The sequence below is a fragment of the Equus caballus genome, chromosome 31 (assembly GCF_041296265.1).
Source record: "Equus caballus isolate H_3958 breed thoroughbred chromosome 31, TB-T2T, whole genome shotgun sequence".
NCBI lineage: Eukaryota > Metazoa > Chordata > Mammalia > Perissodactyla > Equidae > Equus > Equus caballus.
The window spans coordinates 25,696,759-25,768,847 of NC_091714.1; the positions used below are offsets into that span (position 1 = coordinate 25,696,759).

Below are 72,089 nucleotides of genomic sequence, written 5' to 3' on the forward strand. Positions count from 1 at the left end.
GCTGCTTAATTTTTAGTCTGAACTTTATCACCAATAAGTGTTACAATAACAAGTGATATGATGGTATCTCTGAAGAAATATCCATCAACTCCCAAACAATGACAGCTTTGCAAGAGGAGCTTGCAGAAAAACAAATTTTAAAAAAAGAAAATTACCCCCACACTGCCTCTTTAAAGGGGGGAGGGGCGAACTTTTAGTGGGAGAGGCTTTAAAATGCTGCTTTGTTCTGAAGGCCATTCTGAAACGAAGAAGGGGAATGGTTGAAAAGGTTAGCGAGCAGGGGAGGAGTTACCACGGAAGATGTGCCTGTGCTCAGAGAGGGTGATTTGCAAGGTGAGAGGCTTAAAAGGGAGAAGGCAGTTTCGCTACAACAATGCAATCCGTGCTCTCTCTTTCTCTTGCTCTCTGCCTCCCAAAACCTTATGCAAACCCAACTGCAGCTGGAGGGGTCCTTCCCCAATCGTTCACACAGCCTTCTTTGGCCAGCCTTGCACTGGGGCTGCCACTATTTCTTGTTGTTCCCCCTGTTTTCCTGGGTTATTTTCCTAGCACCATGTAAATGCAGAAAGTCTTCTCTGGGCAGAAAAAGACAGTGACCTGAACTGGTTGAAATTCCTGCCAAGTATGCAGGCGCTGTTTTTGCTGCATTTTGGAATTTGGCTTAGACCATATGTCAGGCATTTATTTGTGCTCAGAACTAGAATAGAGACCTAACAACATAAAAAATAAAAAAGATTTTAAAAAGCATTAGGAATGCACTGAAACTTTTCCATTATTAATTAATCTGAAGATGATTCATGATTTTAGTTGGAATATCTCATTACACTCTCCTGTTTACTGCAGGGGCGGGAGAGGGGGGCAATTCAACTTCACCCCGCTCAGTAATTACAAAAACAATTCCTTTGAAAGCAGGGAAAGAACACCCAGGTCAGCTATTTACAGCATTTTTTAAATTCTGTGGTTTTCAGAATTAAGGTTCAAAGTGAGTGTTACTAATGTTGAGTAATAAAGTAGTTTTTCTTGCACAAAGATATCCTAAATTTAAAAAGAAATGTTTACGCTGGAATAATTTTCTCAGGGCAGGAAGCATGGGGAGGGGTGGGGATTGAGACCCACCCTTGTTTTTTCGACTTGACACCTTTACACCTCATGGTCCCAGCCCAGGTCCTAGCAGTATTTTCTTTTTTGCAAACGGCTGGGAAATCACGCTGCAGGACTGACTCAGAATGCCATGGGGCAGCGCCCTGTCTCCGTGGGTTTTTGCTGATGACCCTCGACTGTGGCAGGGTGACTGCACTGGCGAGAGTTCTCCATGGGAGGATCCCAGGGGACGTGGCAGAGGGCTCCCTGGAGCCCATCAGAGCTGCTCTGCCCTGTGCCAAGTGGGTCACTGTTGCACAACCAAGGCTTTCTCTCCACCCAGGGCTCAGCAGGATGCTGCTGGCTAGGCTTTAAGACTGCTGGGAGCTCAGACGAAAGCATCTCAGGGCCTGGAGGTGTGGCAGGGTGTAACCTGAATGCGGGCCACTTTTTAAAAGGCGCTTAACCATAGGCGAGCAGGGACGGAGTCAATGGAAGGAAGAATTTCTGAACAGCAGCTGGCTTTTCTTAGTGATGGAATTGGCAGCTTCGTGTGGTTGCCCTTGAAGAGAGGTACAGGCTTCCCCTTGCAATTGGAGGCCAGACATCCTGTCAAAACTTCAGTTGCGAAATGGGGAATTAATTTGATGGAACGTGTCAGTCTATCTTACCTATCTGTTTTTTCAGAACTGAACCAAACAGGTCTGACTAGGACATTTGAAGTCTTGTGAACAAGCTCACACAATTCGTGTGAAAGGCAGGTATAAAGACCTGGGTGCTGGTGTGCGTGTGTGAATACGAGCACGTGTGGATGGCACATATATGAAGTCAGAAGCAGTAGGAGTGAAGATATTCTTCTTTACTCTCAGGCAAGCCCCACAATGACAGAAAGAACCCACCACCAGCCAGAAATGGCCTCACTGAGTTGAGCAGAAATTGGCTACTTTACTGAAAATCTCTAGAAATGAATCTTTTTCGATGTAGCCTTTTCCAGAACAGTGCCAAATTAGAGCAGACTCTCCAGATCCTGAATGAGGATCATCATTCAGGAATGTGGTCCTTTTTACCCTTGTGGGCTCCATAAGCAGCCAGGCCCTGGAGTCACAGGTTCCTTCACCATGTCTCTGAACTTCCCTCAACCTAACTTTGCTTTTTAGCTAGAAATTATGCCTTTCTGGCTTCTAACTGTCAGAGAAGTGGAAACAGTCAATGAGGTATGTTGTAATCCCCAACTCACAGCATTAACGCTTGTAGTCACAAGCTTGAAATATATCGTTTTTCACAGAGGCAAAGTGTGGAAACTTATATATATGTGTGTGTGTGTGTGTGTGTGTGTACTAAGGAGTTCAAATTTTTTTTGGATTTTTGCCTCCATATGAGATCATAGGCCAAATTATAAAGTGCCCAAAGTCAGATAGATAACTCTTCTTTCTTGGTATTATAAATGACAAATAGCTTATCTAAAATTAAAATCACCATTACTATTTATATTTTTATATAAGTATATTATAAAATATTTTCCTCATAAGATCGTAAATGACTTCACAGGTCATCAAAAGAGATGATGCACATGGAAGTTTTCTGCAAACTTTGGATGCTATTTCAACATAAGGAATATTAATATTATTACATCTGTCCTCAAATTTTAACCATAATCCATTTTATCTTTTATTGCAACAGAAGTGATGAAAGATATATTGATCAGGTGAAATATTCCAGGGAACAGGACTAAAAGACAAGAATTTTTTCACAGTTCTTCACACAACAAGAATTTTTGTGTGTTTATTGTGTATACAGGGGGCTACACTGATGTCATGTGACTTGAGAGACACTTTGAATAGTTTCTTCCTGCTCGAATATGTATCCTCACCAGTGTAAAATTTTTCCCCATTTAAACACCAAGATATTAGACAACAAAATAAGAATCTAGTGTCTCTGAAACCTCTCGGCTGGCATCCTGTCGGCTGCACTGGATCCACAGGAGGGGAGCCGTGGGGAAGATTTGGACGGACATGCCCAGAGGCAGTCAGCTGCCCCTCAGGCACATGTGACCCAGTGCCCAGAGCCCACTGCACTTTTAGGTGCCCACAAAAATGTTCTAATTTCTTTTAGAATCAGAAGGAAAAGGGAACTTTTAGGTCAAAGAATGTATTAATATCTAATACTAATACATTCATCTTTGCATCAACATAATCGTAAAATACAATTTTAATATTTTGTTAATGGAGGAAAGAGCCCCTGAAGGCAAAAAGTGCCTATATTAGTTTCCTATTGCTGCTGTGACGGATGAGGACAAGCTTGGTGACATCATATCTTACAGTTCTGGTAGTCCGAAGTCCAAAACAGTTCTCACAGGACTAGAATCAAGGTTGCTTATTCCCTATAGAGAGGAAAAACTGAGGGTCCCGCGTCCTACTAGGACTTGACTGGCAAGAGCCCTATTTATGTTATGTTATGTTATTATTGGCCATCTCTGCTACTGCACTGTCTGAGGGAGGCCATGAGGAATCTCTCCCACCTTCTGCACAAGAATTCACACTGACCCTCCCAGCTCATTCAGTTTAGAATAAACTTTGTAAAGCCAATGTTAAGGGCCATGGACAAATGGAACAGAATTGTCAAGATACCCCCACTCAGTTCATTGGAAGTTTGTACAGATAGACTCTCTTGTTCCAAACCTGGTTCTCTGAGGTCACAGCAGTACGATCTTGAGATGACCACTAAGAATCTGATAGACACGTTTTCAGGAATGGAATCATAATTACAAGAAGAATGTGGAAGGCAGCTATTCTTGGCACTGTAACAGATATGATAGTGATGTTTACGAAAACAAACTCAAGTTGAGCAATGATCCAGCGGATTTCAGCCTGCCAGGAAAGAACATTGAGCCAACAGGACCCACGGTTTCTATACTACAGGGATTTTTCTCTCCATAACATTGTGTGATTGATTCGCATCTTCTCATTTTTCCTTTACAAACACACAGCCCCAGAGATGCCAAGTTCCCAGATATTTCACTGTTTATCAGATACTTGACACACGGAGACACATTTGCAGTCTACAGTTTAAACTAAATAACAGTCTGGGAAACTTTTGTGATTGTAAGTTCTAATTTCAACTCCCCTGTAATCCATTCCTTTGTATTACCATCTATAAAATGGATATAGCAATAATAAACCAAGTCATGAAATTATTTATGAGAATAACCACTGATGGAATTGTATGGCACTTTATACATATAAAATCCTAAATAGTCCACGCAATAAAAAATAACAGTTCCCAGCGACATCCCCATGAAAGCCACTTTCTTCGGAACATGTATAAACTTTGCACAGAGATGCCTAACTTACAGTACTGCACAGATAGATATGAAATGCAAACTCAATAGAGAAACAGAGAAATGTAACTAAATCTGAATTTGAAAATTGGAATTTTATCACAATCATAATACAGTCACGCGCCACATGACAACGTTTCAGTCAATGACAGGCCACGTATACAACGGTGGTCCCATAAGATCAGTACCATAGAGCGTGGGTCGGCGGTAGGCTATACCATCTAGGTTTGTGTAAGTGTACTCCATGATCTTCACACAGCGACAAAAGCACCTAACGACCATTTCTCAGAACATATCCCCTCATGAAGGGATGCATGACTGTACATCTAACAGACTCCTTTTTTTTTTAGTTACTGCATGTTGTTTTTCTTACTATCATGAAGAAAAAATATCACAAAAAACTATTTTACAGACAGGTTTACCAAATACTTTCTGAGTCTTTCGGTGAAAGATTAGCTTTTCAAAAAACTTCTTCAAGGGAAAATTCTTTGCAGTGTTTTTACTGCCATTTAATCATTGGAAATTTTGATTATTTGCATTATTTTAAAATGTCTTCATTCTCTAAAGCCTAGTAATAGGAAGTACAATTGTGGGAGACACTTTGATAAATAAGAGAAAAGTAACAAATGACAATGTAAAGTGCATATGGAATTCTGACTACAGAGAAGGGAAATAGGAAGGAGGGGGTTAAAATGAAAGTTAACAACTGAAATTTGGGGCAGTTTTATTTTTAAGGGAAAAAGTAATTCTCCGTCATTGCTGTGTAATTAGTACAAAGACAAGGTTTAAAACAAGTGCGACAGCAAAGTCTGGAAGGCTGGGTGTTAAGCGGAATTTCTGCAGAGAAATTATATAATAGCATTTTGGAAAGAAGACTTAGGTGAAACTGGTAATGACATCCTGAATACTGTTTGACCACAAACAGTAAAATTTCTCCCTTTGTAATGCCTCCACCTCATCTCTGCAAGACAGGATAGGGAACAGAGAGAACGCTGGACAGTAGGGAACTGCACCCAACCTGCAACAGCAAAGAGAAAAGAAACCATGAATGTGGGATATTATATTATTCCAGAATCTTCTTGGACATTCCCTAGGTTTTTTGTTTTCCATTTGCTGCTGTACTTGCCCAACCATGCTAGGGTGTTATGCTATTTTAGACATGAGTTAACAGGTCTCTTACATACACACATTTCCACATTCCAATGAGACCTATTATATCCTTTTCCTCCCTACCCCACCCCCACCACACACACACACACACACACACACACACCACTCTCTCTCCTTCTCCACCCACACAGTACCCTCTCCCTCCACTCATTTTTCCCTGTTGTTTAACACTTCTCGATTACGGAATGTTTCCAAGGCCATGCAAACCCACAGGACTGACAAAGGTTTCCTACCACGTGACACGGTTGATTCTGCAAAATGATATGGCTGTAGCCAGAGAGCACGTAAAACAGAAGAAATGTCCAGGAAAGGAAAAGCTTTGACTCAACTGGTGATTAAGCGAGGAGTGGGTGTAGGCCTCCAGGGTCTTGCAGCCCTTGCTTCTCACCCTGCGGTGAGTGGACCAGCAGCATCAGCTGGGATCTTGTGGGAAAGGCAGAATCCCAGGGCCCCTCTGAATCAGACCTGCTGAATCCGAATCTGCATTTTAACAAGATCCTAGATGATTCAGATGCACATTAAGGGGAAAGAAACACTTCACTGTGTCAGTCTCCTACCACCAGGAAACTAAAGAAAGTTGTCGATAATTTAAACATTTGTATCCAGTAGGGGAAAAATTGTAACTTCCTTTGATAATGTGTTTCCAGAACTACTAGCCTTAGCAATCACAAGGCTATTCCACTCCTGCTCACGCTTTCCTTTACTACCCTTCTCATAATCTACTAGGATTTTCTTTGTTCTACATGCAGATTCTCTTTCTCCCAACAACTTCATGGCAATGTAAGAAAACTGCAGTCTAAAATGCGGGCTTTCCCAGAGACCTAAGACCCCCATTCCCTCTACCCAGTCAGATACTTAATACTGTGATGGGCACTCCACCCTCCACCGCTCCCAGTGAAACCCACTCAAGGAGATGAAGAAGGGAGAGGGTAGTGTTGACCCTTCTAGAGGCATTTTCGTTCAACTCAAAAGAAATTATTGAATATATAGTATTTGATAAAGCAGATGAAAATTTATTTTTGCTTTTCTTATACTAAGAAGTTGTGCTGGAGGACATTCAGGAACCCTCATATCACATCCTCATAGGGATCACCCTTCTTCACAAAGCCAGCCCTGCCCTCACTACAAAAGGGAAGGATGAGGGGGTTTTTGGCATCACTTGGGATTTTGTTGGAAAGTGCCTTTTAGGGCTTCGAAGTGATGGAAAACAAGTGAAGGATCAGCTCAGAGTTCCACAAAGTCACCTTGAAAAAGGGAGAATTGTTCTATGGAAAGATGAGTCAATCTGAAAAGGAGCTCCCTGCCATGGAAGCTTAGCAAAGAAAGAGTGCCAGAGGCAAACAGGGGCAAGGCCCACACAGGCACTCTGGGGAACATTCTCCAGCATCAGACTTTGAGTGTGGGCGTTTCCAGTCCCACTGAAAATCTATCTTTACAGTGGAGATGGATCAAAATGGGTGAATACCAACTGTTTCTGGTCCCATTCACAAAGTCATTCTGTTATGATTTGGATGTTTCAGGCTAACTTAACCTGAAGCTGCTACTCATCCAATTCATCTAAATCCTACTTTTTAGATTCTGCCCTACAAAAAAAATTGAATTAAGATTTGACTTTCCTTAAAGCTTGATTACAGCAAGGAAAGGGCTAATCATGTAGATTCTACTATTGTGGTCCTTAATGCCACCACTTCTCCCAGTGAATGAATGGGCTGACTTTCTAAGTTATATATCAGTCTTAAAACCTGGGTTAATGTGAGTCTCCCCCTGAGAAAGGGACAACTCGGTCAAGACGCTGACAAATCATCTTTCTAGGACCACAAGCCTAAAGACAGACCATGATAACTTAGTCAAGGTCAGACGGCAGCTCTAGAAAGTTTGTCCAGAGACAGTCCTGGCAGTCTCTGGTGACACATTATTATTAACATGAGTTATAATTAATCTCTAAGGTCTGTGGTGTATGAAACCTTTAGGGCTCTACAGAACTATTTGTTCCTCATACAGTGTTGGGAATGCCATGGGGATCTCCAAAGACAATCATAGAGTTGTCAAGGGGGGGTCTAATCTATCTATTTTTCAACAAATATTTTGTGTATTTCTCCCATGTGCCTGGCACTGCAGGTGATGCTGGGAACACTTTGAATCAGAAAACAGACAAACAAGAATCTACGATGTAATGTGCTAGTGCCATAGTAGAAGAATGTAAGAAATGCAGTATGCATAAGAGAAGAGGTGCCCAAAGCTTCATGGGGGATTCAGGGCAATTTTCTAAAAGAAAGTTTGATTTGAGCTGAGACTGGACAGTAAGAAGGATTTGGCCAAGTAGGTGATTTGAGGAGAGAATCTGACTCTGCAGAATACAATGGCTGAAGCTATAGAGCAGTTAACACTAAGTGAATGGCCAGGAGAAGGAACGACTACGGTTCCATGGGTAATTAAAGAATAAGGTGAGAATAGATCCTGCAGACTTGCTGCTGGTGTGGTCTGGGGACCAGCATCATCAGCTGGGATCTTATCAGAAATACTCAACCTCAAGCCCCATCTAAATCAGGTCTTCCGAATCAGTCTCTGCATTTTGGCATGTTTGGAGAACTACCTGTGTTTCCATACGGTTAGATGGCAAAGTCGTTAAGGAACAGGAGGAGATGAGCCTAACAAGCAGTGCAGGACTAGCTCACAAAAGGTCATATTTGCCATACAGAAGGGCAACTTAAGCACTTGACACTGAGGAGATATTAGATTTATATACCCAATGCGTCTATAATAGTAGGATGGAGAATGGATTGGATCTAAGAAAAATTCAATAGTTCTAGCAAGAAAAAAACTAAACTGTCCAAGGCAGGACAGTAGAAGGGAGATAGAAATTGAGAGGCTTTTAAGAGGCAGACAGGACAAGAACTGATGATTGATTTGTCTGAGGAGCATGATTCTGACTCTATCCGATAATATCCAAATGGTATCATTTATAAAGATGAAGAAAATGAGAGGGAAAGTAGGTTTGGGGTGGGGGGGCAGAACAATCTCTTCCAGACATGTGGAATATGAGGAGCTTTGCACACAAGTATGTGGAAATATCTACTAGGAGTTGTATATTTGAACCTGAGCCAAGAAGAGACACAGAAATATGGATCTGAAAGTCATCAAGGGGGAATAACTAACACCATGGGCAGAGATATTATTTTCCAAGGAGGTTGTGTAAAGTGAGAAGAGAAGCCTTCCTCTGCTTCTTTCCCCACAGTCTTCTCATGCACCCACTGCCCCACCACAAATGTTGCAGGACGCTGCTGCCATTACTGATGAGGAGCAAGTTCTAGGTTGTGGAATTTTTTGTGACATCCCTAATTATCTCTAAAATATTTCTGTCCAAAATCTCACTTCATTATAGTTTCCACCTTGGATTGGATGATTGTGCGTGAATCTGATTTTAAAATGCATACGAATGATTTCTGCAAATTGACGTATTTTTCATTCTAAGAGGCACGCGTGCATTTTATAAGGTGCCTTACCTAGTGCCTAAATTTAGAACAAGACACCAAAGGAAATGCAATTCCTGGTAATTTCCAACCCGCTGGCTCCCCAGTAACAGGCAATCTTGGGAAACAGATGAATTTTGTGTTGATCCTCCTACCACACTACTAAATAGAAGCTACCAGTTCCTCCCCAACAAAAGGTTCATTGAAACCAGGGATGAAGTGATATGATGTCTGAGATTTTCTTTAAAATAATCCAGTGGAGTTGAAGGAGAGAAGAAAGGAAATATATATGAAAACAAGACTGATCATGAGTTAATAATTGTCGAAGCTGGGTAAATAGTACTTGGAGTTACTCTTGTACATGTTTGAAATTTCCATTATAAAAAATTTTTTTAAAAATACCAAGAATAACAATGAAAGATTGGAGCCTCTTGCTCTGGGCCAGCCAGATTCCTAAGGACTGGACAAGACACAAATCAAATAACAGTTTTATCTTTGGATTTGCCAATAGTTTCAAACTATCACTTTTTGCTTAAGGCGTTTCTGTCATTCCAATTAATCCAACATCACTCAACACATTCATTAACATTATACTTACTACATCTTCCAAACCATAATTAATAGACATAAGACCAAGCATTTTATGGTGGTATAAATCACTGGAGAATCTTCTCAATTATATAGTTGATGAAAAGCAATAAATGATAATAATTCTGCAAATTCACCTCAAGATGATCCTCAAAAGATCCATGAGGAGCATTCATTTAATTTAAATTCCTACATAGCACATTGAAATGTCTCCAGTATTTCAAAAGCCAAAGTAAAAAAGAGAAAATATAATAGCAGTTATGCCTAATTTGGCCTTTAATTTATTGGGGGGAAAAGATTTTTCATGAAAAATGCTCATAAATACAGACTCAAAGTCTCTCTCTTAGTTTACCATTTAGAAACAAATCAGAAAAGAAAAATTTTTAAAGCATTGAATTTTTTGTCACAATTACAAAAATTCCTAACATCAAGGGAGCAAGAAATTTGTTATTTTTGATGCTATAATACATCATTAAAATAATATAGGAAGAAAGAATCAATAAAGTGATTGGCAGTATTATCTATTGCTATGAAAAGGATTTCTAAGTCTAAACAGGTAAGAAATAATTAATGCTCTTCTTCAATCCACACTGATATTCTCACCCAAATATATCTGAATAAATGTTGTATAAAATAGTGTTACTAAATCAATCTAAACATATTTTATATAAAACTTGACTATAGCATGAATAGAACATATTACTCCCTTTCTTATAACATTTGTTCAGGTCATTTACCTATTTGCTCTCAGAACCGTTCCTGATTCTTTCCCCATCTGCACTGTATTTCAGGGAACAAATCCTATTAACTACATTTCCTAAAATCCTTTTCAAACTGACTTCCTGTTAGGTTTGGCCAATGGGAGGCACCACTAGGAGATTTAAGGATGGGAAGCAGGGAGAAGCCAGAGTATTTCTTTGCCTCTTTCTACTTTGGGTAGTGACTATGTCTCCTACACAGACCACTTTCCATCAGAGAGCCTCTCCCTCTGGTTCTGGTCCCTACGGATGGCCCCTCCCTTTGCGTTTCTGGGCAGTCCCAGGTCCTACCCAGTTACCTCAGGACCCAGGTAACACTACCTTCTGCCTGGTTCCTCCAGCTCTAAAGGTGACAGAGGCTCCCTGCTGTTCCTCATCTCTGCATTGCTGTCCTTCCCGTCTGACTTTTAAGCTTTCTCAACACCTTTGTAATTATTTCTCCATAATAAATGTGTTTACTGAAATGTATCTGGTACAGGCTCTGTTTTCCTGACCGGGCTCTGACTAACGTACTCTTCATCTTTAATTTTGCAATTTTGTAGTGTTTTTTAAAAATCCATTGTGTGTGTTTGCATAATTTTTACTCTTATGAACTGATTCTATTTATTGTTTATGATCAAATGTTTCCCAAAAAGTTGCAGGTATTCTGCCCAGTAGTTCTACCAGTTTGCTGAGTGCGAATGAAAGACTGCTCCCAACACGTGGAAGAGATTTTCATCTTAGAAATTGGTAGCAATGTTGTTCTGTTTTGTCCAGAGGGTCGGTCAATAATTACATATTAATTTTTTACCATATATGGAATACTAAAAATAGATTTTTAAAATCTCAGCCCTCCCTGTAAAGGAACTTACCACCTTGCTATAGAACATTGGACATATTCATCGAAAAAGACTCTAGGACATTAATAAACATCTGCTTGCATAACAACATCTCTACATTTACCTACTTGTGCAATAGGTACATTCCTAAACAGTTAAATGCAAATCAAGCCAAACATCATTTTGTTAAGAAATTCAAAATATAAACAATGTAGAGGTTTATAAAATAAAAGTCCACCATTCTACCTCCTTCTTCCCCCTTCAATTTTTTTTCCAGCTTTGCTAATTGTATTCCCTAGAGATAGGTATTGTTCCAGACACGTCTCTATACGTACATTAATTCATTCATTTATTCAACAAACATTTATAAGCATCTACCATAGACCAAGCCCTTCCAGTCACAGGAGTTACAGCAGTGGACAAAAGAGACCAAGCTGCCCCGTGGAGCTTACATTCCAGCAGCGGCGAGGACAAACACACAAACACGTGAACACACAGAATGCAGCTAGGAGTCGAGGCTAAGAAGGAAGATAAGGCAGAGTAATGGACAGAGATGGTGCAGAAAAGGGAAGGAGCAGGCTTTCCAGTTCAGCGTCTTCTCGAGACTGTTACTCTGAAGATTTTAGGGGCTTTTCATTTGGATACAGATGTTTAAATGTTTGACAACCACCTCTTTTTGTCTCTTGGAGTAGAAAAATGATCTAGGTAATCACTGAGGTTCCTTTCTGCCCTGTCACTTTGCTATCAAAACTTCACAACTAACCACACAATTAACAACACTATTTTTAGAAATTTCTTCAAAATTTAATATTTATGAAATCCCAGCAGCTTCAAGGTCCTTCTCTCCTCATTCTCTTTCTCTTCTAACAAACAGATTCATTCTCTGTTCCCTGGCCTGCCAGCCACACAAATTACTGACTTGAGTCACATTCACGGCAGAAATAAATCAATAATATGTTTACACTGGAAAAGTTATGCAACTTGCCTGACAGTTTCACTACAGGCTTCTCAGATTCTCAGAGTGCCTGACATGCTCAGAACTTCCTGCAGAAAGCTCCCAAGACATCAAATGTTAAGTATCATCACAACCCGGCTATAAATTAGTGGACAGGGGTCAGCTCCTGAATCAAGGGCAACTGGCTCCAGACTGGCCATGAGGTCATGCGGGACCAACACCAAACCTCTGCCCTAAACCAGGTGCCGTGAGCCAGGTCCCACAGGATACTATCTCATGGGGAATGTAACTCTGAGGTTTGCAGCTATGTCAGCAACCACAGAGCACTATGGAAATACGTGTGCAGTGGATGTCCAGAAGCAATGGGTGGATGTCTGGAAATGATGGAAGCAGAGCGTAGTAAGAGGGCATGTGCTGTCAAGGTCAAAAACGGAGAAAGAATTGAACTATGGAGAAAAAGCAGGCAGGACACTGTGCCCGGACAGCCTCCTCTGAGAGATGCTGTTGGGTCATCAGGTGTCCAGCCACCTCCTTGGAGCATCGCTGTATCCCAATGCTGGAACTTTCTGGCCTGTGTGTGAGCTAAGATAGTCTGGGATCCTCCTCACTTCCCTCCGTTTTATCCTTATTTAAAACCCTGTTAACTGGAGTCACCTGATAGCTATAATGCAGAATTAAAATTGCATTTAAGGGAGTTTGCCAACATCATTTATGCAACAAGATGACCTTCTCTGCCTGGCTGGTGAGGTCATTTATCAATAAGACATCCCAAAGTCCATTGTATGCAGAGCACTCTGGAAAACATCAATGACAAGGCCCAGAGGGACATTTTGGCCCAATGAAAGCGAAATGTATAAATACTGATGCTCTGGATAAAGATTTACAGGAAACTTAGCATGAAGAATCATATCACTGAAATACAGTCGTGATGAAGAGCAAAGACGGGCCGACACTGCCAGTGTTCAGTTCCCTCTTCCCTTGGGCAAATGATGCTGTTCTTTCTACGTTTCAGCTTTTTTGTTGGTAAAGTCAGATATTAATAGTTCATCTCTGACAGAGTGGTGTGAGGATTAAATGAGTTAATATATGTAAAATGCTTATTGTTACACTAATATTTACAGTTTATGATAGTGGAAAGGATGGACTGTACAAATACAAATGTTGAGAATGGTAAAAATAAAAAAATTGTTTCAATTACGTACGTATCATTTACACCTGTGGTAACATTTTAACATGCATGAAGGCTCCCCCACAAGACCACAGGCTCTGAGAAATCAGGCACTGTGTTTAAACTGCATCTGCTGGCCTCCCAACAAACATCACAGTTTCCAGCACATAGCGGGTGCTCAATAATACTTGTTAAAATAATAAATGGAGAGTCTAAGCCCATGTTTATATCCTACTGTCAATACACTCAATTAATAGTATAGCACTGCCCCATTTTTTTCTTTTCATTTTTGCAGTTTCGGTTTTATCTATTTGCCGCTTCATTTATCTGACATAAAATTGTCCTCAGCGATAGTGAAAGGGGATTCAAACTTGCTGTGACCATATTCCTACCTGATACAGCACAATTTATCACATCTATTCTTCATTCCAGGTTCTGCCAAAAAAACATACGAAAACCTTGGATCACCGTGTACTCAGTGTGTCCCTGGGTCCCCAGTGGATGGCCTCCGGATCTGTTGTGATTGGTCACCCTGCCCTGCATGTGCGCCAGACAGCGCTGGAATTGCTCGTGGCATCCTTAGATCTTTTTTGCACATCCTTGGCCCTGACTTTAAGAGGAAGCCAATCATGTCTTCTCTGCCCTGTGCCACAGATGTCTTCCACACCAACACCATCTGCGATCCTGACAGAGATGAGAGTTAAAATTTGTTGCATCTGTTATTGGACCTATCTTTGGAGTAGGAGTAATAAAATTTGGCTTCCAAACTAATTCATCTTTATGTAGATAGCCCAAAATAAACTTTAATTAAAACACTGAAGGTAGACACAACTGGCAGATACAAAACGAACGTGGGAAAAAGTCAGTTATTTTTCAATGAAGAAGCACAACGATTTTGAAAAATATGAACTCCAAGAACTATTTATAATCTAAGCCAGCAGAAAATAAACTTACGGAAAGATAACTTTTTGTTTGTAGACTTGAAACTGTGGAAATGAGTAGAGTGTTTGATAATTTGAAATATGCTTTTTCTAAAACACTATTTTTATAGTGGAATTGGGGGGTGACTATTGTTTTGTTATTTTAATTATTTGTGAATATATGGGGTAGAGACAGGGAACATAGTGATTGCAGTGAAAGTATATCGAGAAGAATCAATTAAATTTATTTTCTAAAGGAGCATAAAAATGATAATTCTGTCACTCAAAATTGAAGATGTTTATATATTCAATTGGTCATCTTTAAGATTTTCAGGGGGCCGGACTGGTGGCACAGGGGTTAAGCGCGCACATTCCGTTTCGGCGGCCCAGGGTTCACTGTTTTGGATCCCGGGTGCAGACATGGCACGGCTTGGCACGCCATGCTGTGGTAGGCGTCCCACATATAAAGTGGAGGAAGATGGGCACAGATGTTAGCTCAGGGCCAAACTTCCTAAAAAAAAAAAAAAGATTTTCAAATAATGCATTTTATATTGATTAAACAAAGTGTTGAGAGTTTTCAAATGGCAAAATATGTTTAATAGTCTTGATGTTTTGATGTTTATCAAAAATATATTTTTGCAACTTCTGAACTATGTTCATCATAATCATATTGGTAACAAATTTCTAGCCCTAGAAGAAAACTTAATCATATCTTACTTAATTTTATATGCTCTATTCAAAGATAAGAACACCTCTGGTTTCCCAGTGGCCTCACAGGGACTGGTCACGAGCCAGAGTGGAGCCCGTTTCTGCACTCTGCATCCAGGCTCTGGCGAATCCACCACCTGCAGCCCAGAGCACAGGCAGCTGCTCCCGCAAACCCTGGACAGCAAGCTGAAGACGGACTATTCAGATTGCGTGTACGTCATCATCATTGCTTCGCTAATGGTGAATATTTATTTGCCACAAGGGATAAAATAATTTTTGCTCTCAACAAAAGTAAAAAATTTTATGAAACAGAGATTTAAGAGGTAACCAAAGCTATGCTGGTTAGGAAAAGCTATAAAGACTACTAAACAAAATATTCGTAGGACCATTTCACATAGCAGAATCAAAAGTTCTATTTTGAGAAGTAAAAACAAAACCCCAAATTAAATACTATTCCAGAGAAACACATTTTGAGTCTTACCCCACTCTATTGTTGCAGGAGCTCTCATAGTTACAAGGCAGGATTAAAATTTCATTTAAAGAAGCTTGCAATAACATGGCCGTGTGTGGAAGGGAATGCGGCTCTGCGATGAGGAGGCCTGCCCTTAAACCCAGGTCCTATCACTGCCTAGGGCTGCACCTGAGGCGACCTGCTTAATCTCTCTCAGCGCCTCAGGTTCCTTATGTGGAATAAAGGGCTTAATAATCATATCAATCTCAAAAGATTGCTGTGTGATTAAAAACGTAGCATTTAAAGTTCTCGAAGCAGCCTGGGTACTTGGTAAGTACTCAACAGATATTAGATCACTATGACTATTGTTATTATCATCAGTGCTAGGTTACTAGGTCACTAACAACAAATATCCATGGAACGCGAATACTTCAGACGACACTGTGAGATGTTGCAAGGCAATAGTGGAAGAAGAAGGAAAAACGGTAAATATAGATGATAAAAACAAAAATATAAATGGTATAATAAAGCCTATCTAGGCTAAGTGGAATAATGTAAACAAATGTTACAAATGTTAAGTACTATTTACCCTGCTACTACCCATTACCATTAACAATCAATCAGTTACTAAATTATGCCCATGTTAACACTTACTCTCAGGACAATAGTCTTTTAAACAGGTGGCTACACAATTCTTATGAAAGTCTCAATCAAAGAACATTTTTTTGAAACAACTGTTAATTACTTAGCTTAAAAAGGAACATGTATCTCAAAACAGCAGCTAACATAATATTTATCTATAAAACACTGGAGAAAACCTCTTTAAAATAGAAATATCGGCATTATTAATCTTGTTATTGACATTCTAGTCAATGTAAGAAGTATGAAATGGAAATAAGAGGTATGCCCATTATCCTTTGCTGTGGTGCTGTGGTCTACGCAAAATTTCCAAGGAATAAACTGAAAATTAATATAAAACAATTTACTAATATGGTTGAAGACAAAGTAAATACAAATGATCAGTAAATATCTTAAATAATGTCATTAATAACAGTAAATCTAAGGATAAAAAGATTTTTTTTCATAGTCACAATAAAAAAAAGGTTAAACACCTAGAAATAACTTAGAAAAGGGTAGGACTTCTACACTCCTCCCCTAAAGGAACCTATAACATTTTACCAAGAGACAAAAGAAAATTCGAATAAAGGTTATATACCATATTCTTATATGGGAGACTGAATCACAAAAATATCTACTTTTCATGGATTGATTTATAATTTTCAGTCAATTATAATAAAAATATCAGTGAAATTCCCTCCAATTTGGCAAGGTACTTGTGTCCTCTGGATGGATGGCTGAAGGGTAAGGTCAGATCTCATTTGGATTTAAGGAAATAGGAAATCACGTCGGTGCATCCTGGCTTAGAGTGAGGGCCATGCACATACACACGCACAGAGAAAGTCAGGAAGGAAATTACTTTCAAAATGTCTATTTCCGGGTGACGGGATTACGGATGGATTTAATTTTCCTATTGTCCTTCTATATTTGCCAAAATCTTTGCAATAACCACTTATTGATTTTAGGATTAGAGGAAATATATATTTCTAAGAGAAAAGAGAGAATGACAAAGCAAAGAAATAGCTTGAGCTTTGGAAGCGAGGATGAGCTCCAACAAAAATGATAATTTTGCCATGCTCAATAAAAACTGAATTGATTTACTGAAAAGCCACTTACAAGGTCTGTAAGCATATAGTTATTATTAAATCTTGTGCTAAAACCAGGCAACCACACAGGTAGAACCTACTAACTTGTTAATTATTGACCAAAAAACATTTAATGCCATATGCCTAGATTTGGCATTCAAGAAGAAGAAAAGGGACTACAGGTGAGAAAAGCCTAGAAATTTTCCAAAAACGAAGATGCCTTTTGAAGAGAAGAACGTATGTGGGTAGTTGGGACAGAAGAGTAATTGAACAGAGAAATGAGCTGTGAAGTGGCAGCCAATGAGGACAAGTAAACTCGGGAGATTCTGTCCTGGCTCTGGGTCAAGATTACCAAGGCTGCTGACTCAATTTGGTTTGCTTTACAGGGATTGACAGACGTCTCCCGTGAACTCAGCACACTATTAGATGCTGGGATAGTCACAAGTGCAGTGTAGAACATGGCCCTTGATCTCTAGGACCTTTCAATATGGCTGTGGAGGCAATATAACACATGAACAACTTGAAAATGAGACAAAAGAATAGACAGATTAAGCACCCATATGAGAGATCCAGAGAACTGGTGTGATAGAAGGCCACTGAAGGGTAAAATCTAGGGAGCAAAGCAGAAAGCAGAATGTTCATGCCCCAGGAAGCATGTCGTGACTTGTAAATTCATCCTAGCATCCTCTATTCCCCCTATGATGTTGCACAAGAATCTCAAGTCCTACAGGCCAGACAGTCTCCAGACTATAAGTCAGAAATTTAGCCCGTCTCTTAAAGAATAGCTTTGTTTCAAACCACATTTTTTTCACCATGTCAAGTCTTAAGCATCTCACTTTTCTCTGACCAAACCCTTACATTTCCTAAATTCATGAACCTGAAATGCCAAGATGTTTTCCACCAAAGTCAATTTATCCAAGCTGTGATCATGTAAGAGACTCGAGAGAAACCTGGTCTTAAAGAGCTTTGAATCAGCTGCAAAAAACCAGTGTGGGCAGCAGTCCAGGGGGAGGGTGTGCTTTCCATGTAGACAACTCTTGAGATCCATGTCAACATCAGATTGCATCAAAAATTTCAAAGAGAATTGAATTATTCAGTTTTCTTTGATTGGAATTCAGAGGCCAATGGAATTTAGGGTGAGATCTGAAGATATGAGGCCTTTGTTTTTAAAGAGATACCAAGGCCTTAAAGTGGTCAGAGATCACTCCAAAAGAGAGGGTTTCACATGACAGAAGGAATACCAGCTAACACACACGGTTGCGTTGGTTCCCAAGAGTAAACATGACACACAGCAATCATGGTAGGTTGACTTAATAAAATCCAATGCAATTCGTTACAGCAAGTATTTCATTATGTCATATGGGAACAAGATCTGTAGGAACTGGTGCGTTCTTTTACAGGGAATTAATTGAATCATCCAGGATATTTCTAGCACATGATGAAATTGAACGTGGACTGGAATTTAAGCATTCCTGGGATGAAGGTACTTGGCTTCACCTCCTATCCTTGTGTCAGGCAATAACACTGAGCATAAACACACTCAAAGTGCACTTCAGCTTCTTTGGTAGAATTTCTTTGACACCTGTTAAATTTTAAAGAGCTCTGTGAAAACCATTTTCTTAACTATTCAACTGGTTCTTGATTCATTTATGTGCATAGAAATGCTCTGAAAGCTTAAAATGGCAAGGACCCTACTTGCTGACATTTTTCTCTGGTGTTCATTCTCACTCTCCCTTGATACGGACTCCGCGTAAGTGGACAGCCCATGGGCCAGAATCACGCAGACCTGACACTGCTGTCCTGAGCTTCACTCCCAATTATTTTGATGAGTAAATATGACTTGCTCATGCTGTGGTTTTCCAATAAATTTCATCTGCAATCCATGGTCATTTAAGCCCCAATTCTGAATAGGTGAAAGCAAATCTTAAAGCTATGTCTATATGATTGAAATAACCAGATCTCCATCAGCTTGGTTATTTCAACCATCTTCACCACTGATGTGAATCAACGAACAGCCTTTTGTAGACATGCCATCTTGATAAAACCCAAAGTGCCAAACCAACATGCCTCAGAAAAGTTGACAGCACAGAGAGATGCTTACTTCCAGACACAACAACCTGCAATTCTCCTCAGTGGACCACATTCCTCACTCTTCTGTGTTGTTGTAAAAATTGTCCTCTTCTGAAATGCCCTTCTCTTCGTTGCCTGGCTAATCCCTTCAGGAGCCACCACCTGGTCATGAAAGCTGTATAGTTATTTACAGCCAGACCCAAGAAATTAGATTATAGAATTAATGCATTCTTTGGGGAAAAAACATCTGCTTTCTGTGTGCCAAGGCCCATATTCTGATTGCGAGGATGTCTTCTCTGATTGTGAGGTGCAGAGATCAGGCTCCCAGCAGCTTTCATACCATGGTGTGCCTTAAGCAAACACGCCCAAGGAATCAGGTAGCTTGTATTCAAATCCTGCTTGGTCATTTGCTAATTGTGTGACCATACGCAAGCTCTCTCAACTTCAGTTCCCTTCTATGTGAAAAAGGGGCAATGGCATTGCTTGCCTCATCAGGCTGATGGGAGAATTAAAGGAAGGATGTTTATACAGATAGTAGAGGAGCCTGGCACAGAGCAAAACTCAATCAAGATTAATTCAATCAGACCCACTGTTTTTCCTTTAATACTTTTTAGCTATTTATTTAAGCTAGGAATCTTTTTGTTTATATTTTGCATATATTTTATATATTAGTAATACAGTTTTCAGAAATTCATACAATCTAAATATATAATCCAAATGCTGAAAATGATTTTATAATGAATGAGGCCAAATCATTACTCTAGACAAGTCTATCTCCAATTTTATTAAGAAAGTGAATGAGAATATAGGCTTTGACACACAGAAAGCAGATGTTTTTTCCCCCAGGAATAGATCAATTATAATCTAAATTTCTTGAGTCTGGCTATGAATAACTATATAGCCTTCATGAGCAAACAGAATGATAGCATTTCTTATTTCTATATGTTCAGATCTATTCAATAGGAAAAAAAGAACAACTGGTCACGATAAAGTATGATCAAATAACTGTTGAGAAGATTTTTTTAAGTTATGGGCAAATTTTATTTTTTCTTCTCTGTCTACCATTTTGATTTTTTTCACACCCTATTTGTGTGTGTGTTTTTTAAGATTTCAAGCAAGAAACAAGAATAGCAGAAAATTCAGAATCTCCTTGTTATGAGAGCTTCAGGCTTGGAGAATCTGAAAGTCCTTTCTGCAAATGACTGACAAGTGCTGAGTCTGACGATTTTAAAAAGCAAAGAAACAAAAACACAAACAAATCCTAGTGAGATTATTGAATTTCAAGGACAAAGTGAAAATCCAGAACTTTACCAAATAGAAAAAAAAAATAGGTTACCTGAAAAAACAAAATCAGTTTTCATCCTATTTTCTATCCAGACTGAATTCCAGAGGGTAACAGAGACGTGCTCTCAGGAAGCTGAGGAAAAAGCATTTTGAGCCTCAAACTCCATGACCAGATAAAGTGTCAATGCATCATGAGGAAAAATAAAGATATTGTTATACACGCAATGGTGTAAAAACTTACCATTCAGGCATCTCCTCTGGGTGGAAAAACATAAAATATAAAAGAGGAGCTTAAAGCTAAAGAGGAATTTTAAAAAAAGATGACATGTTACAAGAGGATGACGAAAAAAATACTAACACTTATAGTCGTCTAAACTATTTTTATAATGTGGTTATGAAGCTCAATGTAATTAATAAGAAATGCCAGAAGAAACAGAGGAATAGGGTATTAAAAATTAGTAAGTCTAGAAAATTCCAAATGATTTAATCAAAATAAAGAAAGTAGGGGATGAGGACAAATTAAAGCATGCTACTCGTCTTGTTATGTCAGAGGGAGGAGGAAGTTTTAGATTCAGATTAATTCTCAATGTTAATTAAAATATATAGACAACTATATTTGCTAAAATTATAAGGAGGGATAGCTCAGATTTAACGTGAGAAGGTTCTCTGTAAGGGTGTGAATGTGGGAGGTGTAGGTCAGTGGGGGCCATGATTGGAGATCAGCGACCACAACAAGGACAGTCTATCAAAATGATAATGTGTGCCCCCGACCCTCACTCTATTTCTAGGAAGTCAGTTACAGAATTCTTGCACATGGGCATAAAGACATGTATATATTTAGCTTTGTAGAACCCAACCCAAGTGTTCTTCTAAGTGGAATTGATTTATAAGGTATGTGCTCCTTAATGTGGAATACTATGTAAGCATTAAAAAGATTAAAGTAGATTTATTAACAGTGACATGGAAAGATATATTGTTATGTGAAACGTGCTGAAAGTAGTATATATGATGTGATCTCAGTTGACGAAACTTGAAAACTCAATGTGTGTGTGTATTTATGCACATTTATGTATATAATACATAGAAAAACATGGCCCACGCAAAGTAAGTAGAGGAGTAGCATTGGAGATACACTCAGCAAAGAAGGATTTTTAAATTTTACTGCATATGTTTGCATTCTGGATATTTTTTACAATAAATATGTATTACTTTTATAGTTTTATAAACAAACAAAACAAGAAAAAGGAGAAGCATTGTATTTTATTGTTTGAAAACTACAAAACCAACTTGTTTTGGAGAGAGTGGAGAGATGCAGATTATATCGTTAGAAATGGGATGCATATTAGATTTTATGTGGCTGCCTAAGCACACCGTGAAACCCAGCTATTGGGAGGAAAGAGGAAAGGAAGGAAGGAAAGAAGGGAGGGAGGAAGGAAGGAAGTAGGACCTAGCAAGTATTTGAGTGGGCAGACATGGCCTCATTCAACAGAAAACAGCCTCTTTCAAACCTGCATGTGGCTTAAATTTGCATTTGGCCTCTCTTCGGTGAAATGTGGCATTTGTCTCTGAAGAGGTAAAGGGTCTCTTCAAGAAACCCTTCCATCTGCATACAGGAGCTAAAACTGCTACAGGGCCAGGCAAGCCCATACAGGCTGTCGGGGCAGCAATTATTTTACCTTTGGGAACTGAAACTATTTCTGCTCAAAAACAAAGTTTGCAGAGACAGCACTTTCACATTTGGCTCCATAATGCTACACTCAAAAAAACGATTTGCTATGGAAAACAGATAACAAAGTGGGTGCCTATCAGTTGTCCTAGAAAAAGAACCCAAAGACAACACCAGCCCGTATGTTTATCAATCTTCCTCTCCACGTTTATTGAACTTCCATTCTGTGACTAGGTACAGAGGGTAAAATATTAAAAGGCCATCATCTGGGTCCTGAAGGGGCTGAGAGAAGACTAGAAATTGTCGTAGGTAGCTGATTGTAGCGCAGTTTGGGGAGTTCTACAACAGAGGTGAATAGACACAGTGCATCCCGGCTGGGCTGCTTTGGGGGCTATGCAGCTCTGAGCAAGCGGTTTAATCTGTTTGTGCCTCACTTTCCTCATTCATCAAATAGATATAATAATTGCACTACTTCCTAACAGCGTTCTGGGGACTGAGATGACACCCACAAACCCATGCACAAAGTGAGCAGTCGGTGACAGTTAGCTGGTGTTACTTGGGGAGCAGCATAAGGTCTTGGACTCAGACTCCCAGTTTGAAACTTTCTTGTGGGAAGTGATAAGTTATTACATTGAGTCTTAGGTTTCTCATTCAAAATCGGTGGATGACAAAAGTCCCTGCATGAGAGGCTCTTGTGCAGATTGAACCAGATAATCCATGAGGACCCGGGGCAGAGACTGGCACATAAGAATTCACTTCCTGTTAGTCATTATCACTATCACAATGTTCAAAAGCAGAAAGGAAATAACACTAACTCTTCCTCAGGGTGACGGAGAATGTTCTGAAGAGGAGGAAGGTGGTCTTAAATAATTAGCAGCAGTGCTCCATGCAGAGGAGGTGAAGGAGGGACCTAGCCAGCCAAGAAAACAGCAGGGGCAAAGGCACAGAGAATTTAATAATGAGGATGACGGACTGGAGCTCAGATGAGAAATTATCAACCAGAGAACTTCATCAATGCATACGGGGTTATTGGAGAAAGTAGGGTAGAGCAATGGTGTGCGGTGTGAGCAAACCATACACGGATTCCCTAGAAAGACAACATCAAAAGGCAGGAGGAACCAGGAAAGGAAGTTCAAGAGGAAAGCTAAGAGAGGCCGGAGCCGATGAAATAAAAGAGGCTGAGAATGGAAAGAGTTTTAGTAAGAGCAGCTGGTCAGCCATGCCAAATGTTGCATAAATGTCAAGTAGCGTGACAGGGAAAATTGGAGCCATTGAACTGGCCGATTGGGAGGGATGCTGGTGAGAGAGCAGTTTTAATTGTCCATGTTGGTGGAAGCCAGACTGAAATGGGCTGAGGAATTAATGAGATGTGAAGACACTAAGTCTAAGTATAGACCTCTTTCATGAAGTTTAGTGATTAAGAAAGTGAGAGAACACAGTCTCAGAGAAACTAGAAGACATTAATTTTTAAATGTCCAAACAAGCAAAATTCACTTTTGGTAAAGAGGGTAAACTTCCTAAGGCATCCAGAAAACTAAAGGGGGAAAATGAAGATGAAAAAGGAACTCAATACTTTGTTTACATGGGATTAGACAATTACGGTGAAGGGGGGGTGGGGCAGAAAGTTGACAAAACTTTAAGTAACTAGAAAAGTAAGATTCAAAAAAAGGAAAGAGGAGAGAGCCAAGGACAGTCTTGTGGATTTGTTGAAAGAGCAAGAGACAAGCTTAAACTCCCCAAAAGGAAGTGATCAAAACAGAAAAGCTTTCCTCTCTGCCCCTCAGACTGAGTCAGGACACAGACACTTCAGAGAACATGTCCAAGTGAGAGTTCGGAACCCTCTGTGCTGAAGGGTCCTCAGCTCTCAGCCACGGGCAAACCACTGAGCGGGAAGACCTCCACGCACAGCTACAGAGGTTTGTCTCCAGCTGGAGTTAGGGTCCCCTTTAGCCAGAGCCAGACTCCAGTCCTTTCTTGGAATATTTATCCACCTGAGACAGTTTGCCAAAAAGTAAACTGGTCCTGAACAAGCCAGCCTGAGAAATTTGAGAGATATAGGAAATGACTGCCAGGCAACATCAATGATTGAATTTTGGAATGAAAGAGAATATTGGATGTTTTTTTCTGGAATATCTGGAAAAATCTGCCTTGGAATGTTTCAATCAGCTCTTGGGTCATAGGCCAAGTGTTTTTAGAAATTGATCAGTTGCTTTGTCCCGTGTGGTTCCCAGTTCCCATATCTGTAGAATAAGGAGGATCAGATTAGTTTTAAGCCCCTCCAGCTCTGAACATTATGAAATTTAATGGTTCTCTCCTTCGCGTCTCCTCCATTTTCACAGGAGGACCTGTCCCTGATACAGCGCTAGTGCTCTATCTTCCTAACCATATTGTGAGCCTCAACTTGTATTGGTTTCCTTCTTTTGTCTAAAAGAAGTTAGAAAATGTGTTAAAGATAAGACAGTTTTAGGACGGGCTGGGTGAGGCCACTTCTTTCTTATCCAACCAGGGGGCTTTTATGTGGAAAACACCCCTTTGCAAGGCCGAGCCTGCTGGCTGGAAGTAAACATTGTGATGAAACAGTCTGTAAAGAAGAACTGGTTCTTACACGAAGAAATTAAGGCCTACACCCGGTGCAATAGCGAATGCCTTCCCGAAATGTTTTCCTGTTATTATGTAAACACAAGCTAAGTGGGTCTGTTAGAGATAATTGCTAATATTCCCCTAACCTAGTGATTTGGGGAAGAATAAAAGGATGTGGGAATTATTAAGAGAAGACACAGGCAATGGGGGAAGGGCCAGTTTACATGTAACAACCAAATGCATGTTTCGTAGGTCAGAGATTTTGAGAAATTGTTTTTATACCTGGTTTCTATTTCTATTTCTATTCTGGTTACTAAGCCGACAGATGATTTCTCAGGATCTTTGAGTGCTTTCTCCTTCTTGTATGAGCTATGTGTGTTGAAATACCTTTTGCATCTTGAAAGTAAATGTAGACAAAAACTCATATCTAAGTCATGATAACATTTAAATTGTGAATACACAATTTTTAGAGATGAGAGTATTTTATTTTTAGTGCATTTTAATCTATTCTCATCATATTCTCTTTTGCTAACTTATTTCATAGAAAAAGAACTAAGAACTCAGCTTTCAATCAACCTCATGGCAAAGAAGTAGAAAGCCTTCTGTAAGAACTCGCAGTTTGGCAAACTCTACCTGATTTCGGTGTCCATGGGAAGGCAAATGCTTGTGCAGACCCCACATGAGATTTGGAGTTTCTAACCCGAGGAGGGGATGAGCCCTCCAGGTGACAAGGGGTCTGGCAGGGTTGCCATGCCTCTGCTGCCCTTTAGACCCCCTGAGACACAGGGATGGCCACAGTGCCTGAGCGAAATTCTCCTGGAGTCCCGTCAGGCAGCGCTGCAGGCAGGGCTGTGGGTGTGAGACAGAACCCTGCTCTGTACAGCGGGCCTCTTCCCAAGCAGCCGGGCCCCTCTGCCTTTCACTGCCCTTCCAGATACGTGTCCTTGCTCAACAAGCACTAAAAACCCCAACAACCTGGAAGAGACCAGGGCTCTAACAGACAGCAAACTCCAGAATTTTAAATTCTGGCCAAGATTCTAGTGTTTGTTTTGCCTCTGACTCGGTGGAGACCTTGAGCCACCAGCAAAATGTCTTGGTGACTGAATTTACCTCTCCATGAAACATCTGCCTGCTCCTCGGGGTTGTGAAATAAAACGTCCTCAGAGGTTGTGAACTCCCATGTTTGCACAGTCTTTTCTCTAGCGTTTAAAGTTTGCTGAGGTAATCCAGATGGAGGCATGCAGCAAAATCAGAATTCAAATGATCCAGGTGGAAGCGAGTTACTATTGTTGTGTGATGAATGCGGCCGCACCAAACTGAGTTATACTAGCAGGAAGAGCAAGCAGCCTGCACCACCTCCACGAGCTGCTCCATTCCTGGTGGGAGTCTGTCTTTTATCCTTGCTGAGTGACTCCTGGACAGAGTGTGCTCGGGAGACCAGGGTGACACAGCAGGGTTAGGGCTTAATTTTTCTTATATTCTGATTAGGGGAAACAGTGTGAATCCAGAAAGACGTCATTGAGTGCAAATGCAAGCCTGGAGCTGGGCCCACTGGGCGTGAACCTCAGGAGCTATTAATCTACAACCTCCAATTTATAAATATGCAGGAGACTGAGTCAGTAGAAAAAAAAATAATTTTAAACATCTGTGGTATTCTTTCTGTTCCAGATTAATTACACCGCTTGTTTGTTGACGCTGACCAGAATTTTCAATCTTCTGATGCTATGCTTGGAACATCGTATTTTTCTATGTGTTTATCATTTATGAGCCATGAAAATTTATTTCTGCCACAGCCTGTCTTTCATAATTTATTTTAGGTCCTAATTTTGTTCTTTTGCTCACCTGCCCTAAACTTCTTGATTTTCCTTTTATGCTGAGCAATATGTAACTCTTTTTCATAAAGTATTTATTATTACTATGAAGAGAGACACCTTGTTAATACACTGTCCCACACACATACACGTGATTCAATCAAAGTGATGATATAAATGAAAACCCACACATGCTGTTTAATCATTTGGAGAGGTTGATAATTATTTCCAATCAGCTAGGATCACTCTCCCAGTTCAAAGGATTGTTAATGAGAACCAAATTTGTTAATAGAGCAGCCCTTTTCTATAAGTGGGAGAAGGTGTCAGGAAAGTCTTTCCAGAAGTTGCTGTTCAGCCTTCATATTATACAATCATAAAGCTATACTCTCCCTCTGGGTCAGCCAAGTGTCCAACTGCTAAACTCTCCATCCTGTCATCCATGGAGGTATCTTTTCTGAGCTGAATCCCTGGCAGCTCTAAATAGAGGAGAATCACAGAGGGTTTTTTTTTCTAGAATAGATCAATTTGGAAATGAGAAATGGGCAGCCCTTCAAACCTGTAAAGCAGCCATCACACACACTTCCACCTCCAGTCTGCCTTAAGAGTCTTTCCCCCTTCTCTTGCCCCTCCCGCAACCAATGTGTGGTGCCTTCTCTGCCGCCAGGATGGCCGAAGAGCTCCTGTTTGGGGACTCAAGCTCCCTTCCCTCACTCTTGGCCCCAAGAGCTTCTCCTCAGACCTAGCCTACTCCCATGACCTTTGTTTGCTCTTTACCAAACACTGGAGGTGTTGGCCAGCCTTGGGTTTCTTTTTAACCTCACCACAATCTAGTTTATTCCCTAAGTTTTCTGTCTTCAGGCTGAGGCACAGTCTAGGCACCAGCCCACCTTCCTTCCTCCTCCCAATGATAAACCCACAAGCTCTTTTTGTTTTGTGTTTTTACTGAGAATCACCAAGGAGCAAAAGAAAAATAATAGAAGAACCCACATGGAAGAGGTGTGACTGTATAAGAACTTATATAATTGCTTATTTCAACAATAGCCACTTATTGATCACCTCGTACCTGTTCAGCACTGCCCCCTAGGATCTAATGGTTATTGTTTCTGAGCTATGCTTCTGGGATGATCTCAGAAGCCCCAGCAGCCACTCACTTGCCTTGACAAATAGCTTACTAACCTCTACTTCCATCAACAAGGAGGGCAAAATAGAAAGTGAGCAGTGCTCTATCCTTGGGTAATTTTTATTTCTCTACAGCTCTTCAGATAGGTAGTATATGTGTTCTTGGTCTCCTGCCCTATGGATGTTAAGATTATGATATAAATTAAATTAAACTAAAATACACACACACACAAGACGTAACTCTAATAATAGTGGAATTATTTGACATTGAGACTATTTTGGAAACTTCAGAATATCTGCTCATTTTCTCACACTTGCCCCACCTGATTCCCTCTACTATTGTGTTTTGACCAATGAGGGCATTCTTCTGGAACCCAGTAATTTAGCATCTATCTGGTGCTGTGCTCATAAACTGGCTCTCTGAAAAGGACCAATGAACAACTGTCCTGATTCATAATGTTTGCTGATTTCTGTAATGTAAACACTTCCACTGTGGTCAGTTTCGAGCTACGATGATTTAACAACCAGCTGGCAAGTGCTTTTGCAAGCCAGTCGGAACCAGTTCTAGCACAACACTTATCCTTCCAGTCTCTCCCTTATCAAAACGTGTTCTGTGCCTCATCTCCAAAAGACTGTTTCAGAATTGCCTTTCATTTGGAAAAGCTTGTAATAAGTAAGTCCCAGCAGAATATTAATGGCTGAATGAAAAAGGTTCACTGTGTTAACGCTGCCAAGGGCACCTGTCCTGTCATGGAGGGCTCCTGGAAGACGGCCTCAAGCCAACAGATGGAATCCACTGTCAGCACTGGCAAGGCCTCTAGGCTGAGAGTGCACCCCTCCGGCCGCCCAAGGAGGGACAGGGGAACAGCATGCTGAATGCCAGTAGGGGCACAAGGCAGCTAAAAGCACAGACTCTAAGCTAGAATGCCAAGGTTTGTGACACTGGGCAAGTTACCTGACCTCTCTGTGCCTTAGTTCCTCATGTGTAAAATGCGGTTAGTAATATTCTATTTTATGGATTCTAAGTTGTCCTCTATTGTAAAACATACCATTATTTTTATGTTCCATTAAGAAATTTTAAAATGCTGCCAATTAAACTATGACATGCCAGCAAAAGTAAGACACATTTTAATTTCACAGATGCTGAAATGTGAGAGAGAAATACATTTTGGAATCGAATTATGGGAGTACCTACCTCGTAGGTTGTTGAAAACATTAAATGAGTTGATATATGTAAGTGCTTTGCACAGGGCCTGGCTCTTTGTAGGAGCTATGATTTTGAAATTACAGATTTTGCTATTATAATATCATTATTATTACAAAGAGATTAACGAAAATAAAAAAATGCAAAATATCTAACTCAAACATTGAAACTTAAAATTTCCTCACAAGACTAAGTATGAACGAAAGTGGTTCTAAACTTGCATTTTTCAAGCTATTTTTCTGATATCCACATGGGCCCCAGGGGCTGCAGCAGAAAAGAAATAGGGTGAGGGTAAGTGGGAGGCGAAGGCCAAGGAGGAAAATTCTCAGTCACCAATTCAAACTCAGCCACAGCGGCTCCATTTTCATCAATGGAATACATTGGAGTTCAAGGTCAGGTTTCACTGTAACTGTGTTTCTGTGCTTAAATGTACAGAGGTTGTGCCCAGCCAGCTCACAAAACACTTGCTCCTTAGATAGGGACCTTGGAAGCTGCACAGAATTGTCTTTCCCAGGAGTAAGCTAATGCTCACTCAAATTCACAGATCCTGAGTCCAGAAAGAGCTCTTTCTGGCCAGGGACGTAAGCAGCTGCCTTCCCCTCTCCAGCAGCCTGCACCATCCGCCCTCTGCCAGCCACGGCCAGCACCCCCAAAACGGCTCTGTCTTGACTGGAGCTTTTTAAATTTTCAAGCCGGGTAAGCAAGGCCTGTAGCAGGAAATTTAAATACAATAGCAAAGTTTAGACCTCAGCCGCCTCTCGGCTCCAGGGCTCATGATGGCTGCACACCGTCTCACAAGCCTGTGTCAGGCCTGCGTCCAAAACAGCTCGTATCCCTCTCAGAAACAACGCGTCAAGCAGGAGCTGAAAGCAGAAAACACAACACATTTTTGGACAGAAGTTGAAAATCTCCTTAAAAGTACTCAGCACCTCCCTCAAGATCCAGGTCAATGAAAAAAATATATGAAAGATAAGTGAAGAAAAAGAAAGAAAATACAAAAAAGCTGTTGCACTGATTTCAACTATATAACAAATGTATGTAGATAGGGAGAACACTATCTGAAAACAGAACAAAATAGTTGTTTTGGGGCATGGTGAAAGTGGAAGATTAAAAAATTTTATGTTCTTGTTCGATATTGCTATATTTGTCTTTTATCAAAAACATCAAAACACCTCTCATACATTCGTTCAACATTTATTGTACACATAGCTTGATTTTACCTTAGTTTGCTCCACCTCAGCCTCATCTTTTCTTCACTTCTCTTCTGTCTTCAGGGGTTTAAGTCCTTGAATATCTGTGCCTTGGGTGTACGTGCTTGACTACACAATCACGCTCTGTGATGGCAAAGGAGTGTCTCTTTGTTCCCTGTGAACCTTAGCTACTCCCCTCCCATGGATAGTATGATACTTGAGTTGCTTAAAACAAGTTCAAGTTTACAAGTTCGGCTAACATACCAGATGAATTACAGCAAAGAATCCTCTTGCTTTCCCCTGGGAGAGTTGGTGCTTCCTAAGACAGCCTAAAGAGCATCTGAACTGCAGGGCCACTGTTTGGAAAGGGTGCGGGTGCTCACTTAGAATAAGAACAGAGGGCAGCCAAGGCTCAGCGAGAGAAGCAGAGCGACCATGAGTGAGGTAGAACAGGATTTACTGTAGGAGCTAAGCTTTACACAAGTCTGAGAGCTGGCGGAAAAGTTAAGTCTATGCAAGTCGCTTCTCTAACTAATATTGGCATGAAGTTGCAGACCTGGGCCGGTAGTCACGAAAGAGCAAGATAAACTGGAACCCCTGAGGACAAACTGGAGCTCACATCTGCCATCACCCTCTGTCTCAAGGACAGGTGATCTGCATGATAAAGCCAACAGGATTACCATGGAGTTGCAAATGCATCTGGCTGGGAACTCAGGGAAGCTGAAAGAGGATCTAGGGGCTGCTGGAGGAGCTGTGGACTTGGGTGGTCCACAAGACAGCTAACAGATCAGCATCAACATGCAGACCTGCCTTGCGCCACACCCACCTTCGATGGGCAAACAATGGCTGCTGCTTCACTTTCCCCTTATAAATCTTGTTTAAATGTATCTTGTGCTCAATAGTAACCTGGAACCATACAGGGAAAGGGACTATGGGAAACATTGCTTCAAGTTAGCAAATTACACAAAGTCACTTAGACCAATCCACTTCATTCCCTAGAATGAGTTTGTAGAAACAACTGCTATAATAATTCTAAATTCAATTTAATCCTAGGCTTGGCACCCAATCTTGAGGCACTGGAATTTCCAGAAGACCTGCCTAAAGGTCTTATTCGCGTGCCTAAATTTAGAGATGAAGATGTCAATACAATGGGAGATCCTTATAGAAAGGGTTAGAAATCAAGGATTCAGACTACGGACTGTCGGAAGCTGTACTAATGGTCGTGTCTTCTGTTGCATCAAAAGTAACTACCAGTAATGTACTAAGGAATTTTCCAAATGCCTTAATTGTCCCTGTCCCCTTCCAAAAAAAATAAACCACAGAGAATCAGGGGGAGAAGGGGCAGGTTGCTCTTTGCTTGAAGAAACCTTTCTTATATTCATTACAAAAAGCAGCAGCCAAACATTTACTGAGGACCTAGTCAGTTCTTCTCAGGGGTTAGACACTGCTCAGACAGCGTCCTACATGGGGATGTCTTAAGGAAGGATCGGGGCAAGGGTCGGAATCAGTTCTCAACATGTTTGAACAGAGAGCTGCTATGCAACCACCTCACACCTAAGCAAAATGCTGGCCACTGGCCCTAAGCCGAGGCAAGGCCAAGGGCAGGTGCAGGAACTGGCACAAGGGGCATTCTCTCAGAGACAAGACAGTCCTTGCAGACGCCCCATACCAAAGTGCACCTGAGACCTCTAGTATGAAATTATGTACAAATATCCATCCCAAAGTTACAGCACCCAACTAAAAGCATCATCACCATCATCGTCACTGTTATCATCATTGTCATGACTACTGCTACCTACACAATCTGCAAATTGCAGGACTTCTGCCCTTCTACACAGACATGGAGTCCAGGGAAATACCTATGTGGGTGAGAGCAACTGCAGGCAATAGACCCAGTCCATAGAGGGTGAGTGACTGGATAGGGGCCAGAAAAATCTCTACTTTTATTTCTCCCAGTTGGTAGGATAAGAACATTGTGCGTTGGTAAAGACCACTGCTGTGCCTCTTTCCTTTCCAAAAGGCAGGCCGGACATCATTATTTTGGAAACGACATTTTTTACATTCGTGAGTTGGGTTGGGTTTTGTTTTGCTGAGGTTGTTTTCTGTATAATGATTATTCACATACACCTGACTAACCACCTGTCAAATTAAAAGTCAAGGGCCTCCCTTCAGGAATTTTGAGGATTTATTTTCTCCACCACAGAGGCCTCATGAGGAGTTACCTGTTAGAACCAGCTGGATCACCACAGCTGATTGAATGCTCACAATTGCCCCACAGTCCTTTCCACCACTTCTAAGAGTCCAGGCAGGTTCCTGGGAGGTCTGATTCAACTGTAGAATGTTGAGTCGAAGTAAGTTGAGAAAATGGTGTCATCTCTCTCGCATTTGGATGCAGAGTGTCACAATAACATCCATCCTATTAGTCTCGGTAAGGTTTATTTGACTGTATCTGCATTTATTCTAAAGTAGCTAGTCAGAATCTTGACCTGCCATGGATCACATGTTGTCCTATCCAAGCTAATTGGTAATACCAAAAATGTGCCTAATAATGGATTTTCACTGGCATCAAAGAAATATAATCAAGTGAAAGCAGCTGAATTGAAACATTCGTATCAACTCTAGTCACTACATTGGGGTTTCTTAGTTATTCCTCCATGGTGAGCCAATAGGTATTAAATGTGTGTACATTAAGTGGAAACAATTCTTCAAGTCAAGTGAAAACTCTAGCCATTTCAATATTTCACTAATCTACAGGATTAAGGAAAAGCAGCTGACTTTTAAATTCATCTAATTTTTATTAATTATTATGGTGATATATAAAATTATGCTCATCAGTATAAAATAGATCTGTTTAGTCATTTAGTTCATCAGTATTTTATGCATTTATAAATTTTATAAAATATAAGTATATACAATAGTATTTTCTGCTATGTTTCACTAGAGAATAAAATTAATTTTGAAAATTAATTTTGAAAAATTATATATGTTTATTGGTCTTTTCTACTAGTCTCAGAATTCTCTGACAAAAAAAATTTTACCCTTGTGGCCGGCCCAGTAGCATAGTGGTTAAGTTGGTGCACCCCACTTTGGGGGCCCAGGGTTCACAGAGTTCAGATCCCAGGCACATGCCTGCATACTGCTCATCAAGCCATGCTGTGGTGGCATCCCACATACACAATAGAGGAAGACTGGCACAGATGTTAGCTCAGGGACAATCTTCCTCAAGTGAAAAAAAATATTGCCCTCAAAAATAAAACATAAATATCCAGAATTTGAAAGCATACGACAATGAAGAAATAATCACATTTATATTTATTAAATATAATAAAAAGGTAGTATATACCATCACTGAGAATGTGCTATATGCCAGGAGCCATACTAAGCATATTATGCCTGTTTTCTTTTTTAATCCTCATAACACTTCTATATGTAAGTACTATTGGATTTAGACCCATTTCACACATGAATAACTTAAGATATAGACATTAAGCAAATATTCAAGGTGACCTCGATGGTAAGTCGTAGAGCTGGAGTTTCAGTCACAGTTCTGATTCTAGAGTCTGAGCTCTTGGAAATCCAACCATTGTAGTGATGAACCAGTGGTCCTTAAACTGTAGGGATCACTCTGAGAATCTGAGAAAAGTTACGGAAGCTCTCCTGAGAAAAATGCACCCTACACACACACACTTACACTACCTACACTTTCAAAGGGTTTCTAGACCTCCTTGAAGACCATCCAGAGTTTCCTTGGGGTTCACAAGGCCCAAATCATGGAACTCCAATTTGAATGTTTCCTTAAGTATCAATGTGTGGGAATTTGGTTGCTGTTTAAGAAGCTGCGCTGTGCTAATGAAAACATCACATGAACGTGGAGAAAGAGTGACCTGAATCCTCAGACACTTGAAGCCCTACCAATGGCCAGGGCAGTGAGTCAGATGAAGGAGTCCTGCTCTAAGCGTGTCTGTGTTAGGCTCTTCTAGTTACCGAAAAGAAATGAGGAAGAGGTGGTTGGTGTAAAGACACACTGGAGAAACCTCACAGATATAAGGAACTGTGGTAGGGCCAGAACTTTCTGAGCATGAACTCAGACCAGACCAGGTCCAAGACAGGCATCCAGACGGCAGCAGGAACTGGTGGGTTTCACCCTGACGGTCATTCTCTCCTTGTCCACTCTGCTCTCTTTTTTCTGACTTCCTTATTCTTTACTCCGGATGGTATACAGCAGTCCCCCCTTTTCCATGGTTTTACTTTCTGTGGTTTCAGTTACCTGTGGTCAACCGTGGTCCAAAAATATTGGAAAATTCCAGAAATAAATAATTCCTAAGTTTTAAATGGTGCCCTGCTCTGAGTAGTGTGATAAAATACCCCGCCACCCCTTTCTGGTCTGCTGAGGATGGGAATCACCTTTTTGTCCCGCAGACCCGCACTGTGTCTGTTCCCTGCCCATCAGTCGATTAGCCGCCGGCGGTAATCAGACCAGCTGCACGGTATCGCGGATCCTGTGTTCAAGTCACCCTTGTGCTACGTTATAACGGCCCCAAGGTTCAAGAGGAGTGATGCCGGCCATTTGGATGTGCCAAAGAGAAGGCATAAAGTGCTTCCTTTAGGTGAAAAGGTGGAAGTTCTGGACTGAACAAAAGAAAAAAAATCACATGCAGAGGTTGCTAAGATCTATGGTAACTTTTATTACGGAATATTGTTATAATTGTTTTATTTTATTAGTAGTTATTGTTAATTTCTTACTGTGCTTAATTTATAAAATAAATTTTATCATAGGTATGTATGTATAGCAAAAAAGCATAGTCTACATGGGGTTTGGCACTGTCCGCAGTTTCAAACGTCCATGGGGGTCTTGAAACTACCCTCGCAGATGAGGGAGCCTCCTGTAGCTCCTCCCACAGGGACTCCTATGTGTAAGCATAACCTCTCAATTTTTGCAGACGCTGGTTTCTACTTCCTCATAACTTCAGGTTGCCATGACACCTCGTGGTTCTAACTTTACCTCAGGGCTTCTCTCTTGTGTCTTTTCAGTTACTATTTCCACCGAAGGAATGGGGTTAGTTGCCCCATTCTTGCAGTATTTCCCAGTTCAAGAGCCTGACTGTAGCTAATGTTTTTTGCATGAGGTCATGCCACAGGTTTTTAACCAGCCTATAGTTTGTCTGTGCTTGTGACAGATGTCACCCCAACCCACTCAGCTGTGGCTGATGGCAGAGGGCAGGGGACTCCTCTGCAGAACGGAGCATGCACCAGCCTGGGTATGCTTTCCTCAGTACCAGCGATGTAGCCAGGGAATTTCCTGTGGACAGGAGCATGATAAACCATCTGGTACAGATCCTTGGGATAGGCTGGCTGTGAGAGACACCAGCGCAACTTTCCACTCTTCAAACTAGGTCCACCTACTGTTGGGGCCCCCGCACCAGGAGGTGGGTGTATGTTTAGATAGGGATTAAATGGCGATAGTAGTCCTCACTACTAATGAAAAGCCAGGGATTGGGGAAAACATCTGGATCTGAGAGCTGCCAGGTGTGCCCCTCATTTGCATGCCATCCAAGATACTTATGCCAAGAGATTTTTCTGTCAAGCTTCAGGATTTCCTGGTACACTTCACTTCACACTACACTTCACTGAGGGCTCAGCGAGCTTTTTAAGGAGGAAGTAGCTTAAAGGGCACTGTGACACATGCAGTATAATGGAGTCACAGAGTTAGACAGGATTTTAAACATCATCCAATCTACCCACATAATCTGCGGGGAGGGAGGCTATGCCTGAGAGAAGCTAAGTGCTAAAAGAGGAGCACAGGGAGAGCTGGCGGTCTCCAGGTTACTTCCTCCTTTATTACACCTGTGCTGTCAGCCACATTGGCTCTTCATTCCATGCTGTCACTGAGTGCTACCATTCTGCAGCAAAATAGAAAGATAGGAAAGCCTGTAAAACAATATCTCATGCTATAAAGACTCAACTCCAAATGTGTATTTCTGTAGGATCTCTCTAACTATAGGTATATGATTGATTGGAAACAATCTTAGACTAGAAAACTCATGGTGTCACTCAGAGACGTGAGTTAACCTCTATTTCTTCCTCTGAGAAATAGTGCTTCCTTATGCACTCATCATTTATCTAACAAATGTTAACTGGCTATCTGCTGTGCTCCGGGCTCTGAAAGTAAAATAATGTAGAAAAGTTGTCTTGCTCCTTAGAGCTCTTGCACTCTAGTAGGGGGAGCACAAGAGAACACCTGCTCCCCGGGATTATGGACGTGGTGACAAACTCGTGGTTGGAAGCAGGTCAGGAAAAGCTTGCCAGATGGACCCTGGAAATTCAAAGTTGCAGGTATAGGGGGAGTTAGCCAAGCAAGGGATGGGGCTGGGCAAGCAGATGAGGGACAGCGTTGCACATCTGGGAAGACGTGTGTAGGACTGAAGCACAGGGTTCAGGGGAGGATAGGGTGGGAATTGCAAGAGACGAAGCTGGCAAGTAAACAGGACCTGATAACAAAGAGTTTCACATACTATCCTCTCCATTGACCTATTGGCCATGAGTCATATAGCCAGATTTTTCACTTTAGAACAATTATTGTAATAGCTGTATGGAGAATGTGTACCAAGCACTTAAGACGGGAAGCATGAAAACACGTTAGCAGCCTTTTGCGGTAATTCAGAAGAGTGACAGTGGTGTTCTGACTTACGGCAGTGGCAATAGGACCAGAAAGAAGTGGGCATATTCTAGGGTTTTTGTTTTTGTTTTTGTTTTTGCTGAAGAAGATTCACCCTGAGCTAACATCCGTACCAATCTTCCTCTGCTTCTTTTGTATGTGGGTCACTGCAGCAGCATGGCTGCTGACAAGAGGTGTAGGTCTGTGCCCAGGAAGCAAACCCAGGCTGCTGAAGCTGAGCACCCTGAACTTAACCACTAGGCCACAGGGCTGGCCCCCTAGGGATTTTTAAAGATATAATTGAAAGGCATTGCAGACTGATTGTGTGCCAGGGGGAGTGAGGGATGTGAGGGGAGAAGGCGGAGGACAGGGTATAGCCACGTTCCTGATTTGGGTGGGGAAGCAGGCACCGGTTTGGCACATTTGAATGAGGTTCTGGTGAAACAGCCAAGCATAAAGTTCCTGTAGAAAACTTGGCAATAGACTCAGAGTAACGAAGAGGCTGGCTGGGAATGTAGCCATCAGCACGTGTAGGTCAGTGATACTCAGAACAGAGAGTGAGTGCACTGTCAGAATTACCTGGGCTGCTTTTTCTAACTGCACATGCCATCCCCTTGAAATCCCCCAATGCCTCTCCTGCTCACCCCTGACTGTGCTCCACTCCAAGTGTTGAACATGTCGGCCACAAGTAGGGTAAATCCTCACCACCAGTGCATGATGTGAGGAGAGGAGAGCAGGAATCAGTGCCCTTAAGGACACCCACAGCTCAGGGATGGGTTAAAAGAAGAGTGGCGACAGATCCTGAGGAGCATCCAGGGGGATGGAAAGAAGTCTCACAGAAGCCAGGAGAGGACAGATGTTGAACGGAGGGCACGGCCAATCTCATCAAACACGGTAGAGAAGTGATAAGAGAGAGAGCCCAAAAGTGTTAACACTCTGCATCACCCCCAGAGCTGCGACAAGGACCAAGCAAGGTCCTGCAAGTCGAGATGCTTTCTAAAACATGTTATACAACATGAGCAGTTATTATCATAACTAAGACTCAGCTCAGTTCCCACCAACTCTAGGAGTCCCTCCTGGGACCTTCCAGGCCACCCTCCTGCGGCTCCCTCAACACCAAGTTTAGTTGGCCTGCACACAGCACGAGCACAGTGCCCGGCCTACAGGAGGCAGAGGACACGTGCTGGTGCAACGAAGAGATGGTTAGCATTGCATCACTGCGTGTCACGACGCTCTTCAACACGGAAAAGAGTCAGGTTCAGATTGCTTTTCTTCTCCTTCTTCTCCCCAAAGCCCCCCAGTCCATAGTTGTACATTCTTGTTGCAGGTCGTTCTAGTTCTGCTACATGGGACACTGCCTCAGTATGGCTTGATGGCTTGACGGCTTGATGAGCGGTGCCACGTCTGCATCCAGGGTCCGAACCGGTGAAACCCTGGGCCACTGAAGTGGAGCATGCAAACTTAACAGCAGGGCCACAGGCCAGCCCCAGCTTTTTTTTTTTTTTTTTAAATAAAATCTAATACGCTTATTTCTTTTTCTTGACACATCCCTGTTTCTATTTTATGTATGCCCTCACAGTTTAGGAAAAACTAATCAGCTCCTTATAGTTATTGAGAAAAATACATGAAAAAATTATTTCCTATAGAAAAATTATTCCCTATAGAAAAAAGAAAGATAAAAAATTATTTCTTCCTCCGCATATCTCCTTTTCTGCTGGATGCCTTGTATCTCTCCAGATCCCATGTTTGTTGTCTGATTTCCAGCATGTTCATATCCAAATCAATCTGAACTAATTTTGCAAGTAAAATGTTTTGAGAGCTCACCCAAAGTGCTTCCCTAAATTCTAAACATTGAACATCTGCTTGGCTGGACTCACTGCTTGCTCTTGCAAGTCTGCTTAAACCTACCAATTTGACTTGTCATAATTTATGCTTTCAAAATCTATATTATTTATTGCCTTGATTACATTATCACAGGTGTTCTGTACTACTGATCTTTCCCCCAATTTTTCTTATATTCTCCTCTGAAATTCTCATTTTAATTTACCAGGAGGTCTTTTCTGCTCTTTCCCAGCTCTTGAAAACCTGCTCCTGACTCTCCTCCTGGCTCTAGCGTGTGTTTTTAAGGATGATAAACTCAGGAAGTTTATCTTTTGGACTTGCAGATTTTCAGGGCATTTACATTTCAGAGACCTACTTTTCATGAACAGATATTTTTACAAGGTGTTTCTACTAATCATCTATTTTTTATTCTCAGGTGCTTGTCTAGTTTTTCCTTGGCTGCGATGAGCTTTGCTGCTCTAGGAGCACGCACCCTTCCCCCACCACATTCCCTCTCGGCACCTACTCTCTCCTGCCCTTCCTCTTTCTCCTTTCATACCCAACAGGCAGCAGTGGAGAGAACAGCCCCACCCTGCAACCTTTGGTCAGAGCTATCTATTGCTTTCAGCCTCACCACCCACCCACTTCAACCTCAGGCCTGGATAACAGCAGATAGAGCACAGGTTGCCGGTGGTTGCTGAGCAAGTATCATAGGAACATGAACAAGTGCAGGAGACTCTCATGGGCCTCTGGCCCAGCCTACAGTCCACAAAGATGGAATGGATTTCTGCTTCTTCCTGAAGACGTGGAGTTCAAGGCAGAAGAAAGATAAAAAGAGAAGAGTTGCACATGCCTTGTCCAGATGACAGACAGATGCCTGCTAGTGTCCTCCCAGCCCAGCTCAGGATTTGTTAAAGACCAGAAGCACAAGGCACCCACACCGGCAGAGAGACAGACAGCTGTCAAAGTTCAGGAGCATCTTCTTCCATGCCGTGAATTTATTCAGCCCCCAGGACTTCTGGTCTTGTATCTCTCTGGACGCCACACTCACATGAGAGAGAAGCTTATTTACCAGGCCTGGGTCAAGAATTTCTGGGCCAGGGGCCAGCCTGGTGGCGCAACAGTTAAGTGTACACGTTTCACTTCTCGGCTGCCTGGGGTTCGCCGGTTCAGATTCCAGGTGGACATGGCACTGCTTGGCAAAAGCCATGCTGTGGTAGGCGTTCCATGTATAAAGTGGAGGAAGATGGGCACGGATGTTAGCTCAGGGCCAGTCTTCCTCGGCAAAAGGAGGAGGATTGGCAGTAGTTAGCTCAGGGCTAATCTTCCTCAAAAAAAAACAAAAAGCAAAAAAGAATTGCTGGGCCAGTCAGCTAATGGTCAGGAGCAAAGAGTTAATATAGATATGGACATTGGGCAAATTACTGTGAACCATGGAGCCATCCTATTTGCACATATTGCATCTTAAAATATCAGTTCTTACTTAGAGAAAATATTTGTTGCTCACCCTCCCACATCTCTGCCAAAGGGTCGCAGCTGTCTCAGCTGGTGTATTTTTTCTAGCAAACCTCTTAAACACCCTTGTCCTTGGCCAACAGTGGAAATAAAAACTATCAAGTTGCTTCATTTCTTCCAGTCTCTGGGAAAACAAAGGAAGGATAACAACTTGGAAAAGCCATCAGTTAAAATTTTAGTGTGCAAGTAAGATAAGATGTGTAACACCCTTAAGTCTCGTTGTGGTTATTTATAAAGTGGAGATAATTGTATCTATTTCTTAGAGTTGTTGTGAAGACTGAAGATGTATCTACTGTAGGGAACTCAGCATCTTACCTAGAAAGAGCTGGATAAACACAAGCTATAATTATGTCCGTGGGTTTCTGGGTTATCTTTCTTCAAGATGCATTGCTTCAGTAGGAAGTGCACCTCCAAGATCACCCTCATGTCAGGAGATAAACAGCTGGGTTTTCATTGGACCCACATTCCTCCATATTATGAATTAGATCATTAGTGTGTGTAATGACCATAGGTCCCCGGGTGTTGCTTAAGGATCTTATTGGTTGAAAACCGGACTCCACCTCTCTCTCTGAGTTCTTCAGCTCTCTCAAGGTCTTCTGCTGCACCCTGGGCCGTCTCCCCTCTTCTGTGGCTGGTACCCAAAGGTGCGTAATGGGTAAACAGTTCATCTGTGCCTGAATCTTATCTGAAGGCACTCTACCAACCTGAGGGAAACTACGCATCTGGCACAGGCACTCTGACTGTGGAAAATTACTGAGCCACACTGAACTATGTAAAAATCCTAAGCAGGGCAAACACTTCCCCTGGCCAATTCTCCAGTGGGGTCCTTGGCTGGCAAAGTAGCCACCCTCACTAGGCACCACCCAAAAGGCCTGTCCTGAGCAGTGGCAAATCTGGAATCCTCTGGCAGATGCTGGTCCAAGGCCTTCAGCACAAAGGGGGCCCTTCTTCCTAACTCAGAACTGAAGCTGACACACTGGGAATTAGTTTTGGCTGTAAGGGAAAAGCCAATGTGGAAAATATAATATGATGGATAGGATTTGAAATGAAAGACACAATACTGCCCAAGATTCCAGGGCCTAAACTCCAGGCAGAAGCATAAAAACTTTGGAAGTTGAGACCAGGAGACAATATGATACTTCAGCAAAAACCCAAGAGTGAATAGGAGTTTGCACATTCAAAGACTAAATCCAGTTTTCACCCTGTGAATCACCGGAATCTAAAAGAGGGGAAAAGGTGCACTTATGTTGCCTTGCCTGTGCGGAAGAGCAGTCCTAGTGCCCACAGCACTCTCCCACGGAGATGGACAAAGACAAGTCCCGGCCCCTGAGGACTCTGTACCTGTGAGGGAGCCTGGCAGGTAATAAAATACAAGCCTAGTACGGAAAGTGCCAAAAGCAGAATGCAAGCAAAGCGCAGCAAGAGCAGATAGCTCTAATCTCCAGGGGTGCGTGAGGTTTCCCCCAGAAGAGAGGTTATCCCCTCTGGGTCTGGGAAAGACAGCAGGATTTTGAGAGGAGGAGGGCTCTCCAGGTAGAGGGAGCACGGTGGACAGAGGCAGCTCAGAGCAGGAAGGACAGGGTGTGGCACGGAACTGGCCTCAGCCTGGCTGTGGCCACAGCTGAGCTCTGGCGAGTGGGAGACTGGGGACGGCTTGGACATCCAGGAAGAATGGCCTTGACTCCCTGGGCCTTTCGAACATTTCAGATCCGCCTTTAAAAGGAAAAGCTCTGCCGGGGTCTAAAAGTGAATTCGAGTCAGGGAGAGAGTTAAACGTGCATCTTTGCATATGCATTTTTTCTTTTCTGCTACTTGAAAAAGTGATCGCTTATGCAAATCAACAATTGGCCAGCGGCATATCCAGCAAGCACTTACGCCTGAGCAGCAATTCCCTCTCGGCAGCAGCGACTCTCCACTGGAGGTGATCCCTGCACCCCTGCTGGACTCCTACAAGACGTAGAGGCCAAGGGCGGCACCCTGAGAACCCTGCAGAGTTCTCTCACCAAAGGCCCCAGGCGGCTACCCTGCTTTGCTATGTCCAGCTCACTGCGTGTGGAGCAGAGGGACATGCTTTGATGTGATGGAAAAAGGTTATATGATGAAGGTGATGAAAACGAACACCTTCTGCCGCTTTCTAAGGCGCTATCAGTCCAGATCAGTTTTTGTCTTAGAGATTTTCTCTCTCTCGTGTTCATGACACATAGAAGGTTAACCTTCCGTGCAAAAGGTCATTGTGATGGTTGCACATGCCCAAGTCCTCACATTTATTTATGATTTGGTTTCTGTTTGGTCTACTGGGTTTCCTTAGTGTATTCTGGATGCAAATAGAATTTAAGGAATAATTCTAAAGGGATGTTATTAAGTACTCAGCTTTTTTCAGGTATCATAGAAACACAATCCCATGCCTTATTGCTAAAATGGAAACTCTGTTGATGACTATTTGAACATGAAATATCCAGCAGAGACAAACCATGATTATTTATGAAAGACTCTATCAAGAAATTATTTACTTCTTTGGGCAATTTCCACTTCCCTTGTAATTTAAGTCCTAAGAGTATATTCATCTAGTCATTCACACAGAGTTAATGGGGCTGTTTCTTATTACGTTTTTGATGGTGCAGTGTGCTTGAATCTGACTCCCGTCTTACTTTTCCTAATTATTTGTAAGCTTTCCTCACTTCTGTTTTATTTCTTTTGCATATCTGTTCTTCATTTCTTAAGGGAGGCAACATGAGGAGTGTTAGATGTGGTTTTGGAAAGTTCTCTAATGTGGGAGCCTTGTTCTGGAGCAGGTGCTGGCTGCTCCGGTTACAAGAAGAAGAAGAGGGGCGGGCCCTGTGGCCGAGTGGTGAAGTTCACGCGCTCTGCTTCAGTGTCCCGGGGTTCATGGGTTTGGATCCCGGGCACAGGCCTACACACCCTCATCAGGCCATGCTGTGGCAGCGTCCCACATAGAAGAACTAGAATGACTTACAACTAGGATATACAACTATGTACTGGGGCTTTGGGGAGAAAAAATAAGAGGAAGATTGGAAACAGATGTTAGCTCAGGGCCAATATTCCTCACCAAAAAGAAACCCATAAAAACAAAAAAGAATAAGAAGAGTAATTTGTACTTGTTACCTTGAGAAGCTCTTTTCTAGAGACACCAAGGACTACCCTTTTCACCTGATTCAGAGCAAAAAGGTGGCATCTTGGTGGGACCACTATACTTTCTCAATGTGCTCCTACCTCCAAACTGTGGCTTTGTCTCTTCAGTGTGGAAGTCAGCCTGCTCCTCCCAGCCATCAAATCAAGAGAGAAGCGGTGGATGCTAAGCCAGGTCACTGGCTGGAAACTCCTCCTGTGATGGTGATGGTGATGAAAGTTCTGGCACAGCCTTTCAGACTCAAGGAGAGACTTCGAGAGACAAACCCAGAAGAGCATCAGTCGTTTTTCCAGCACGCCTTCATGTCAGATGAGCGTGGCTGATCTAGTTCTCAAACCCGTGGATTTTAAAAGGGAAATGGTCACACCACAATATTGAGAGAGAGCAGCCCCAGAGTCCTCTGCAGCCCCAGGTCTAGATGACAGTGTCTTGAATCAACTCAGCGGCAAAGAGGCTGCATTTCCCAGCACTCCACACACGGGAGCCCACTCTTCCACATGGCTCTGCAAACCCTTCACAGGGTATGAAGTCCTAATGGAGAAGTAAACCTGTCACATAAAGACTTCATTCCCTAGAAAGCTTGATTACCAAACTAAGTGGGAGAGGATGGAAAAGAGAGATGGAAACTAACCTTTTCTGAATATATTCTACTTAAATTCCAGGCGATTTCTCCAGTATCTCTCTTAATCCCTAGAAAAACTTGTAAGAGGCACTTTTTCTCCCATTTAACAGAAAAAGAAACTAAGTTTCAGAGAAATAAACTAAATAAGCCAAAGTCACACACTAAGAAAACGTCATGTCAGGTTCCAAATCTGAGGCTCCCTTATTTGAAAGCCCATCTTCCCTCTAAGGGACCACACTGCCTAACTTTAACTTGTAATTAATCTAATATTGGGGGTATATTCTAAAAAGAGAGTAAGGCAGTAAAGACATGGAACTAGAAATCCCCCAGCTTTTCACGGCACTAGTGAGAGAGTTTTCTGGATTATTGAGGATAGAGGACAAAATAAACCATTTACAGCTGGGGTTAGAACACGTCACATAATCACTTGTGCAACAGCAGCAGAGGCAAATTGACCTTCCTTAACGTGTCCTGGTTGTACTAATATTGAAATTAGACCACGGGCCCTGAGCATATTTCAACTGATGAGAAGGCACCCAAGAGCTTTCATTGAGATCCAACCTGGACAAAAGCTTTGCCACAGATTCCTGTGGCTGGAGAAAAATGCTCATGCAGGGTTGGGGACGGGGGTGAGAGGGGAACAAAACATGGGAATTCAGAGATAAAACATTCACCTTGATAGACTTTCAAATGACATAATCTGAATCTGCATATACACAGGCAAATTCCCCAGGGCCTCTAGGAAATCCCATATGCATGTGTGTGCATGAGTCCTGTTTGTCTCCTAGAGAAAACTTCCCTGGATTACATCCGAGGACATGACTCATTTCCAGAAGATGCAGTTGATGCTAATCCCAGAAGGTTAGCGAGAGGCCGGAGCAGAGTGTGCTACCATTCACCAGTATCTTAGAATCTAGAGAAGAACGTAAGAAATTTGCACTTCACCAATTTTATGCTGTGGGAAAAAACTCCCGCCACCATCCCAGGCAGGGCAGAGCACCAGCTCTCTAAGGAAATCTGTGGCCTTGAAAGTTAAGCCTCGCGTCAGGAACCACAGCGCTGCCCACGAAGCCCACATAGAAGGAAATCTCTCTTTAACCATTGTTTTCCTAGAATGGCAAACATCCCATCAGGTGTATATCTACCTAAAGGAGTCACTATGCTAGAAGTTCCCTAGGAATAACCAGGTTTGTTCCAAATATTTGTTTGAATTCAATTGTTTAAAATTTCTGACACTTTTTCCCACAGAGAAAACGGCAAAAATTTTTCATAAAAAACTTACTTATTCTTTGTAAGTCTACAAAAGAATACTGAGAAAAAGACAACATATCAAACTTTGTGAAGATGGTTTTAACCTCAGTCCCCTCGTCTGTAAAGCAGGAGTGGAAGAAACCTTCTCTGCCCGCCTCACAGAAGTATTGAGAGGGAAATTTAGAAAACGTGTCACCGAACAGTTAACATCAACTCATAAAGTTGTTATAATATAGTATGAAATTAGTCTCAAACAATATTCTAGTCATGCCAGTAATGAAAAAAACTAAAGAATAAGAAATTGTAATGAGGAAAAAGTATTGGAGGATATTCTGAATACTGGAGCTAGAGGAGAAGAAAGAAGGAAGATGAAATAAAGGGAAACTTTTCTTTTCTTTTTATTCCTTGGTTCCATCACCTTCTAACACGCTGTTTGACTTACTTGTGATCTTTATTGTATGTCGTATGTCGTCTGTCTCCCCTGCGGGACCGTGCGCTCCCTGAGGGCAGACACGTCAGGTGTTCACAGTGCCTGGCCCACAATGACAACTCAGCAAATATTCTGAACAAATGAATTTATGACGTGATAATGGTGCAAGGCGCCCAGTGCACCTTCAGGAAAGACTGATGGAACAAATGTCTTTGGGCCACTTCCTTAGCAAACGGTCCTAGGAAGCCCGGTGGCTGCTTTCTTTCAGTCTGGGCTTGGTGATCACAGAGGAATTTGGGGTTGCTCTGGACTTGGCAGATCTTCAGAAGCTAGGATTTCGCTTTCTGAATGGCTCCATGTGATGTTTCCTTGTGAATCTTTGGAGCGAAAGCACTTCAGTCACACTTGCTTACCCCACCCGCTCCTCCTCCCGCCTAGGGAGCACAGGCTGACATCACGCTGATAACACTCCTTCTTTGCTCCTTGATTAGAAGACGTCCAATTCCCCACAGGTCTTCCTCTTTCTTCCCCTGGGCGTGTTGATGGGTTTTCCTTAGCAGGTTCCCGCCCATTTTCCTAGAACTGCTGCCTTTATCATCAGGCACTGGCTGGGGGCGGGCAGCAGGTTATTGCGTGCAGCCTCCAAGGGAGCCCCTACCCACCTCTCCCTTGGTGGGTGGGGAGCAGAGCTCAGGGTTTGCCCATTCAGGGGGAGTCAGGGATCCCTCTGGGATCCAGCTCCCCAGTTTGTGTTCCAAAGTCTTGTTCCTAACCAACGGTTCTGATTTAACTCACACAACTTTAGAGCTATAAGAGAACTTGGAAGTCAAATTCAACTCTCTCTTTTTAGAAACAAAGAAATTGAAGCCCAGAGGGGAAACTGACTTGCCTAAGGTCACACATCAGCAAGTCGGAAAGGGGGAAGCCTTTCCCACCTCAACCAGGCCTTTCCCTGAAAATCAGACACAGGACTTCCTAAGAATAAACACTAGTGGTATCAAAAATTTGCACGCATAGGTAGGAATGAATCAAATTTTCATAATTTTTGAAATGCCCATATCCAGATAAATCCAGTAGTAGTTACTTGATCTATTTTTTTAAAGTACTCTCTTTTTCCAAAGACTTTAAATAACCTGTTCTCCCTAATATATGTGAAATATGGTTCTTATTCACATACTTTGCTGCTATCATCTCAGGGAACAGTGTCGCCCCGTCAAGGTGACTGAGCTGCAAACATCTCAATGTAGTCATTACAACAAGGAGTGTCTACTCCAAGATACGTGACTACGTTTGCCAAAACTCTCATTATGAACTAACAAAGTTAGGCTCTGGGGGAAAAAAGTGTAGATGAAACAAAGCAAGTAGCTAAACTCAACTACAAGCAAACATTTTTGCAAAAATAGGTTGGTGTCATTGAGGGCAGTAGGGGGTACTTCTAAAGTTTGAACTGACAGACTGAAGAAGCTGAGAAAAATAAGAACATTCAGACCCTAATATTCTAGAGCTGAAAGGCCATGAAGATGGATGATCTAGTCCAACTATTTCAAAGTGTAGATAGGAAAACAAAAGCCCAGCGCAGGGACCGGCTCGCCCAAGGTCAGTAAGGTCTGCGGCTGCCCGGTCAGGATCTCATTTTATCATAGTTCTCACACTGGGTGAAAAAAAGAGGTGTAATAGGATAAGACCAGAGAGGACCATGGAATTTTCAGGAAATGTCGTGAGTTCCTCGCCACCAATAGGGAAGGTCTCAAAGTGTTTTTGTCAATTCTAGCTTGTTCTGGCAAAAGAGAGTAAACGGATCTTTCAGAATCACTGGGCAAAACACATAAGGAAAGCCTGACTAGGTGAGCAGCCCTCATTGGGAGCAAATTTATTTCCAGGGATCAAGACCCATCTGCCCTGGATGGGGAGAGTCTGCCATGAGAAGGAGTGGGAGGCTTTCAAAGCCCCTGCCAGATCCTGACGCGCCGTCCTCAACCCCCAGCCTCTAAGGCAGTACTCTGCACCACAGACCTCGGGCAACATCTGAAGACATTCTTGGTTGTCACAACTGGGGATGGGGGAGGTTTGGGCATCGAGTGCATAGAGGCCAGGGGTACTGTGAAACATCCTACAACACACAGGACAGCCTTCCACCCTACAAAAAACATCCAGCCCCAAGTGTCAATAGTCCCAGGGCTGAGAAGCCTTCTTCTGACTGCCCAGTGTTGTGCTCAGAGTCGCTGTGACTTCACCAGTGCTCCCTCCTAAACCCAGGAAATCAAACAGCAGTTCTAAGACGCATCTCTCTCTCTCCTCAGATTTTTAACTCCCTCCTCCCAAAATATCCGGATGAAGAGGAGGTAAGCAGTAGAACAGGAAGCTGCGATTTCCATAAAAATACTTAGTGCTGAAAATCTATGCGTAGGAGAGACTGTTTTCCATACACTTACATTTTTCTTGCTCTTTGTTGTCGTTCCACCATCCTTGGTAAATTTGTTTTCATTTTAAGTGTTACAAGCAGCTATTATGTATTCCAGGCAGGGCTCCCAAGCTGTGACAATTTAAATGAAGGAGACTTTTTTTTTGTAGGAAAAAAAATGATAAAAGTATAAATAGTTTGTTGAAACACTGAAGAAAAACTTAACTCAGAGAGCACAATGCTTTTTTATGTAGTCTTAATATTAACCCAAAGTGAAAATGTCTCTCACTTCAAAAGGGTAAGATTTGGCAGGTATAAGATACAAGAGGGCAAAGACACATCCCCTGCACATTTAGAACTGCGTGTCTCCTGAAAAGACTTGGAAATAAATAGTACATAAGAAGTTGCAAGAAATTGTGAAGATGGCTGAAATCTTTTACATGTTCAACTTGAAAGGATTAGATCTCACAATGGCAGCATAGAAGAGACTTTGGATAAAGGATCTGGAAAACTGAGTTCTAGTCCAGGGTCATTATTGTGCCCCAAGACCTTGGGCAAATAATGTACCTCTGATGTGTCAGTTTATTCTACAATTAAGTTATAATAATAATCATAATAATACTTGCCCTACAGACCTCATAAGGTTGTGGGGAAGCTCAAAAGGTAAATGAACATAAATGCCAGTATGTGGCCTCTCCAGTGTTTCCTACACAGAGCCAGCGCCATCAACACCCTCATCAAGATGAGGGGCCCCCACTGCGGCCAACATCGTCAGAGTCAGACCCAGAGCTATGACAAAGGACAGCTTTCCATGGATTACTTATTACACACTTTCAAATTTTCTTTTCTTAATTTCAACGGAAACCTTTCATGTAAGGTTGGGAATTATTGGAGCAGAGTGAATATAGCCCAAATAAATGTCTTTACAGAAAAAGTCCTGACAAAGCATCATGCCCCTAAAACCAAAATATTATTAGAATGTTAACCACTCAAGAGAATACTCACTTTCTTGAAATTTCAGATGAGCTGGTGAATGACTGAAAGAGTGAGCAAGACATGATTCTTACAATTCTGAAGGGGCTGGCCAGTGGAATTTATTTACTTTGCAAAGTGGTTCAAACTCTTATTGGTTGTGTCACAGTATTAACATGAGGGGTGAATGCGTCTTTGGGTTGCAGAGGGGATGATACCAACAGAAAACGAAGATAAAAGAAAGAAAAAGCAGCACTAGATGATAAAGTGACATATCCAAAAAGGGGAAAAGAGGTTTCTAGAACATTTGGAAGTTGTTATTTTGTTTATGTGCCTTTGGTATGCTTAATGCAGAATTTTATGGAGGCAACAAAATGGTAGATAAAGGGAAACTAGAGGATATAATTTATTTAGACTCTCAAAGGGCTTTTGATGAAGTCTCACACAAGAGACTATTAAGGAAATGTGGCAGCCACTGAGGGGGAGGTAAAGGTCTGTCAATCATGGGTTAAGAGTAAGTTCAGAGAAGAGAAGGAATGAAAGAATAAATGGCCAGCTCTCAGCATGGAAAAGAGTTAATAGTGGGGTGTCAGCAATCGGCACAAGAGCAGTGTCCTCCAGGAAATTGATTAACACCCTTGAAAACAGACTAAATAATGAGGTGCTGAAATTTGCTGACTAAACATAACTATTTTGGTTACCAAATTCTATACAGATGGGTGTGAGAAACACAGAATCCAAACTCAGTAATTGGGCAAAACAGTGGCAGATGAAACTCAGAGCAGACAAGTACAAAGTAATGCATGTTGGAAGCAGCAATTTAAATTACTCATCCACTTGAGTGAGTTCTGAATCAGTTCTAAACTTACCGGGAAAAGATTTAGGCTCATAGAAGACATCTTAATGAAGATGTATGCATCATGCTCAGCAGAGTTTAAAAAAAAAAAGGAAAGAAAGCAAATATACTGTTAAATTGCAATAAGAATGAAATAGAATATATTCCAACGTCATTACAGAGATCAATGGCACACGCTTGTTCTACAATCCGTTAAAATCACCTTATTTCCAAAGGAAGAAAGTAAAAAGAGAAAGAAACATCTGATAACGCCCAGAAAACACATTAGAAGCAGTTGGAAAAGACAAACACAGTTTCATATGGGAAGTTTTTAAAGTTAGCAATTAGTTAATAATTTGAATGAAGGAAAGATGAACATAAGTAGCTTGTAGATTTTCCATAAAAGTAAAAACCTAGATTGTAGGTAGACAAGAAACTGTGAACTGCATCAAAGATAAACTGAATTTTCTTCTGATATGAAACGCTGTGAGCTGATAGGGGCCTCACTGCTGCCTCACGAGAGCCAGTCTGTTTTCCTACCTACTGGTCGCATTTTTCATTGGTTCTAAGATGGGAAATAAGAATATGTAAGTATTATAAAGTTTCATAAATATTATTTCTACCATTTAAAAATTGTTTGTCTCTTCTTTCAAGCCCAAAAAGATGCACAAAGATCTCACATTGATATTGTGTATCGACTCCAGTGAAACAAGGGCACGTGCTAGGTAGACGCAATAGTTGAGTCATTGCATTCACTTGACCTTTTAAGTTCCTAGATACACAAATCATTTCACGTTCTTCTTTTTCCCTCTTTCCCAGGGGGCAATTTATCAATGGACCTGACCACCAGGAGCAGTAAGACTGCCCACCCCTCTGCCCTCTCCTTCTCCCCAAACATTTAACCGAGATTGGCAACTGTGGTTACCGGAATGTAATCAATCCCCAGGCTTCTAGAGATCAAGCGTCGACTGACAGAGGTCAGAAAGAAATGCTCTCCCATGATGCCCAAGGACTTTATAATTGACCCAGTGCTTGTTGAGAAAATGACATCCTCACACTCAAGCTAAGGATTGCACAATTGGGCAGGTGCATGGAGGCAGGGGACAGTGACCAGGATGGACAATTATGGGCTGATCCCCTTCCAACAGCATTTAGACCTCCCCAGAAGACTCGGCTGAGCCACTGAAGTCTTAGTGTTTCTTAGCCTGTGTTTACGATGTTGAGGCAAGTGATGTGGTATGGAACTCCAGAAGTACTTTTCCTTGTTTGTTTTTCTTTCTGAAATCTGATCCCTGAGCACTGTGGTAAACAAAAATAGACTAAGAATGACCAGCAAGAAAACACGAGCAAGAACAAACCAAATATTAATGTAAAAATAGCATTAATAGAACCTAAAACTTGAATTTCACCACAGAAGAGTCAGAGCAGAGCAAGTTTTCTTAATCTTGCAAGTGGAGTGTGAGTATTCTGTAAGGAATCAGCTTACCCATAAGAAACGACATATTTTTTCAGCCAGGCATTTTGAATGCTTACTAAAACATTTCAAGTGACATAGATATTTTCCTCTTGAAATATGTAGGTTCTTTCTAAAAGAGGACATAAGGTAACATTTCATAGCAATTCTCAGTGTGAAAGGTAGAACATTTTGCTGGGTGTCGGCCTAACGCAAGAGCATTCTTTTGAGTGGAAAGTTACGGGCATGGGTCGGTGTTTACATAACTATCTGCACCTCTACTCTTTGCACCAAAATATCTTACAAGCTTCTTTTCAAAAGAAAACACACACACACAGCTGTTGAACAGTTTGCTATTTTCAGGCTACATCGACTCTTCATTTACCTTCGTTCTACAGTGATGACTCACGATATCAATATTGCCATCTCCACCTCTCACTTCACTCCACTCCAGTCTCTACAGAGGTCAGGGATAAAGTGTCTTTGGTGAACTGCAATATCACCACGACTGTCTTCCAAAAATATTAATGTAAACATACACACAAATGGAGAGAGAGAGAGAGAGACTCATTTAGTCCCCTCAGTACTGGTAAACTGAAAGGGCAATTAAAACTCTCATATGGCAAACAACTCCTTCAGACAGATGGACATTACTTCTCTAAGACAGCAAATTTCCAGAATGTAGCCAAAAAGAAAAATGTGTTCCTTAACAGCCAAAACAGATGCCAATAATCCACGCACTTCCCTTTTCCCTGAGCCCTTCAGCTTGTCTCTTGAAGCCAATTTGGGTTTTTCTAAGTTAATTAACATATTAATTGTATATGAAGATTTTCTTAGGTTTAGACTATGCTTGCAGTCTATGAATTAAACTTTATTTCATGATAATGTATTAAAATTTTTTAACAGCTTTATTGAGATATAATTCACATAGCATGCAATTAATCCATTTAAAGTATACAATTCAATGTCTTTTAGTACATTCACAGATGTGCATGACCATCAGCACAATCCATTTTAGAGCATTTTCATCACCTCACCAAAAAAAACCCATGACCTTTAGCAATCACTCTCCTGTCTCCCTGTCCTCAGCCCCACCCGAGCCCTAAGCAATCACAGTCTACTTTCTGTCTCTACAGATTTCTCTGTTCTGGGCTTTCATATGATTGGAATCATATAATATATGGTCTTTGTGACTGGCTTCCTTCACTTAGCATAATGTTTTCAAGATTTATGCATATTGTAGCATGTATCAGTACTTCGTTTTGTTTATGGCCAAATAATATTCCATTGTGTGGATATACCACACTTTACTTATCCATTTGTCAGTTGAGCGACTTTTAGGCTATTTCCACTTTTTGACTGTTATGAATAATGCAGCTGTAAACAGTCTTGTATAAGTTTCTGCATGGATACATATTTTCATTTCTCTTGGATATATACCTAGGAAGGGAATTGCTGGGTCATATGTTAGGGTCTATGGGTCCATGTTTAATCATTTGATGAACTGTCAGACCATTTTCTAAAGGAGCTGCACCATTTTACATTCCCACCAAGTGCATGAGGGTTCCAATTTCTCCACATCCTCGTCAACGCTTATTATTATTATTGGACTTTTTGATTGTAGCTATTCCAGTGGGTATGAAGTAGTATCTCATTGTGCTTTTGATTTGTATTTCCCTGATGTCTATTGATGTCAAGCATTTTTCATGTGCTTATTGGCCATTTGTACATCTTCCTCACAGAAATGTCAGTTCAGATCCTTTGCCCATTTTTTAATTGGGAGCAATTTACTTTTATTTGACACATTATATTAACAGCTGAATTTTCAGCTATGAAATAATGAGAAATAGCAAACAATAAGTATGGAGGAGCTATTAGAAACAGACATACTAGCTAACCTGATATAAGAAAAGGAAAATAATTATAAAAAGCCAAGGTAAAACCTCAAAAAGCGGAACATTCTTCAGTCCTAAAGGATGGAGATGACAGTTTCAATGGGCCCTGACAATCTCTCTGTGTTACAATATGGAAAACAACTGAGGTTTACTGTCATTACCTTAAATACTCTTTATAGGATCACTTTTAATTCTACATGGACTATTTACAAAGGCTGGGAGGTTTATAATATATTTTGGAGCTGTGGTGAAGGGGGTTAATCTTGCTATCAACTGTGTGCTCTTAAATGTTTAACAACCAACTCTCCAGGGAAAGGAAAAGGTCTGATTCCTCCTTCCATCATAGCCGATTTCAAGCTATGAAAGGGATATCACCCAGAGCTACAACTCCCTTAAATTTCAACAGTCAGCTCATAAGCCAGTAGAAGCTGGCTTGGACATACCACAGCTTGATGTGGGACTGATAAAGCCAGGCCCTGTGTGAGCCTCTCTACATGCATCACCACATTGACTGCTTTCCATAACCTTTGAGAAGAAATAAGTATATTCATCCCCAAAGTAAACTGAGGCTCAGAAAGATCTTATAAACTTGCCCAGGGAGACACAGCTAGGAAGTGTCATCCTGGTCTTTCCAAAGACTCTGTCCTTCCTGGCATACTAAATTAATCCTTCATTTTTAAAAGTTAGTCAAAAACAATTTTTAAATTAGATTAAAAGGCACTTCTGAAGGAGAGTCCTCCATTGGTCTGAAATTTTACCCATTTGGTATACCACAGGCCTTGACATCGATAGCAAGTGAGGTATAATACATAGGTGTTTAGAATCAGAAACCGCTAACTGCAGCTTCACCAGAGGAAAATGGATGGAGGCCTGCTCAGTGACAAGCCAAAAGCCAAGCAGAAATTTGCAAACCCAGTTTTCCAGCACCCCAAGCGGTGTAGACAGTGCTCTGAGTAATCTAGAGACAGTCCCTTCCAGTTCTGCGTTCAGGGAGCTCCTGCCAAGACCAGCGCCTGCATGGGACTCTCACCACACCAATTCCACTTGCCCCCAGTTCACGTGTGCACACAAGCAAAAATCAATGCATTAACACACCTTAACAAACAGACCACGGCAAATTGCAGGAAATCCCTTTCAGCATATGTTATGCGACAATATTCCCCTCTTGCACTGTGCATCTAACCACACTTTTTGGAAACTGAGTAAGTATAACTTGGGCCTGAGCATTACCAGGATTCTGTTCAAATAAGACACCAAATTCTCTACGTAGAAGCTAATGATCACTGTATTTAAAAATTTGCAATTAGACAAACTGTATGGAAGGAATCACTTACGTAATCAGCGGCAAGTTTCAACTTCTGCTTCCAGCCAGTCTCAAAGAGGTGGGTTGATCCACCACAGGAGAACACATTCCCTTTGCCCTCCCTGGCACCCACCGTGGAATATGTTACTCTGCTATGGAAGCTGCTATTGTGTGACTGTTAGGTAAGAAGGATTTGTAATTCAGCAACCAAGCTCTGGTAATTATCTCTAGACAAGCCAAGGCTCAAATCTCCCCACATACCAATGTCGCAAAGGCTTCAATACGACCAAAATCTACGAGGTGTGTAAGTCAAGGCTTCGGAAGGTCTACTCTTAACTCATGGGAAGCTTAGTATCTTCAAGAAGCCAAGACTATTATGTACAATTCTCTTCATTGTATTTTGCTCTGCTCTATATTAAAACCTGAATGAACTGCAGAAAAGAAAATACATGCACTTTTTTTTAACCTTTCACCCAACAAAGAATACAATAAACAGTAGCCTCATTCAGAGATCTTTGGTACAAAGCAGAATGCTTTGACACTTAATATCGCCATTAGTACGGACTTAGTAGTAGGCATGTAGGCAAAATAAAGGAAGAAAAGACAAGAAGAAAGCAGTGATGGGCAAAGTTTGGGTACCCCCTCCAGCCTCCTCTTTCCACAGCCCACATCATTGGCATACACGTCCACCCTCTGTGGATGGCCCATTAATCACCAGAACACATCACAGCTTTCTAACCCAACCTTTATCACGCCATGCTCTCTTCATCCTCCCTCCATGCCCCTCTCGCTCCATTTTGCAGGTTAGCCATCTGGAATCTCATGTCTTTAGGCCCAGGCTTTTTGCTGTTAGAAAATACAATAGACTAGTCCTAAGAGCTAATGGGAAAAGAGTAAAGTATGGGCCAGTCCAGTGGTGTAGCGGTTAAGTTCACCCACTCCACTTCAGCATCGCAGGGTTCATGGGTTTGAATCCCTGGCACAGAGCTACGCACCGCTCATCAAACCGTGCTGTGGTGGTGTCCCACATAGAAAATAGAGGGACATTGGACAGATGTTAGCTCAGCAACAATCTTCCTCAAGCAAAAAGAGGAACATTGGCAACAGATGTTAGCTCCCGGCAAATCCTCACAGGAAAAAAAAGTAAAGTAGATGGCACCACTCATCCCCCTGCCACCTAAAGGTACATCAAACTGCTCCCTGGGCCTCCTGGAGGTAATGGCTACTCTTTTATTGACTCACCCCAAGCGTGATCCCAGGGGTGAGGATGACACCATGTCAGGCTTCATCCTTGGCCACTTGGGTGGAGATGGCTGAAGTAAGGAGCAGGTGAGGTGAGATGACAGGGCCAAACCTGACCTCCTCGGTATGTATGTTCCTTAACAGTAAGCAAAAGGCTGAGCAGAAATCCAGCCAGTTTTCCCTGAGGGAATCATTTCCATTCCCACCTTTGTGCAGATTAACCACAATCAACATTTGAGTCACAACACCCAACAAGGTGGACAAGAAACTTTTGGAACTCAAGCACCAGAAATACCAGTCTCAAGCAACAGCACTTATCATGACCAAGATGCTATGCGTTGTGCAACCAATTTCATGTGGCTGGAAGGTTCTTTTGTTTGGCAGCCAGGTAAAACAAGGGCTCACTCCGTAAACAATCTCCCTCCCCAACATGCCCTTCATAGACCGAATTCCTTTGAAGCCACTGAAAATCCCTGTCACAGAACAGAGGGATGAGAAGGATCTGTTTGTTTTCACATGAACCTATCTCTCCTTCCAACTATCCTACCTAGCTCCCTTTTCCTTTTCAGACCTCTCGTCAATACTCTCACAGTCGAAGAAAGCTTTTCCCATGATAGGTCTCCTCCTGATCAAAATGGCTGCAGTCCAAAGGTTGTGCTGAAGACAAGTCAGCCAGCTGCCAGCAAGGTGTCAGCCACATCACTGACCTTTCGTTCCTCCATGTTTTTACTTCCTAACTCTCATGGCTATCCCACTTACGTGACAAATGGATGAGGTAGAAATTGCTTTTATCCTTGTGTTTTCACAGTACTTCAGATGATGACTCTACTCGATAAATCGAAAATCATTATTAGATACAAACACACAAGCTAATGCATGACCTGCAAGCTCCAATGGCAGAATGAGCAAATTGTCTCTGGCAAACACTGTGGTGTGGCATTGCAGTGACAGCATCACCGAATCACTGGCAATTATCTTTGCAAACTTAAGGCGAGGTGTCTATGGACTGAGAGAGAGAAACGCACACCTGTGTTTTAAAAAGAGAAATAGGAAGACTCAAAACATTAGACTCAACACCTTAACATTCAGATCCAGAAATATGTCACAATCTTGTAGACACACACACATGCATACACACACAAGGTAGCCTGCTGGATAAAACCAAGATGGTTTTGTTTAAATAAGAAATCCCCTCATATTACTCAATTTCTATTCCTCAGAAGCATGACAAATCTGGTAAAATCAAGCAGAAGGCAAAGACAGGAGGTAGTGTTGACTTTTGTACAGTTTTGGGTTTTGTCTCGCTTGACATTGGGCAATTAAAGAACTACATCCTGAAATCATCTTCTCATCAGGTGGATTCACAAGCAATTAGAAGCCCTTTCTCAGTAAGTAATTATTAACGTCAGCACAGAGATGCATACCTCATGGAATTACAAAGAGGTTGGTCTTAACCTCGTGCTATTTTTAGTAGTGACTTAGATGATAGTATAGAATATGGTTATTAAGTTTAGGGATGACATCAAACCAGGTGTGGTACCTTCCACTTTGGAAAACTGGATAGAAGTACAAATGATCTTCATGAGTTGGAGAAGTGGGTGGACATAAACAGATTGAAGTTCTAGAGTATAATTCACATGGGAAGGAAAACAAACCACTCATTGCAAGCTTCATTTTGTCATGTCATAAAGAAAACGATCTGGAGGTCATAGACAACACAACCTATTGATGTTGGTGCTTTAGCCTTAAGAGCATGATTGATTTAGTAAAAGAAAAACAGGAGGCCTTTCGTTGATGCTCAGCACAGATACAGAATACTCTGCTGTCTTTAGCTCCACATTTTGAAGTGGGATATGGAAAGTGTGGGGCATTTAAGAAGAAATCAATTTTTTTCTCATTGATTACAAGTTTGAGAAACAGCCCTTAGAGAAAACAACTAAAATGATAAAGCTGTTTGGCTTAGAAAAGGTTGAGGAAGAGACTTCGCCATCTTCACGCCTAGAAAGAGGAAAAAAGAGCGAAGAACATCACTGTGAACGGTGCCAGAAAAGCTTCCTGACAAAAACAGCTACGGGAACCCAGAGCGCAGGGCCACCGCAATCAGACAGCCCTCCCTGGAAACTTCAGACTGATGAGTTCTTCAGGAGGTTGGGAACAGCTTTATGCACAGACATTAGACTACACACGTGAGAGTAAAAACAAAAGCAAAAGCTCTATGTTTCCTGTTTATCTGCTTTTCCCCCCTTTTATTTAACAGGAAAGTGGTGAGAGGAAGGATAGGGACAAAACGTCCCCCATGTTTTGGGACCCTCACTTCTCCACATGAGACTACATAGCAACTCAGGCCCCATCCCCCGCCCATGCTTCCCCAGCGCTGGACGCCGCCTGCTCAGATCCTCTGCTGTGCTGTTTCAGGAGTGAGCTTGGCAAGGAATGGTGAGTTCAGAGTTAACTGCGAAGCCCAAGCCCTCTGCCACCTCTTGGGTGGGATGCACCCCGATTCCCTAAAATTACACTTTGCTCGTTCCCATCACTGGGCTCTGGCTCAAACCTGGGGCCCTGGTGTGGACTGCGTAATGTGTCCTTCCATCAACCTCCCAGGAACTTCCTACCTTTCAAAGTCAGATACAGTCCCACTTCCCATGGAGCTGGTCAGATCTCTCCTTGTCACAGTAATTTCTCCCTTCTAGGAACCCAGAACATTTCTGTGTATCAATGGCATTTGCTGGACACACAGTCACACCCCGCCCGCTGCCATCTCAGGTACCGCTGAATCACCACCTAACATTCACTACACGTCTGCACCACATTCCCACCTGGACAGTAAGCTCTTCCAAGGTAAGGATTGTGTGTTAAATTGTTTTGCTTCCTCCTACAGCCCCCAATCCAGCAAATACTATGCCCACAGTAGGGACCAAGTTTATACTTGCTTGATGAATGAAGGAATGCTTCAGCGGAATGTTTAAAGTAAATTCCATCTTCACCCAGAAAAGTTGCTTTCTAACTTGGAAAACAATTTCTAATGAGAGGCTATTTTATGAAAAAATAAAAACCAATTGGGGAAAAAAACTTAATGTCTTATAAATTCTTAGTGGGAAAAGAAGATGTTAACATGATAAAGTCCAATAAAACAATCACAATGCCTCTTTACATATAGAAAATATAAAATTCCAGAGCCTCCAAAAAGGTATAGATGATAAAAATTATGCAATTGTTGATACTGTCATTTGAGTAGAATGTTTCTTCTGAGCACGTGTCATTATAACAGCAAAAAGAAAACACCATGGCTATATGTGTGCATGTGTATGTTTTTTGTTTAAGATGATTTGGTCTAATAAAATTTGAATACTTCTCTTTCATTTTTTTAAGATTAATATTTTTTGTTCATTCTACCCTGTTCATTATGACTGGTCTTTCTTCTGTGATCACTAACAAGGTATCAGAGGTGGTGGCTGTAGTTAAAATGTATCTAACTATATCTTAGATTTTGAGTTAGAGCACTGGTTCATTTTACACAGGTGAGTATCCCACGACAGCCGCTAATCTGAGTTGCATTTAAACCTATGACCTGAAACCTAAAAGCACCATACCCATAGCACCTTTTAAAAATTTCATCATGAAGTATGGTCTGAGGATGAGCAGATATTGCTACGGTAGCACTCTTCACTTGTTTGTTATCTAAACACTGTAGGTGGTGAGATGCTCAGACCTTTGAGAAATACCAAGGAGGCAGTATGATGTGCACTGGTTGAGGAGGATGTTTGACATCAAAGCAAAATTTGTTCTTTGCTTGAGTTACACTTTGGAGTAATTTCCCAGGAACCTGCTGTGCATTGTAATAGAGAACATCCCCCAAATTCCCAAAATAATTCAGAGTGCCCAAAGTTCTTGTAAAAGCAAGTGCAGTAGGTTGGGGGTGGGAAAATGAATTTTGGCATAAACTGTAGGTTTGAGAGTCAGTCAAAAATAATAATTTCCTGCCAAAACCTACATTACCTTGTTTCTATCTGAGACTGTGTAATAGAAGTCTGTTTCTATACTAACTCTTATGGGATTTCTAACTCTTATGGGATTTCCATTGAAGGCTGGCTACCACCCCCCATAAATCAGTCATGTATGTTTGTCCAGTTGCCCTGAGGAGAGCTATGTTTTTGAATCTCTTTAGGACAGTGAGCAGGACAGTCAGTTGGGCATATAGAATGCCTGCATCAAGCCAACTGCAGCCAGAGGGCAGAAGGGAGTGCCTAGGGACCTGAGAATAAAGTGGGCCCATGAGTAACAGCAGTTCTCAAAGCCTTGGTTGTGGGTGCCATCACCTACTGGGAGTGTTCAGAAAAGGGATCTTCACTCTCCTCAGTCCTCATCTGAGATTTTCAATGAGGGATAAGTTATAAACTTGGGGACGAGGGATGGAGAGGGTTTTAATACCTTCTGCCAGAGGCAGGCAGGAGAAGATGCTCATTGAATAGGGCAATGGCTGAGAAATCGGCTTCAGAGACCTACCTCTCTCAGCTCTGCCACCAGCACTCTTACCAGCTGGATGACTTTATACAAGTCATTTAGCCTCTCTCAACTTTAGTTTCCACATCTAAAAATAATCTTTACCACACTCGATAGGAGGATTAAATGAAAGAATACTTGTACTGTGTTTAGCACAGCACCCAAGACATACTAATCTCTCAACTAACTGGGCCTTGTGGGATTAGCACTATTCTTTGGGACAAGGAAGCTCATAAAACCTCCAGGGCAGCCAGGATAACCTGTACTGGAAGCGCTTACACTGAGGCACGCTGTAATGGAGGCTGTCACTAACCGGCGTCTGGATAAACAGAACAGAGGCTTTCCAGCAGGAGGTGGCCTGTCTCTCATCTGGTTTTCCAGTGCCTCTAGCAATGCCCTAGGCACAATGAGCACTTTTCAAGTATTTCCTGAATAAACTGAATGAAGAACAGGATGGTGCAAGGGTCATGAGCAGAAGCAACATCTCAAAGAATCCAAGGGACTACATTAAAGTAATTACAAACTAAAGTTCTGGAAATTTCTTTAAAAGCCAATATTCATTCTCTTTGGGTATATTACCCTGATGTGTTTTTTCTTCTCTCTCCTACTCCACTCATCTTTTGGCCAAGATTTGTGACCTCCAGAAACAAGACGTAATTCATTACGAACATTGCCAAGTATGCTTTCATTCTCTTTTCATTTGATATTTGTGGGAAGGTCAGACTATGACAGACACAGTGCTAGGTGCTCAAAAATTGTGACCATTTCAATAATTCTCACTCATCTGAAAAGACTGTTCCCGTAGGATGAGAGAAACCACAAGCAACTAGGAGGGAGTGGGACAAGCCATCAACCACCCTCTGGATACCCTTTTTCTCAACCTTGTAACACACCAAACTTGGTTTTCTCTTACTGTTTCTCCATGCCAAGTCACTTCCTGGCCATGGATTGAAATGAGAGAAGATGAGGAAGTAAATGATTTGAGTGCCTTTTCCCAGGAAAAAATGTGATTCGTAAGTTCTTCTGATGGGAAACATGTCACTCCTCTTTCCATCCCACTTCAAGCCTCTTTCTGAAACTCCATCCCCTCAGGCACTCCGGATTTAGAAAGGCTGAGATGAAATTAAACCAAGAAGAGGTGCAGAACAACTATGAGGCAAGGAGAAATTTGTTTTCTGATTGAGTCACATGTGAACACAGAATTTCCCCCCAAATTCCCAAGGTATCTCATATAGAATTGACACTCTTCAAAAAAAGTTGATTCTGGACATCCCCTCAAAATTTTTCAAAACCAGAATGCTAGTTAGAGAATTATAGGTCCAGGAGCTATAAAAAATCGTGCAAAAGACTCAAAGATCAGTTACATTTCAAACAAAATCATGATTTGGTATTTAGTATCAGATGTATTAATTTCAACAAATAGTAATGTAACATTTATTAAAATCTAAAAACAGTTTGAATCCCGGAAATATATGTTACATAAACGGTAAAGGAGGATGTTACAAAAAATTTAATGGATTTGCCACCTAAAAGCTACAGTAATTACAAAGTTACGCTTAATTCAATTGATATTTATTAAAATAGTACAGGGTGATTGGAAATCAGAGATGAATGAGGTGCAGTCATTGCCTCAAAGAGCTGCAACTTACCGGGGCTGCGCAAGGCAAGGCGGTGAGCAGACTGGTGCAATCTGATGCTGTTCATGCTCATTGCTGGCGAGCATTCCAGAATGAGCTCCTAATCTAATGCAGAGAAAATCACGGGGAGCTTCTTTGAAGAATGATGCACAAGAAAGTCCTGCAATATGAAGAGGCGTTTCCCAAGTGGACATGGCAGAGGGATAGCAGTGGCAGAAACCATCATGAGACTGAAGGCAGTTTGTGAGGCTGGAGGGAACCATTCATGTTGGATGGGTGGCAGGGAAGGAGCCTGGGTGAAGATGAAACTGGAAAGGAGTGAAGGCAGGGACACTGAAAGGCTTGGAGTATTGGTAGGGTGACAGTACATCCTGGATTTCCTGGGTAAATCCTACTTATATCCATGGCCCCAACTTAACAGTGCCCCCTTTGTCAAAAGTCTCCCAAATTGATTGACAAGGTTTATGATCTTCCTAGTTATTGGAAGCCATTGGCTCTACAGATCCAAATATAAATAAAACCTGACCTCTGCCCTCAAAGGGCTCATAGGAGTGGGAGAGGCAGACACAGAAACAGCGAATTATAACACAAACCAAAAGACGATACAGCCAAAAGTACGAATGAGCTCTCCCAGGAGTGATGACATTTGAGCAGAGACTTGGAGGATGGGTGGGAATTGAACAGGAATGTAAGAACATTCTAGGCATGAAAGGTCATGTCACATTGGAGAAAGGTAAGCATCCAAGGTGGTTGGAGGAGAAAGAACCTCAGTGGCTCTGATGGCAATTGAAGCTGAAAAGTGAGCCTTGAAGACAGATGTCTAGGGTCTATGGATCAAAAGTGTCAGCAACCAGAGGCCCTCAAAGATTTCTAATCAGGTGACAGATGGGATTCAAATTTGGTTCTTTTATTTATTTATTTATTTATTTGAGGAAGATTAGCCCTGAGCTAACTGCTGCCAATCCTCCTCTTTTTGCTGAGGAAGACTGGCCCTGAGCTAACATCCGTGCCCATCTTCCTCTGCTTTATATGTGGGATGCCTGCCACAGCATGGCTTGCCAAGTGGTGCCATCTCTGCACCCGGGATCTAACTGACGAACCCCGGGCTGTCAAATTGGAACATGTGAATTTAACTGCTATGCCACCGGGCCGGCCCCCAAATTTGGCTTTTGAATCAAAAACTCAAGCTTCTCTGTGGAGGATGAACTAGAGCAAGGAGATAGATAGTGGCTGGGCTTCAGAAGGAATGGAATTGCGTACTGCAGTTATCAGAGCCTGATTGCTATCTTCAATGAAGCCTGATTACTCTGACTTTGGAAATGCAGAAATGAAGAAAAGAGTAGTCTTATCTATGAATGATGGTAAGCAAGAAATGGGAGCATATTTACAATCCTAAGAAGATGTGTTGGCCAAACAGCACAAGGGACTGAGGAGATGTTACGAAAAGTTTGATGAGTTTACTATTCCAGAGGTTGTGGCATTGTTTGCACACTACAAATTTTATAATAAATCGTATGACCAAATGAGCCCATGGAAAGGTTTGTGATAGAGCCAGAACTGCTAATGAAAGACCTTTTGCCTTCACTGACAGGGACGAAATCGTTTATAATAATGGTGTATTCCAGACCAAGTCAGTGAAAAATCTGACAAATTGGGGATTTGGATTTTATTTCAATAAAGTAGCCTGCTGGCTGTTTTCATAGCCAAAATAGACTGGCCAGAAGCCATAGGAAAGAGAGAAAAACTCATCTGTCTCCTTTGCTCTCTTATCTATTATTTTTTATTTCTTTTATTTGGAAGACGGTAATGATAAAATTTTTGGAAAAAACAAATTCAACTCAATAAACTATATTAAATCTGATGATAAATGGATGGCAGATAAAGAAACCAGAACACTCTCACATCCAGCTGTCAATGGAAAGGTTAAAAAAAATGTTCAACAGAGAAGCCATATTTGCCCAATCATAAGATAATTTCCTCAGCTTTCTGTAAAGGGGATTCTGTGCAGATAAGAAAGCTGTGGGAGCGTGAGGCCATGAGCAAGGCAGAGACTTCCCCACATTTGTACCATGAAATATCCTAAGAGAAGCTATTAGGAGTTTTGCCCTATGATTCCAATCTTTGAGAAACTTCTACTAAACAAGCAGTATTTAAGTAACAGATAACTTACTTTCTTATTGTTTTATTAATCACACATAGCCTTCCCAGCCAATAAGAGTTTTTGATTCTTGGGAGAAAATCTTTGTTACCACACAAAGTTGATATTATTTTAGCCAAAAGAAAAGAAACTTGAGGGGCCGGCCCCATGGCCGAGTGGTTAAGTTCACGCTCTCCAATACAGACAGCCCAGGGTTTTGTGGGTTTGAATCCTGGGCATGGACATGGCACTGCTCATTGAGCCACGCTGAGGTGGCGTCCCACATGCCACAACTAGAAGGACCCACAACTAAGAATATACAACTATGTGCCGGGGGCTTTGGGGAGAAAAACAAAATCTTTAAAAAAAAAAAAAAAGAAACTTGACATTTTATTTAGCTTGTAGGGAGTTATCTCAGGTCAATGGTTTCTGTTAACCTTTTTGAAATATTCAAAATGGTTCCAAGAGGGGCTGGCCTGGTGGCTCAGCAGTTAAGTGTGGACGTTCCACTTTGACGGCCTGGGGTTCGCCGGTTTGGATCCCAGGTGTGGACATGGCGCTGCTTGGCATGCCATGCTGTGGTAGACGTCCCATATATAAAGTAGAGGAAGATGGGCACAGATGTTAGCTCAGGGCCAGTCTTCCTCAGCAAAAAGAGAAGGATTGGCAGCAGTTAGCTCAGGGCTAATCTTCCTCAAAAAAAAAAAAAGGGTTCCAGGAGTCTACTACATTCCTCAAGGACCCTGAGGGATGGAGGAACCTTTGACAGGGAACTTTTGCCCCAGAGAATAGACTTCAAAGAGTAATTAAGAATAAGCAAATCTTGTATGCATTATATTCCCCCAACTCCTATCCATGCATTCTTCTGTTCTTTCCCTTTGATGAACATTTATTGAGCACCAGCTAGTCAGGGACGAGTTGCTGAAGGAGACAGTGGGGACATAAAGACGAAATCCCTTGTCCTCAAAAAGCTCACAGTCCAGTCAGGGAAACAGAGACGTTAACCAACCCAGTACAACTTAGTAAGGGCTTGGCTTACACATCAATTCGGGGCTTTGGCTGCAGAGGCGTCCTTTCCTAACTCCGGCTTGGTGAGCCTGGGAAGGCTGCCAGAGAAATTAACAATGGACCTGAGACATTATGGTGGAGAAAGAGCCAGCAGCTGAACAAATGGGATAGGGCTTTCCAGGAAGTGGGAACAGGACACAAAAAGGTGTACGTTACGAGAAAGAAGGAGTGGGATGTTCAGAAACAGCTGGCAATTCAGCAGGAGAGCAGGTAAGCCACAGACTGTGACGTCAGACCACCTACGAGAGACTCTAGGTTCCACCACCTAGAAGCTGATGACTTTCCACGAGTTACTGAACCTCTCTAAGCATCTGTTTTCCCTTCTGTGAAATGGGGACATCTACTTCTTGGCTTCATTAAAAGGATCCAAGTGCACTATACATTTAGCTCCATGCTCAGTACTCGGTAACTGGTGCTTATACGTGTTGGTCCTCGATTGTTCTTAGAAGACTCACTGATTGTGGGAGAGTGAAGTTGGGCAGGATGGCAGGAGCCAGGGCCTGAAGGATTTCCCTGCCATGCTAAAAAGGTGGCATTGCCTTCTGTGGGTCCTTGAAGAATTTTTAAGTGGGGAGTAAGGAGTAACATGATATGATTTTCATATTGGAAAGATCACTTTAGGTGTAGTGTGTAGGATGGATTGAGGAAATGAGAGACTGGGAGCATAGGGCTAACCAGGAGCTATCGTAATGGCACCATACAGACTTAGTGTCCCTAAACAACAATACTGCAGTTAGACTGTGATTGCCAAGACGAACCACTGAAAGATGAACATCTTCGCTTCATTCACTCACACCAGGTCTACAATATTCTGGGAAAACTCTTCCTGAAGTGTTTGTTCTTCTCCTTAGAGGAGCAAACCGTCTTTGAATCAGCATAGCAACCAGTGTGGGAACTTGTGCATCAGTTCCACATACAGGAATGTATAGAAAGTCCTTTCTGAGGAGTTCCACATTTGTAAAAAGCCTTTTTGCCTAAATGTGATGACTCAACTAATGGGATAAATAAACCCTCTTTGAAATGCAGAAGCAGCTTGAAGGTGCCTCTAGGAAGTCGTATTTGATATGCGCAAACATCTTAAAAAATAGTTTCCCTCTGGCAGACCCCACTTGAGGATTGGTGGAAGACAACTCTTCCAGCCAGGCAAGAACACCAACAGCACAGTGTCTTCACAGCTCGGTCTCCACCCCCAAGCAGCTGAGCTTTGAGAATACTATAGGTTGCAAACCTGCACACCGCCTTTTATGAGACATCTCCAGCTCAGGCTAACACGAGGCCACCAAGGGAAATGGGGAGCTTGAGAGCGCTGCAAACCAGAAAAAGGAGATCGCGAGGCTAGGGAATCTCAAGTGGATAATGCAAAAGGAACTTTGCCACCAGGAATGCAACATCAGTCCTCCCATTCCTCTACAAGACTGTACCATAAAAAGCTTAGTGGATAGATACCTAGAAAAAGAAAACCCAAAAGCTTTAAAGTTCTTAGGGAAGGAGGTGGGGAGGGAAGGACAGGATCCATAAGTCGAAAGCAAAGTGCCAGTTGAAGATAGAATGTTTGCCCAAATGGCTTCTTCACAGCCTGTTAGCTAAGAGCCTAGGCTCTTTCCCACACTGAAGACCACCCAGACGTGATCACTTGGTGTTGGACCCATCTTACTGGCATTTATAAAGGCAGCTGCCTGCAGCCCGGGCAGTTAGAAGCAGCCCACAGAACAATTCCAGCACTGGCTTTGCAAGCAAGGCCGCTGGAGAGGGTCGTGTATGTTCATCCCAACCTCCCCTGGAGGCCTCGGAAAGTTTTTCTGAAAAGCACCAGACGAAAAAAAATCACAAAGTGTCAACTTTAGGAAAACTGGCAATTTTCATTTTTGTTTGCTTTTTAAAAAATATCCTTTTGTATTTTCCATGAAAGATATCTTTTCCAAAATGTAAAGTTAATTTTTCTCTAATTTTACTCCTCTATAATGTGTTGGCAACAGTTGCTTTCATCACAATCATATAGAATTTATTAGAAATCAGCTGTAAATTTATAAATTTATCTTGCTGTTGCAATATAATCTCCCTCTTGGTCTTCCGGCAAACTTCAGTAAAGCTCTACATACAAAAGAAAAAAAGGTATTTTACCTGTATAATGTCAGAGGTACACACAATCCACAGATGCAGAAGCTGTCCTCAAAGAAAGTATGCAGAGAAATGCAACAGATGAATTGTTATTAATAGGAAAAAACAACTAAAAATAGCCATGATACTAAGAAATATGGGAAAGAAGAAATGGATTATTCAAATCCAAAAATAAGTACTCTGTAGAAAGTTTTGATTTCCGACATGTGCAACAAGAAACAAAGCAGAGAGAGAGAAATACTCATGAATGGTTCAATCTGGGAGCATAAATAGCAGCTTTATGAAGGACAGAAACAAATATGTCAGTGGGTCATAGTCAGATGTAAGAGCTATGGTTTAGTGAAAAAAATTCAGATGCCTTGCATGATTGCCATGTTTCTCAAGTAGATATTGATAATAGATTTTTTTAAGTATAAAACATGAAAATCTAGTCCCCATGGAAAGATCCTTTATGTGCTGTAACACTGTATGGGGGTGGGGGGCATGTTTTCCACAAAGCACAAGGAGACAGCATGGTCCTTCTTCACAGGATTTTTCAATCTAAAATGTGGTAGGACAGGAAAAAAGAGACCTACACTAAAAAATTTATGTGGGAAATACTCTGAGCGATGTCATGGAAGGGGGCTAGAGAAGGCTTTCCAGGGCAGGCTTCTTTGACAGACACACCCAAAGTTACCGTGTCATGCTGAATGAACAGCCAGAGCATAAACATTCACCTCTCTGCCAGAGCTGTCTGTCAGAGAGACATCTCAGTGGAAAAAAATTATCTTAACTTTTTTTTAAATTAAACTATTGTCTAGTATTTTCTCTCTTATGACATTCAATATCTCTTTTAGGATAACTCACATGATAAATTCTTTTCAAAGCTAAGAGTAACAAAAGAAAAGTTTATTTTTCCAAAGGAATCAGTAGTTCTTTCCTTATTTAACAATGAAAGCCATGTGACTCAACCTGTTTCTTCCCTTGCTTTGGCTCCCAGGAAGCTCAGAAAATTTGTTTCTTGCAGGGTTTGCTGATACCATTATCCATTGCTCTTGTTCCTTCGATGTTTATCTTTTGTTATTTTATTCTTGTGTTAAGGTTCTTCTGCTTTATTTTATCTTTTGAAAAGCTGTTATTTCATTCAAAGTTGGAAGGTGGAGGGTAGGAGGAAGAAAGGAAATAAGCATTTTCCTCTTTTCCATCCAGAAGAATGGTGATTATTATGACCTTTCCTCAAAGGAGAGAAAAGAGGGATGAAAGGTCAAAGAATTTGGAGCAGTTTTTCTGGATTTGGAGAAACAATAAAACACAACCCTTGCTTTGCAAAACGTAACTTTGGTCTGAAGTCATATTCCGCCCCACTGTCTTTTCAAGGCAATAAACAATAACAGAAAGCTTTCCACTGTGATGCGAGGCAGGCTACATTTGAAACCCCAGGTCTGCCACTGGGCAGCTGAGTGACTTCAGTCAAATCACTTAACTCTCTGGGCCTCGGATAATAATCCCTTCTTTTTAGCAGAGTTGATATTGAAATTAAATAAGACAATGTCTAGGGGCTGGCCCCGTGGCCGAGTGGTTAAGTTCGCGCGCTCCGCTGCAGGCGGCCCAGTGCTTCGTTGGTTCGAATCCTGGGCGCGGACATGGCACTGCTCATCAGACCACGCTGAGGCAGCGTCCCACATGCCACAACTAGAAGAACCCACAACGAAGAATACACAACTATGTACCGGGGGGGCTTTGGGGAGAAAAAGGGAAAAATAAAATCTTAAAAAAAAAAAAAAAAAAGAAAAAGAAAAAAAGAAACTCAATATTTAAAAAAATAAATAAATAAATAAATAAATAAATAAGACAATGTCTGTGGAAGCAAGTGGCAAACTACGTGGTACACGACATGTGCCCGCAAGTGTAATCTCTCTCCTTTCTCTCCTTCCTCTACCCCCCTAAGGGTGCCCTGGGTTCCTATTTCCAAGTCATTAGACACAGTGTGGTCTAAGCAGAAGAATTCGGTGTGGCAGGTGATGACAGCCAGAAGCCATCACTAAAGACTTCCTTCATTTTTTTCTCCCTTAGAGTCTATTTTTCAGAGGGAGAAGGGAAGATCCCTAAACAATTGAAAAAATTAATAATTAACTTTCCTATTCCTGTTAAATCAAACAGCACACGGTACATAATTGCCAATTATATGGCAACCTGAGGTTCCCACTGTTACCAAAATTACATGAAATAGATTAACTCAAAAGCAAAAACAACAACTGAGCATTTTAAGTAGCCCTAGCAGCCGTATGGCCATAGGCCTCAGAAGCACTGACAGGCACTAAAAGGCTTATCTCATTACCTGGCTGACTTGTAGGAGCTTGGAAGCTTCCAGTGGGGCATCTCTAGCGTGGTAGCTGCTGTAGCACTACTTTTGGTTAAATCTACCAGGCTGGAGATAAACAAACAGTAATGGCATCAGAAGCAAACGGTGCAGGCTTCACGGGCAGCGAGCTGTGTCTCTGCCCTAGAGGGGATCCAGCTGGTGATGAGGAGGCCATACTTGGGTGTGGTCATCATGTTGCAGAATATGATCCTTAGCTTTCAGGTACAGACACTCAATGTTTAAACGCTTAGTAGACTGTAGTCTGATATGTCCTAACCAAAATTAAGATAAAATATATATCCTTCTCTAGACAACTTTTATTGCAAAGAGACACGCTTTTTCAGTGGCTGAAATACTCATGTGCACCAAGCAGAATGTCTTCTTGCATTTATGCCCCATCCTGATTCTTAGAAGTTGGATTATTAATAAGACATTTCCTTGGTGGACCTGGAATCAGAGCAGAGCAATGAATAATCACAGGAGAGAGTGGACAGAGGCCACGGCAAAGCCACTGAGCAAACTCTCCCACACAGTGGAGGACGCTTCTCAAAGGACCAAAAGTCGTGTGCTTTTGTCAGGGCCGATAAACACAGCCGAATTCTTGTTCTTTAGACTCCATTTCATCCAGATTCCATGCTGACCATCTGCCTTCAATTGACACCTCTTTCTTCAGACAACTCATTAGACTTCAGCTTTCAAAGCTAATTCTCACCATTTATGTTGTTCTGTGGCTTTTCCAAAGTGGTTTCACTGCTCCGTCATCATGAGAGAGCCCCTGAGAGTCGTGGCCTGCTCACCTTGATTAGACACGCCAGCCAAACCCGTGTGGACAGTCTCTCATTTCTCTAGGTAGCCAACCTCACATACCATGTGTGGTGCTTCCTAGCTTCACTCACTCTCTGAGGTGAACCCTATGTCTCCCTACACCTCAAAATGCCAGTGACGCCTCACCTCACCCCTCAGTTCTGAAAATGGAAAGAGCCTTGTAATCGGCAGGGGAGTTTGGTAAAGAAGGGAACCAAGTGGTCTCTGGCAGTGATGGGACCCAGGTTAGGAGAAACGCCTGGTGAACATGTCAGGATAACCCACGTTAGGCGTTTTTCTTGTTCAGAGTCTGTCCATTGAGCAGCTTTCCCCTAAGGCAGACCTGTGGTGTGGCCTGCAAATGCTGCAGAGTCCTACTTGTGGGCCCTCACTGCCGTCTTCCGGAGCACCACATTTGCCCCCAGCAGTCTTCAGACCAGCGCTTCTGCCTCTCATAAGCAGCTCTCATGGCGCAGTCCGAAAGCAGAACGCTCCCAGTGAACGGGCTCTGTCCCACTGTCTGCACAGGAGGCCCTGTTCTCTCATCTGCCTCAGCACACTCCCAGCCACCAGCACTTCCTGCACATCTGCCCTGCAGCACCTTCTGATACAAACTCAGCTTTCCGCAGATTCCAGAGAGCTCAGCCCAACCCTGGCAGTCTCACGGCGTCAGGCTTTGCTCCGTACAGTGAGAGAAGTCTTCAGCTACAAGCAGGTTTTCTCTGGTGCCAGCTGGCGCACAGTTGATCCCTTCAGGCTTGTGAGCAAGCATACGCAATAGAGGACGAACTCTGAAAGGCAGTGCATATAGTCTTGTGCAACTCTCTCTGGCTTGCTCTCCATTCCCTCTGTGTCCTTGGGCGAGCCATTTCACCTGAATTTCTGAAATCTCTAAATGAAATGGGTTGGACTGGATGGTTCTTATGAGCCCTTGTATCTGTAACTTACTATGATTCCACGATTTTTATGAGTCTACTTCAAAAATTCCATCATCAGTATTCAAGGTATGGCTACAATCAGGCACAGTTTTGCATGTGGCTTGTGAAATCTTTCCCATCATTTTATAGTCACACTTTGTGCACCAACTACTAGATAAACTCCTCAAAGACTTTTTTTACTCAGACATAATTGACATATAACATTACATTACTTTCAGGTGTACAACATAATGATTTGATATTTGTATATATTGTGAATGCTCACCAAAATAAGTCTAGTTACCATCTATCACCACACATAGTTAAAAATTTTTTTCTTGTGATGAGAATTTTTAAGATCTTCTCTCTTAGAAATTTTCAAATATACAATACAGTGTTATTAACTGCAGTCACCATGCTGTACATTCCATCCCCAGAACTTATTTTATTTATTTATTTATTTTTGCTGAGGAAGATTAGCCCTAAGCTTACGTCTGTGCTAGTCTTCCTTTATTTTGTATGAGTCGCTGCCACAGCATGGCTGACGAGTGGTGCAGGTCCCTGCCCTGGGGTCTGAACCCACAAACTCGGGCCACCAAAGCCAAGTGTGCTGAACTTACTTAACCACTGTGCCACTGGGCCGGCCCCTACCTCCCCAAAACTTACTTATTTTACAACTGGAAATTTGTACCTTTTGACCACCTTCACTGATTTTTCCCATTGTCCACCTACTTGCCATCTCTGGCAACCATTAATCTGGTGTATAGATTTAGGAATTGAGCGTTTGGGGTTTTCTTTTTAGATTTCACATGTAAGTGAGATCAAATGGTATTTGTTCTTCTCTGTCTGACATTTCACTTAGCATAATGCCCTTAAGGTCTGTCCATGTTGTTGCAAATGGCAAGATTTCATTCTTTTTTATGGCTGAATAATATTGCACTGTATATATATATATATATATATATATATATACA

General features: G+C 41.9%; 1 long non-coding RNA gene across 1 annotated transcript; it reads right to left on the bottom strand.

The window, feature by feature from the left end:
* Positions 1-14,488: 14,488 nt before the first annotated feature.
* LOC138921673 (uncharacterized) lies at positions 14,489-55,711 on the bottom strand. Its single transcript, XR_011434449.1, has 3 exons — positions 55,594-55,711; positions 29,607-29,723; positions 14,489-14,775 (listed from the first exon to the last, which is right to left on the bottom strand). It is a non-coding gene; the product is annotated as an uncharacterized lncRNA (long non-coding RNA).
* Between the last annotated feature and the right edge of the window lie 16,378 nt (positions 55,712-72,089).